This window comes from Eretmochelys imbricata, chromosome 1 (assembly GCF_965152235.1).
Source record: "Eretmochelys imbricata isolate rEreImb1 chromosome 1, rEreImb1.hap1, whole genome shotgun sequence".
Taxonomy (NCBI): Eukaryota; Metazoa; Chordata; order Testudines; family Cheloniidae; genus Eretmochelys; species Eretmochelys imbricata.
In genome coordinates, this window is record NC_135572.1 from 211,776,819 (window position 1) to 211,847,284 (window position 70,466).

At 54.4% G+C, this 70,466-nt stretch overlaps 1 protein-coding gene across 1 annotated transcript; it reads left to right on the top strand.

Annotated features, from left to right (window-relative positions):
• Positions 1–5,327: 5,327 nt before the first annotated feature.
• On the top strand, positions 5,328–24,598 carry LOC144266222 (syntaxin-binding protein 2-like). Its single transcript, XM_077819621.1, has 19 exons — positions 5,328–5,364; positions 7,826–7,875; positions 8,831–8,912; positions 9,513–9,589; positions 10,158–10,239; positions 10,984–11,075; positions 12,202–12,350; positions 12,675–12,759; positions 15,681–15,811; positions 15,954–16,061; positions 17,059–17,116; positions 17,625–17,690; positions 18,417–18,497; positions 18,834–18,972; positions 20,363–20,469; positions 20,981–21,070; positions 23,335–23,420; positions 23,826–23,983; positions 24,519–24,598. The coding sequence occupies exons 1-19, from the start codon at positions 5,328–5,330 to the stop codon at positions 24,596–24,598; spliced, it is 1,758 nt and encodes a 585-aa protein (XP_077675747.1).
• The last annotated feature ends 45,868 nt before the right edge of the window (positions 24,599–70,466 follow it).

The window sequence follows — 70,466 nt, forward strand, 5'->3', positions numbered from 1 at the left end:
CTGGTTGGCACACCGGGAAAGGAACAGGGAGAAGAGCTCCAGCCCTGGCTGCGTCCCCAGCTCTTGTCTTGGCCTTGTAAAAGGCTGACAGACGTAGTGCGAGGTTTGAAAGCGAACACACCGTGTTCTGGGCCTGCAGCAGCGGCTGGGAAGCGTTCCTAATAAAAAAAACGCCCCGGGATCCCTGTAATCCGCACCAGAGTGCAGGGGGAGGGGAGGGAGCTAGAGGGCCTTTGAAAACACAGACAGCTTGATGCCAGCCTTCCCTGGCTGCATGAAGCTATTCCTCCAGAACCATGCCACCAAGGGCCCAGTCCTGCAGCGGGACAGCCGGAGGGTTGGTGTCGCTATCCTCCTGTTCTACAGAGGGGGAAACTGAGGCACAGAGCTGGGCCACGTCAGGGCGCGGCTGGGGATGGAGCCCGTCAGATCCTCATGAGCTGCTGTGCGGCGCTAGCCCTTGTGTCTGTGCCAGGTATAAACCCAGGCCCCTTGTGCAGGCCCAGCCGTCCGTCCCCTGGCGGACAGCAGGGCCCATGCAGGAGCCCCCACGCAGCCCCCCACCGCCCTCGGCTGCAAAGCAGCCCCAGCCCCACAGCTGGCCCAAAGGAAACACCTCCACGGTCTTTCCAGGTGCCACCCAGTCCCCCGGCGCCTGCAGGAAGGTTTGGGGTAATCACGCACACGCTGGGTCTCCCAGTCACCAACACTTTGCCCGGAGCCTGGCTCGGAGGAAAGCGCAGACCCAGTCCAGCCAGCCTTGACGTCCCTCTCCGCGGAGCTCGGAACGCGCCTGGAGCTGCCAGCCCAGTCCTGTCTACTCAGCGAACGGCTTGCTGCTGCTCTTTCCCGGGTCTCCTCCTCCCTCCCCAGCCCTGGAGCCAGACCAACACCCGCACACAGGCCAGGGTCACTACCCTTGATATCAGCAGATCTTTGATTGCGTTGGCTACTTGCATCACAGCAGCCCCCACAGTACATTTGCCCACTCCAAATTGATTCCCGACTGACTGGTAGCTGTATGGCATTGCAAGCTTCCACAGGGCTATTGCCACTTGCTTCTCAACTGTGAGGGCTGCTCTCATCTTGGTATTCTTGTGCCTCAGGGCAGGGGAAAGCAAGTCACAAAGTTCCATGAAAGTGCCCTTACGCATGCGAAAGTTTCGCAACCCCTGGGAATCGTCCCAGACCTGCAACACTATGCGGTCCCACCAGTCTGTGCTTCTTTCCCAGGCCCAGAATCGGCATTCCATCGCATGAACCTGCCCCATTAGCACCATGATGCCCACATTGTCAGGGCCCGTACTTTGAGAGAAGTTTGTGTCCATGTCCTCATCACTTGCGTCACCGCGCTGACGTCGCCTACTCACCCGGTATCGCTTTGCCAGGTTCTGGTGCTGCATATACTGCTGGATAAGGCGTGTGGTGTTTAATGTGCTCCTAATTGCCAAAGTGATCTGAGCGGGCTCTATGCTTGCCGTGGTATGGAGTCTGCACAGGTAACTCAAGAAAAAAGGCGCAAAACGATTGTCTGCCCTTGCTTTCCCGGAGGGAGGGAGGGAACGGGGGCCTGACGATATGTACCCAGAACCACCCGCGACAATATTTTAGCCCCATCAGGCACTGGGATTTCTACCCAGAATTCAAATGGGCGGCGGAGACTGCGGGAACTGTGGGATAGCCACCCACAGTGCAATGCTCCGGAAGTCGACAGTTGCCTCGGTACTGTGGACACATTCCACCGACTACATGCACTTAGAGCATTTGTGTGGGTACACACACAATCAACTGTATAAAAACGCTTTCTACAAAACCGACTTCTATAAATTCGACCTAATTTTGTAGTGTAGATGTACCCTTAGAGACTAACCAATTTATTTGAGCATAAGCTTTCGTGAGCAACAGCTCACTTCATCGGATGCATTCAGTGGAAAATACAGTCAGGAGATTTATATACACACAGAACATGAAAAAATGGGTGTTATCATACACACTGTAAGGAGAGTGATCACTTAAGATGAGCTATTACCAGCAGGAGAGCGGGGGGAGAAAACCTTTTGTAGTGATAATCAAGGTGGGCCATTTCCAGCAGTTAACAGGAACGTCTGAGGAGCAGTGTGGGGTGGGGGAAGACAGTGGCAAGAAGATTTTGAATGGCCCCTAACTTTGGGTGCCCACGTTGAGACACCTGGGGCCTAGAGTTCAGAGGTGCTAAATACCCGCAGCTCCCAGGGGGGCTTGTGGGCACTTAGGGTGTGTCTACACTGCAGTTATGTGCCCACGGCTGGCCCGGGCCAGCTGACTCCGGCTAACAGGGCTCGAGCTGAGCAGCTGTTTATTTGTGGTGCAGACGTTCTGGCTTCGGCTGGAGCCCGAGCTCTGGGAACCTCCCACCTCGCATCGTCCTAGAGTTGAAGCGCCAGCCTGAGCCCCAAAGGCTACACCGCAGTTAAACAGCCCCTTAGCCCGAGTCCCGGGAGCTGGAGTCAGCTGGCCTGGGCCAGCTGCAGGGGTGTAATTGAAAATCAGCCCCCAGCCGTCTCTGGGTGGGCACCAAAACCTGAAGCATCCAGTGCTGGCCATTTACTCCCTACTGAATCCCTGGACCTGAACTCCATGGGCGAAGCCACCTTGCCTGGCCTGCGTTTGGCTCTAGGCTACATCTACTGGGAGTTTAGCAGGTCCTCTAGATTGGATGTATCATGAGGGCAGCACCCGGCTCTGGGAAGGCTCAGTAATTGGATGAGTCTGTTCAATTCCACGGATCTGCTTCTAGCCAGGTTGCCGCTTGCGTTTTGCTTGGGTCTGTAAAAGAAAACAAAATCAAAGTGGCTGGTGGAAGCAGCACAATGAACATTTAAAAAGAATCAGTGGCAGAGCTACTAGCGGGCCGGGGGGCAACTGCCCCCCTCAGCAGCCATTAGGTATACGTGTGGTGCCTTTTCAAGCCAATAGGTAGAACTGAAGGTGGAACCACCAATGACCCAGCTGCCTCCTGGTTCCACCACTGCTCAAAATGTAGCTCCGCTGATGCTAAGAATCCAGAGTCTATTGAGCAGGAACATGGGACAGACAGCACCCTTGCTTGGAGAACCCATGCTTTGCAAAATGAGACATGGACTTTCATTCACCCTGCACTGAATTGCAGCCACTTCTGGAGTGGAGCATAGTACCTGCATAACAACACACGGATTGCTCGCTCAGCACGGAAATGCAGATACCTCTGGGGTGGAGCGCAGCAGCGTATCATAGAACATGAGGGTTGGAAGGGACCTCAGGAGATCATCTAGTCCAACCCCCTGCTCAAAGCAGGGCCAATCCCCAATTTTTGCCCCAGATCCCTAAATGCACCCCCCCTCAAGGATTGAACTCACAACCCTAGGTTTAGCAGGTCAATGCTCAAACCACTGAGCTATCCCTCCCCCCCACAACACAATACAGGGATCACTCACCTGGCATTGAAATGCAGACAGCTCTGGATGGAGCATAGCAGATGTGCAACAGCACTCAACGACACTACACAGGGATCACTCACCCAGAACTGAAATGATGCCACCTCTGGGGTAGGAATGCAGCAGCTGTTGAACAGCCACAGAGCGACACTCCTCACAGTTTAGAGCAGGATGTGAAGAAGACTCTCACTTCCATTCAAAAGCCCTGGGGGAGTTCACAGAAACAGACCATGCTGTTAACCTGAGCTGAACAGCAGCCAGGACACAATAGATTGGGTCTGCACTGCGGGTAACCAGACAACAGCTCTGCCATGAGGGATTCGTTCTGATTGACGGAGGGAGGGATGGGGCAGGGAGCCAGTCAAGCTTGGGGAACAAATTCCTTCTCCAGGATGCTTTGCTCCAGGATCTTAGAGCCCAGGCTCTACGGCCATTAATTCCTGCACCACCCAGCCGGAAGGGAAGGGCTGGGGAAGGTCTTTGCGCTCCACATGTCACAGGACGACAAGGCAGAACGAACCATGTCACAGAATGAATCAATTGCATAGCCTGGACTAGAACCCACGAATCCTACCTGCCAGCTCTCTGCTCTAACCATTAGACCCCACTCCGCTCGCAGTCAGGATAGACCCCAGGAGTCCTGATTCCTAGACACACACACACACACACACGTTTCTCTAACCCAGTGGTTCTCAACCAGGGTTACGGGTGCCCCTGGGGGTACGCAGAGGTCTTCCAGGGGGTACACCAACAGGCTACACAAAAAGCTTTAGCGAAGTCAGGACAAACTAAAATGTCATACAGACAATGATTTGTTTATACTGCTCTGTATACTGTTGGATGTGTTTTGTTATAGGATTATAGTCTGTTAAAATATGTGTATATTAAATTCAATACGGGGTTTGTAAAGACAGAGCAGCAATCCAAGATGGCGTCTGAACGGCCATCTTGTGACCGCCATCTTGTTGTTTACGGTGATCATGGCCCAGTCATAACTGGATCCAACCGGTTTTTCCCGCCATTGGCAGCTCCCAGGACAATTTTACCTCAGACTGTTTCCACCCCGGCTGGGACTGTACCATGTTTTCCCGCCACTCCGTGCAGGAAGGGCCGGGACTGGCTGAGCAGTGGTACAGTCCGTTCCCTCCGGCCCTCCCCGCCCCCGGCAGCGCTGAAGGACGCCATTCCCGACGGGGCGAGACGGGCAGAGGCCGTTCGCTCCATTCGACCTGCTCCTGTTCCTGGGTTCAACACGGGGCCTGGCTGAGGGGGGCTGGGTGGAGGGGGGGCGAGGGGCCTGGCTGATGGGGGGAGGCTGGGTGGAGGGGGGACTTGCAGCTCACTGGGGGGCCCTGACTGGAGTGGGCTGAGGCCCCACTACCCCAACCCGGTCCTCGCTTTAACCCTGCCCGAGGCCCCCGCCTCCCTCTGCGCCCCACGTGACCAGTTGGGGGTTCAGTGGGGACCTGCGTGGCCCTGTCACCGGTCGCCTGCCCATTGGTGCCCAGGCCCAGCCCTCGCAGCGCCAGAAGTGGGGGGCTGCGGCGTTCGGCCGTCTTCAGCCTTGCAGACATCGACCCGCCAGCACCCCAGTTGCTTTATACTGAAATCAGTCACTGGGGGGGCTGGGCCCGTCCATCAGTGACACTAGGGGGGGCTGGGCCCGTCCACCAGTGACTGATTTCAGCGTCACTAGGGGCCGTCGTCCAGCGTCACAGACACTCCCCAGAGCATGGCAGGGAGAGGCCAGGGCGTGCCCAAGGTCAGGAGCAGAGCCGGGGCAGAGCCCAGGAGTCCTGACTCCAACCCCACCCCGCACACAGCTGAGTCCCACTTCTACCCACAGGGCTCGAGGGGACGTGGCAAGAGGCGGAGATGGCCCCGTCCGGGCTGAAGGCGGTGGTGCGCAAGAGTGAGTGCGGAGCCGGGGGGTCTGAGTGCGGAGCCGGTCAGGGGCAGGAATCTGGTTGGGTGTGGGTCTGGGGGGGCAGGGCCCAGTTGGGGGGCCCTGGGAGGGGCGCTCCTGGGGTTGTCTCACCCTCGGGGAGGATTAGGAGTCAGTCGGAGCAGAGAGCTCCCCCCCACCTGCCTGTCATACACCAGGAAGGGGAGGAGGCTGTCTGCCCCACCCCCAAGGGCTGCCCCCTCCCATAGGAGCTGCACTTTGCGGGGGCGTCATCGTCGTCATCTCTTTCCATCAGGATGACTCCCACCAGGGCCGGTGCAAGGATATTTTGTGCACTAGGCGAAACTTCCACCTTGCACCCCCCCCCCCCCCGACAACCTCTGAAAACTAGTAAAGTTAGCATTATAAACAGCCTGTCAGAACGGGTAACGGCTGCGCGCGAGGAGAAAAATGACATCATAGCCGCTTTGTAATGTAGTGAAGCAGTACACTTCTGCCCGGCCCCAACACAGAGCTGGCGTAGGCGATAGCTGTAATGTAGGAGAGAGCAAGTTAAAGCCTTACACTTCAGAAGCCCAACCCACTTCTGTTACTTCAGAAGCCCAGACCCACTGCTGAATCTCCAGCCCAGGCTGCAGTGGACGGGGCCTGTGGCTAAATCCAGACCACAGACCTGGGGTTTAAAAGACTCTTGGAAAGTGGATTCAGTTCTGATGTTCCATGGTTGCCCCCAGAACTGGGACAGAGCAAAAGTGGCCCACAGTTCAGGATGGCCGGTGGTGCTAATAACCCTTAGCTCTTCTCTTAGCTTTTCCTCACTAAATCGCACAATTAGGAGGGCCTGACACGTGACTTTTGAATACTTGGGGTGGGCCATACTGCCCTGGTTCAAGAGGGGTCTCTGAACAGGAATAGCAGGGGGCTGCGGGTCAGGAGTGAGGGGCATCTGCAGAGCCGTGGGGTGGGGGGACCCAGGACTGGAATAGCTGCGGGTCAGGAGTGAGGAGCACCGGCGGAGCTGGGAGTGGGTGGTAGCCCAAGGCTGCCATAGCAGGGGGCTGCGGGCAGGAGTGAGGGGCACTGGCAGAGCTGGGAATCGGGGGGGAGCAAAGGGCTGGAATAGCAGAAGGCTGCGGACAAGAGTGAGGGGCATCTGCAGAGCCGTGAGGCGGGGAACCCAGGACTGCAATAGCTGCGGGTCAGGAGTGAGGCAGAGCTGGTGGGGGACAGACCAGAGCTGGCATAGCAGAGGGCTGTGGACAGGAGTGAAGGGCACTGGCAGAGCTGGGAATGGGGGGGAGGAAAGGGCTGGGATTGCAGGGGCTCCAGTCAGTAGTGAGGGGCACTGGCACAGCTGATGGGGGCAGCCCAGGGCTGGTGTGGGGAGCTGTAACTGCAGTTCAGGGTCAAAATGCCTGGGCGGAGTTGCGTGGAGAAAGCAGGTTCATGTCTGCCTTCACCATGTCTGGATCCAGGCTGTGCTGCCGGCCCCTTACCTTGCACTAGAGCTCCACGTGCCCCGCTGAACGGGGTGTCTGCATGCCACAGGTGTAAAGGAACTGCAGGAAAGCAGCAGGGAGGCCAGTGCGTCCTGGTGCAGAATAGCCCCTGGAGCCTCATTAGGACCGAGCAGCCAAGTCCTGATGGGCTAGAGGTGGGGTAGGGAGAGGCATTGCTTGAGTTATGGTGGAAACATAGTGTGTTGGGCAGTGCACTCACGCACACCAGTTACCGGGAGTGGGAGTGAGAGTGACAGCACAGGTCAGGGTCGTGGGGCTATTGCCCTACGGGGCCAGCCAGAATCAGGTGCTTCGTAGGGGTAAAACAAACTGATGTAGTATGGTAGCACCCAGGAGCCCCAGTCATGGACCAAGGCCCCATTTTGCAAGGCGTTGTACATTATTCATTAGGTGTATTACGGTAGTGCCCAGGAGCGCCAGTCATGGGTCAGGGTACCATTATGCTGGGCACAACAAAAAGATGGTGCTTGGCCCAAAGAGCTGACTATCTAATTGCTTAGCTGGGCCGTGGAAGGTGCCCAGGAGACAGGCCGGCAGTTCTCTGAGCGGGGCATGCCTTGGAGGGGTTCTATGTGCAGGACTCAGGATTTGAAGTCTTTGTTGTGTTGTTGTCCCCCACACACTGTAGAGGGTCCCTGGATCCCCTCCAGTCCAGAGGTGCTGGACAGGATCTGTTCTCTTGCTGCACGGGGCCAGATCCTTAGTTCAGCTGTGCTCGTATCCAGCCTGGCAGAAAGGAAGGGGGATCAGACCCATGGCCCATCTAGCCTGTCACCCCACCACGATCGCCGACTGGGGGCTCGGCTAGGAGCACATCGCTAGCTGGCCTGAAAGCAGCCTCTGAGCCACTTCCCTGAGGGGTCCTTCCACCAGCCAGTGGGTCCTGGCTCAGGGCACAGCCGTCCCGTCCGAGCCCCACCACTGATCCTCATCTCTTTCACTCGCAGAGATCCTCAGCGTTGTCCTTCACAGCGTGAAGAAGGAAAGAGAATGGAAGGTAAGCAGGCCGAACCTGTTGCCCTGGTGTCCCCCTGGGGATATGCTGTATCCATATATCATGCTCCTCCCCCTCCAGCCTCTTGAGATTCATTAGGAACCTGAGCTTTTCCAGGCTGGATCAGATCCCTGCTCTGTCTAGCCCCTCATCCGTCCCCAGCTAGGCTTGGGTATGTCTGCCTTCCCACTGCGCTGGATCAGACCCAGCTTGTCCAGCTAGCCCCATATCTCCCCCACACACACACCGGATCAGACCACTGGGGCCAGTGAATCAGCCTGGGTGGGAGGAGGAGCAGGAGAGTGCCAAGCATGGGGGCAGTATGCACCATTGGGCAGGCAGGTTATTGAGCCCCCGGCATGGACTGGGCTGGGGGATGTGGAGCAGCGGGTTAGGCCGGTGTGGCAGAGGGAGCATTCGGCACGGCAGGAAGGTGGTGGAGATGTTGGGCCAATGGCCTACAGGGCTTTCCTAGGGGAACACGGAGACTCCCCTCGTTCCATTTCTCTGTGCCCTGATCCTGGTTCTGTCCGAGGGCTGGGGAGCGGATATCTGGTGGATCGGAGCAGGGGACTGGGAGCTAGGACTCCTGTTCTGTCCCTGCCTCTTGCACTCACCCTGTCACCTGGGCGAAGAGGCTGATCTCCTCCAGTCTAGGAGGATGGAACCATTCTGAATGGCCGGGTGTCCCAGATTTGTCTCCTACATCTCGTACCAGCCACTCTGCTCGGAGCCGCTCTCCCTGTAGCTCCTCACGCAGTCCTTAGCACGGTCAGCTCAGCAAAGTGCAGGCTTGGTACCGGCCCTGCTGCTCTGCTGTGAAAGGGCTGTGGAAGGGCTCTGCCATTAGCAGTCGCTCTGCTCCCTTGGCTGTGCTGTGGATGATGATGGTGGGCAGCTGGGCTCAGGGCAGTGACTAGTTCATCCGAAGTGGAGCGCTCCCCTCTCGCTACCCCAGGTGCTGATCATGGACCACCCCAGCACGCGCATCCTCTCATCATGCTGCACGATGTCCGACATCGTAGACGAAGGCATCACACGTGAGTGGCCCCTCCCTCCCGTCTGCTCCCCCCGCCAGGGCTCCCTTCCCCCTTGGATACACCTCACAGTCAGGGAGTTGACTTGTCTACATTCACGTTTGCATCTAGTTTCCCCGCTTTGCAGCCCCCTAGACGCCCTCCTTGCTATTGGTACCTTCCCAGCCAGGTCTAGTTCCCTTAGCCTGGCACTTTCAGCCCGTGGAGCCTCTTCACCGCTTTTCTCAGACTCCTGCTAACTCCTCGCTGCTCCTCCCCAATGCTGTGGGCAGGGTCCTGGCTGGGGAGGGCGAATGCTGGCTCCCTGCTTTAGGGTGGAGGAGCCCTTGGGGTTGAGGGGCACAGAGCTGAGCCAGCACTCTAGCGGGGTGCCCCCAACACAGTACAGAGGGCCATTCCTTCCCTGCTCCATACTGTGGCAGCATCGCAGCCCACGGCCCCACATCGAAGCGGCTGCTGCATTGTTGCCTCTGGAATGCCCCGGCCTGCTGCCAGCGAACATCACTGTGCCCCTTGGCTTCCCCTCCCCACATCCTGGTGGAGAGCGGCTGGGGCGGGTGGCTAGGACACACTGACCCGCGCCCAGTGTCTGCTCTCTCGTAGTTGTGGAAGATATTAACAAGTGCCGGGAGTCAATCCCCAGCCTGGAGGCCGTCTACCTGCTCAGCCCAGTGGAGGAGGTAGGAGCTCGGGCCTGGGGCAACTGGATGGGGAGCAGGGGAGACCCCGGGACAGCTCCTAGTGCTGCCTGGAGGTGGCGCTGTCCGGGGGGATGCGCAGCACAACGTCAGGATGGGAATGGCTGGTCGAGGGGTCTGAACAGGTTCCAAACACCCTGCCAGGCTAGCTGGCGTGGCGAAGCTGCAGGTGCCCAGCATGGCGCGCGGGGAGGGAGGGGGCCCTGATGGTAGTTGCCTGGGATTGCTGCTCGGCCGGCTGTTCCCTGGACACTGCTCAGAGCCCACTTAGTTCAGCAGCAAGGCAATGCCAGGCCTCATCTGTGGCCGGGCATGGACACTTCTGTGCCAGCAAGAGATGTGGCTGGGCCCTGAGGATGTCCCGGGCACATGGGCACAAGCCCTGCTCAGGCAGGGAGGGAGCCCAGAGCTAGGGGGGTGAAAACCAGCCCACCTCCCGATGGCATCATGCTAGGCCCTGAGACCCAGGGCCTGGGCATGGGCTGGGCCATTTGAGCAGCAGGGAGGGGCCTCGGCAGGTGCTGACAACCCCCCTCTCTCCGCTTTGCAGTCGGTGCAGGCTTTGATCAATGACTTCCAGGGCACCCCCACCTTCAACTACAAGGCAGCTCACGTCTTCTTCCTCAGCCATGAGTATTGGGGGTCGGGGGATCCCCCAGCTGGGAGCCTGGGCCGCAGCACATTGGAGCCTGTGGGTGGGGGGTCTCTCTCTGCCGGCAGGCCAGTGCGCAGCACCCTGATTATGCTCTGCCCTCCTGCAGGGGGATGCAGCCCCAGCAGGCCAGACTGAATGACCCCACCTATCCCTTCCCCCGCCTTCTCCCCCACGGGCCTGCCTCCAGCCAGCAAGGCTCACAGACACCTGCAGCGTGTGCCCAGAAAGGCGGCCTCTGGCTACCATTCCCAGCATGCATTGCTCCATCAGTCCCAACTCGGTGGGGGGATGGGACACCACCAGAATACCCAGTGTGTCAGGGTCATATCTGCTTCTCCCCATTACAGAGGCAGGGGGAACCCAAGTCCCCGTTCCTCCTTGTGCATCATCCTGAGTTGTACACTCTGGTCACTCAGCCCTGCGGGCAGGCTGAGGGCAGGGTGTGAGACAGGGGCTGCGTCGGAGAGATTGTGGCTCCCCCTCGCTGCTGATGCTGCAGAAGGCGAGAACCCGGCATGACTCTGGTTCGGGGGGGCTGGACTCATCGTTGACTCCTGTGTGGCCCTGCTGGCTTGCCCAGGTTCCCCACAGGCGTGCAGCACTACTGCCCCTGCTGTGCCCGTCCTGGCCCCGTCCGTGGGGGCTGGCGCTGTGCTGGGGGTCCTGAGCCCTGTGCCTGTCACTCCCACCCACTGCCTTTGCCTTGCAGCCTGTCCTGAGCCTCTGTTCAAGGAGCTGAGGAAGTCACGGATCACCAAGGTCATCAAAACCCTCAAGGAGATCAACGTGGCCTTCCTGCCCTATGAGAGCCAGGTGAGGGGTGGCCGGGCTTTGGAGGAGCAGGTCCACGGGGCGGATGGTGACGTACGACACCACACCCTTATTGTTTCATGTGATTTGGCGGGGGAACCTTTCCCTTCTAGGGCCCCGGGTTTGACGCCAGCACAGGACAGCAGGAACTAGCTGGCTGCTCACACCCTGTGAGAGGTGGAATCGCTGGCTTGCACCTGGTGGGGATGGTAGATGTATGGGGGAGGAGGGCCCTGCCTCCCTGGCTTTACCAGCTCTTACTGATGGTTTATACTAGGCCTGCAAGACAGCCCGATACTTACCAACCACCCCATCCCCTCCTTGTGTCATCAGTGGATTTCGCCCCTCCTGCCCCTGAGGGGCAGGACTGTGGTGTCAGCCCCATTGCATTGATGGGGAAACTGAGGCACAGAGAGACATGAGCCTGGGCTACACACAAAAGCTTTGTTGGTATGGGTTTGTTACAGGGACATGAGAGAAAAAATCCCCCCTGTAACTGATGCAGCTGTGGTGGCAGAGCCCCTGGGTAGATGCCGTTACGCTGGCAAAGCAGTCCTTTCGCCACTCTAGCTGATTTCATCTGGGGTACCGGTGCCAGCTGTGCCAAGAGAAGCTTTGGCTGGTATAAGCTGAGTGTCCGTCAGGAGGCTTTGCTGGCTCACCCGTCCCGTTGCGCCAGCAAACCCTTCATGGGCCGATACTGTTTATTGGTGTCCAAGCACGTTTGTCCCAATGGCTCGTTCTGTTCGGCCAGTGAAATAAGCAACAGCGGCAGACGCGCCTTGATGCCGGGTTTGCCCGTGTCTATGCTGGGGCTTTCGCCAGACTAGAAGCGTCGCCAAGCCCCCTCCCCCAACATTGAGGGCACCTGGGGGTCTGCAGCCAAGTAAGGACCTGAACCTGGGGCATCTTCATCCCAGGCTGGTGCATGAATCTCTGGCTCGCTATCCCTCTACCACAAGAGGAGTGGCACTGGCAAAGGGATCTCTCCCTCACTAGGGGCTTGCTACAGCTCCACCAGGCTGGCCTGATCCAACAGCGCATCTTAGGGGCGCGGTATGGGACACAGCTGGCCTGGCTGCAAGCAGTTGGCACCGGGGTCTGATCTCTGCTCTCCCCCGTCCCCAAGGTGTACTCCCTGGACAAGCCAAAGACCTTCCACAACTGGTTCAGCCCCTACCGCTTTTTCGAAAAGAACAAGCAGCTGGAGATGCTGGCAGAGCAGATTGCCACATTGTGTGAAACCCTGGAGGAGTATCCAGCCATCCACTACAGGAAGTGAGTGTGCCCAGGGGAAGGGGTACCTAGCTATCCCCTATAGGAAGTGAGTGTGCCATGGGGAAGTACCCACCTCAGGAAGTGAGTGTGCCCAGAAGGAGAAGGGTACCTGGCCATCCGCTACAGGAAGTGAGTGTGCCCAGGGGGAGGGGTACCCAGCTATCCCCTATAGGAAGTGAGTGAGCCATGGAGAAGTACCCAGCCATCCTCTACAGGAAGTGAGTGTGCCCAAAGGGCGAGGGTACCTGGTTACCTCCTACAGGAAGTGCGTGTGCCCCTCGGGGAGGAGCTGTTTCTGACCTACAGGGTTTGTCTTTGCTGCAGGGACCATGAAGATAACTTCCACTTGGCGCACGCTGTGCTGGCCAAACTCAAGGCGTTTAAGGCATACGAGCCCAGCATGGGAGAGGTGAGTGAGCTGTGTCGGTCACACCTTTGCCATGGGACAGAGCCACGGGGGAGCACATGAGAAGTAGAAGGAAGGAGGAGTGATTTAGAACCTGCTCGGAGATCCTGGTCGGGGGGGAGGGGTGGGGTCTAGACACCCTTGGAGATCCTGAGGGGTTGGCAGAACAATAGCATTCCCTGTGTGGCTGGACTAATGGCCCCAGCCCTTCTCTAACACTGGCTGTGGGCAGATCTCAAAGTGCTCTACAAAGGCTAGTGTCCTTATCCCCTCTGTATAGATGGGGAAACTGAGGCACCAACTGGGGAAGTGTGTGCCCAGCACAATCTCTCTGTTTATAAACAGGGCAGTTCGGTCAGAGAACTAAGCTTCGCACACAGAGCCTCTTCCACACCTGGACACTCCTGTCTGTGTGTGCTCCTACACTCATCACCATGGTATCAGAATCTCACTAATGAATTCAGCCTCCCAGAGGAGGCAGGGTGGCCTGTGTTACAGATGGGAAACTGAGGCATACAGGGAGTCTGCCAGAGCAGGAATAGAACCCAGCTCTCCCGAGCCTTAACCACAAGTCAGCCCTGGCCTGTGGGCTTCCCCTAGCTCCTGCCATCCCCGTCCCACCCCCAGCAGAGGGGAGCTGCAAACCCACCCTGCCCTGGATTCTCACACGGGAAACCCAGTAGCTCCTACCCCCCTAGGAGAAGCAAAGTGATGTAAAATCCAAGGCCTGCCCAGATCTCTCCCTCCTGTTGCCTCTGCTCTTGCTTCCAGCCTTTGCTGAGCTGCTGGGAGACTGTGCACCTGTGACCAACTGGGAATGTTTGTAATATCTTTTATGAATCTGATGCGTGCCTCAGTTTCCCTATATATTTCCTGGCTTCTCTGGCAGGGGGTGAAGGGGAAGGATTCTCGGGGAAGGTAAGAGTCATGCCGGGGGTGGGGGGTGTCACCTCCCTGTCTTGGTGAAATGAAGAGAATCCAACACAGATCAGCCTGGGGGCCAGAAAGACCATGCCGGCTCCAATGGCTCCTGGCTGGATGCTCCCAGCAGGGAACTGGAGCAGGGCCCCCAGCTCGAGAACACAGGGTTGGGAAGGTTTGAGCTGGGGGATGAGTGCGGGAAGCTGGGAGCTCTCGCCTGAGAACTGACTAAGGTCAGGCCGAGGCCTGGTCTACATGAGGCAATTGGGTCAGTGCCACTGCGTTGCTTGGGGGTATGGGAAAGGTGGAGTCACTGAAGCGGAGCAGCTGAAGTGGTTTACATGTAGACAGGCCCTGAGTGAGAGACCCGGAGCTGAAAACAGGTTTCTCTGCAGCTCGGCCAGGCTCTGGGCTGACCAGAACGGCCTCTTGCTTTAACCTTCAGTGGGCTGGGCTGCCCAGGCTGGGGTCCAGGTGCCTAAGAAACCCAACTGTTCTGGTCTCCAAAGCCACCCAGCCCGCGGTCCCGGCACCCTGGGGCCTTGTCTGCACTAGTCCCTCTTGCCTTGATGTTTCCCAGCAGCCAGCCCTGAGGGGTAGCTGGCACAGGCAGTGCTGTGGCACCCACCAGTGCACTAACCACCCCTCTGCTCTGGGCAGGGTGGGGTGACCCGGTGGTTACGCCAGCCCCCATCTGTACTCGGGGATCCCTCCAGCAGAGCCGAACTGGCAAAGGGTGTGAGCAGAGTCCCGTGGGGGGTGGGGGCGGGGGCTGAGCATAGCAACCCATCCAGGCTGGGTAGGGCTAGAGGGGAATGATGGTGCCAGCTCTGGGTTCATGTCCCTGCTCTGCCACAGACTCCCTGTGTGACCTTGGGTGAGTCACCCAGCCCCTCTGGGCCTCCATCCCCCTCTGCAATGGGGTGACAGCCCTGCCCAGCCCCACGTGCATGGGGGGGCAGGATGCAGCAATGATAGTGCTACAGTGGTGGGGGCCAGATACTCCTCCAAGAGAGGCGCTCCCCCGTCAGCCTCAACCCATTTACGCAGAGGCTGTGGAGACCTGCCAGGCGGGTGGGTGGGGGCCGGTCCGACGTTCTGCTCCCGAGCGTGGCTGAAAATCGGGCCACGTACTGAGGTGGGACAGTTGGGATAGCATCAGGGGCTGTACGTCCCCACCCCACCCACCCCTGACTGTCTGTGCTACCCAGCAAAGAGCAGACGCAGCCCCTTGCCGAGGTGCTCCTGGGTGGGCTTGGGTTCCACTGGGGCTGCTGGAGCCAGTTTCAGAGCCATCTGCCATGAGAGCGCAGGGCTGGTCTCCTATCGCCACCTGCTGCGCAAAGAGGGCAGTGCATGCTGATCAGGCAGGAAGCGGGGGCTGGGCCAGCCCCCCCATGATGTGGGTCTGAGATGCTGACCATTTGAGTGGTCTCTGTCCAACTGGATGCTGGGGGGCCACACAGGCTGGGACTGGGGAGCTAGAGCTTCATATGGGGTCCCAGCTCAGATGCAAGGTGGGGCATAGGGATAATGTCCTGTCGTCCCCCTCTGGGACCTTGTATCAAAGAGTCTCTGGGCCTGGTGTTGGTTAATGATAGACTAGCCAGGCCCTTCTGGTGTAGTTCCCCCCGTCCCCACACAGCATATGGAGCAGGGGGCAGTCAGGGAGCTGCCTTGTAAGGGGCATGCTCCCGTTGGTGGAGAGGCACGAGCAGAGAGCATGCTTGGGGGAGGGGGACATTGCTATTTGCATGAGGGGTAGGTAGCCCATCCCTGCAGGGGGCGTTGCAGTGCAGCTGGTCAGGGCAGGACCCCAGGGCACGTCCCAGCTAGCTTGGGGGGTGTCTCTTGGCTTCCCCCTGGGGTTGGGGGCTGGGCCACAGAGAGGGTGGGTAGTGAAGTTTCAGGCCACCAGGGCCCATTGGATTGTGCCGTGTAAGCCAGGCCAGGAACCCTCTGCCAGAGCAGGAGGTGACGGGTTTCTCTCTCCTTTGCCCCAGGGCCCCGACAAAGCCCGTTCTCAGCTGCTGATTGTGGACCGAAGCTTCGATCTGGTGTCCCCACTGCTGCACGAGCTCACCTACCAGGCCATGGCCTACGACCTGCTCAGCATCGAGAAAGACACCTACAAGTAGGGCCTGGCTGCCAGCAGGGGGCGCCCGCACCCCTCCTCAGGCGGGCTGGGGGGGATGTGGCCCAGGCACCTGCACTGCTCCGCAGCCCCCACACTGGGGCGAGGGGTGCCGCAGCCTGACCCCATCTCCCCCCTGCAGGTACGAGACGACGGGCATCAGCGACTCGCAGGAGAAAGAGGCGCTGCTGGACGAAGACGACGAACTCTGGGTGCAGCTACGCCACATGCACATCGCTGACGTCTCCAAGTGAGCGCGCTCGGCCCTGCCCCCTGACGCACCCCTCCATGCCCCGCCCATCCACTGGACATACCCCTCCGTGCCCCACCCAGGGCCAGGACCCATCCCCCCCCCGGACACACCACTCCGTGCCCCACCCAATGCCAGGACACCCCTGGACACACCCCTCTGTGCCCTGCCTAGTGCCGGGTCTCGCTACTCCCCCCCACCTTTGGCACACCTCTCCCCTCCCCACCCAATGCTGGGACCCCCTACCCCCACTTTGGCACAGCCCTCCCCTCCCCGCCCGCTGCCAGGACTCCCCCCTTGGACACACCTCTCCCACCCAGTGCCAGGACAGCCCACCCCGTTGACACACCCCTCCCCCACTTTTCCAGTGCCGGGACTTCCCCCATCCTCCCCTTCAGACACACCCCTCCTCTTTTCTTCCCACCCAGTGCTGGAACCCCACTATCCCTTGGATACACTCCTCTCCCACCCAGTGCAGGGACACCCACCCCCCGCAACACACTCCTCTCCTGCGCAGTGCCAGGGCCCCCCCTCCCCCTCCCACCCAGTGCTGGAGCTTGTCCCTCAGACATACTCCTCTCTGAGTGCTGAGACCCCCTGGACCCAGCCCCTCTCCCCAAAGGACCCCTGAGCGCTCCCTTCCAGAGCCACTGTCCACATCTCCTCTTGGGGATCCGCCTGGACACTGTCTTCCCCTGATCCCAGGGTCTCCCCATGCACCTTACAGCTCCCTTGAGTGAGTCCCTCACCGACCTCCTGCTGGGCCTGCCGCTGCCCCCAGGCCCCCCCAGCAGGGCGCCAGGAGCCCCCAGAGGTGCACTGAACTCTGCCTTGGGGTAACTTAGGAAGAGGGCCTCCCCCAGCCTGTCTGAGGCTCTTGAGGCAGAGAACCCTGGTGCCTGTGGGGCGGGGGCTCCATCCCCTGTAGCATAGGACAGGGTACCCCCTACCTCCAAGGCAGTGCCTGGCTCCGTCCTGACCCCTCTCCCTGCTGCAGAAAGGTGACGGAGCTGCTGCGCACCTTCTATGAGAGCAAGAGGCTGACTACGGAGAAGGTGCGGCAGAGGTTGGGGGGAGTGATTGGGGAGTTCAGGCCGGAGGGACAGGGGGACCCATCCCACTGCCACTGATGGGGAGGGGAGGCTTCCCTGCTGCCCCAGGAGGGGTTGGCGGGGGCGGGGGGGCTGTCCCATTGCTCCCAGGGTTTGCCTGTAAAGGGCTTAGAGGTGTATATGGAGTCCCCTGCCCCCCAGCCAGAGCTCTGGAGCTCCCCACAGTGGGGGAGGGCAGAGGCCCATGGGGCGGGGTCAGACAGCAGGATCGGGACCGCGCAGGGAGAGCTGCAGGGAGCCAACGCTGGCATCTCCCTGGCCCACTGCTGCTTTACACCTTGAGGGGCGTTCGGGTTGCGGGGCTCCCGTCTCGTTCCAGCTGGCCTGGAAAGGGCAGGTCTAACCTAAGCTGCAGCCACGCATGGCCTGAGTGACCCGCCCTGCTGCCTCTGCCCTGCAGGGGGCTCCAAGCGCTGGGAGCGGCCGGGATCTCACCACCGCCTCCCTCCAGGCCAACATCGAGGACCTGTCCCAGATCCTGAAGAAGATGCCCCAGTATCAGAAGGAGCTGAACAGGGTAACGGGGCTGGGCTTTTCGTGGGCAGGGGGCAGGCCATTCAGTGGGGCTGATGGGAGGGGCAGGGTGCTCTGTGGGGCTGGTGAGGGACAGTAGGGACTCTCTTGGGGGGCAGGGCACTCTGTGGCACTCCGCTTTACTGCCTGATGAGAGCTGCTGACCTGTCCCGTTGGGCAGAGCCATTTTCCCCCCAGGTGCTGTGTGGCACCATGGGCAGCAGCCTGCCTGTCAGTGCCCAGAGCTGCCACGTTAGCCCCACCCAGGGCAGCCCTTGGGTAAAGCCCGTGCCTTGCTGCTGCAGCTCTCGGGAGAGGGCCTTGGTGGGCTTCCAAACCAGCCTATTGGAGCCACTCCTGGTGCCACTGAGCCATGTGCCAACAGAAAGCTCCTGGCCACTGGCACAGGTACCCCAACACCTGCTGATCTCCAAGCCCCCAACCTCGTGGTGACTAACAGAGAAGCCGTGGGCTGTTTTGGAAGCTGCTCCCTCCTCCTGATCCTCCCCTCCAGCTGTCCCACTCCACCCCAGAGGTGGCTGCACATCAATCCCTATATGGCAGCCCTATATGGTGGCTGGGCAAAACAATCCCTATATGCTCGGCTTCGACAGCCAATTGGGGCTGCCCCTCTGGCCGAGGGGCCCTCCTTGTGGGTTGGGAGGTGCAGGTGCTCTGGACCAGCCAGTGATACGGTGAACTCGCCCTGTGCCCCGGTCTCTCCCCGCAGTACTCCACGCATCTGAACCTGGCCGAGCACTGCATGCAGCACTTCAAAGGAAGAGTGGAGAAGCTGTGCAGCTTGGAGCAGGTGTGTCTGTGGGCAGAGCCTGGCTTGGGGCAGAGTCTGGCTCATGGACTCAGCCCGGAGAGAGGGGTCTCAGAGCCGCAGGCTCGCTGGAGCTAGGGTCAGCCCCTCCATGCAGCACCAGGGGTGCAGAAGGAGGACATGGGGCTCGGGTTACTCCCTGGGGGCCAGTTGCTCACCCCAGAGGGAGCTGACCCCAGGGAGGAAGGGGCCCTGGCACGGGGTAGGCGAGCTGTGGGTCAGGGGGCCATCACATCTCCCATCCTGCTGCGTGGGCGGGAGGAAGCAGAGTGGCCTGACCTGGGCCTTGTGTGTGCGCCCCCTTCCCCCTGCCCCCAGGACCTGGCTATGGGGACGGACGTGGACAGGAAGAAGATCAAGGACCCCATGAAGATCATCTTGCCTGTCCTGCTGGACCCCAGCGTGCAGGCCTACGACAAGATCCGCATCATCCTGATCTACATCTTCCTGAAGAATGGTAATGCCACAGGCCTGCAGGGGGAGCACTGCGGGGCCTGCTGCTGCAGAAGGGGGCTCCTGGAGGTGGGGCCCAGGCCTGTGGGGCTGGTGGGGAATAGCACTGCTCAGACTGGCAAGCCCTCCTGCTATGCAGGGCGCCCCCCGGCCAGCCGCTTCCCAGGACCTGTGTCCAGCCTGGCTCTACAGCCCTGTCTTCCCTCTGCCCACCTCTCGGTGCCTGCAAGCCTGCCAGTGCGCCACGCCCATGCTCCGATCTGGGGTCAGATCTGGGGTCAGATCTGGTGGCCTTTGCTCCGTGCTACTGCCTTCCGAGCAGTGTCCGCCCTCCATGCTCCCCCAAGCCCGTTCTCTGCAGGGAGGGAGGGAGGCTGGAGACACACACCCAGAGCAGCCCCCCAGCCCCTTCTCTGCAGGGAGGGGGGATGGAGAGACACACACCTGGAGCAGTCCCCCGGCCCGTTCTCTGCAGGGAGGGGGGACTTCCCTCCCTTCCTGCAGGCTGTTCAGATACCATGTTGTGTCTCTGAGCCTCCTGCAACCAGTCCCCTGCCCACCCCTTGTGTCATCCCTGCAGCAGCTCCCTGCTTCTTGCTGCATCCAGCCCCTTCCCCAAACTCACCAGGGCCTGGGGAACCTCCCTGACCCTGACACTTGGCACAGTCCCTCTTCCCCCATCGGTTCCTATCCCATGCTGGCTCGGTGGGGCAGGGCCCTGCTCTGGGGCCCTTCCTGTAACCCTGCTCAGGCACTGCCCCTGTGCCCATTGCTCAGGCCAGGGTGCACTCATGGGGCTCCTCTGGCTGCCTGGCTGCCCAGTTTCCTGGCCAGGGGGTGCTGTGGAGTTGCCAGGCCTCCCCGTCTGCACTAAGCAGCAATAAATGGTTTGGGGGGGCAGGGGTGGGGCACGTTGCCCTCCCTCCAGCTCAAGGCCTCACAGCCTTTAAGAGCCAGGCCTCGACTCTGACTCTGCACCTGACTGGCTGCAGAAGGGGGAGCCCAGATCAGGGGGATGGGGGCTCCCATTGCACTGCCAGGGGGAACTAGAGAGACCCCTGACCCCAGCGCCCGAGAGAACCTGTTGAGGGAGGAGCAGCAAGAACCTAAATTCGATCATTAACTATGTGGGGTCCAGTGGGTTAGAGCGGATGGTGCTGGGAGCCAGGAGTCCTGGATTCTATCCTCAGCTCTGGGAGGGCAGTGGGGTCTAGTGGGTTAGAGGGGGGCTGGGAGCCAGGACTCCTGGGTTTACCCCCAGCTCTGAGAGGGGTGGGAAGAGCAGGATCTCAGGATCTGATCAGGGAACTAGGACTCCTGGGGCCACGGACTCATGTGCCTGGGCTGTGGGTGCGTCCCGGGGTTCTAGCGCTGACCTGTCTCTCCCCATGAAGGTGTGGACAAGGAGAACCTCACCAAGCTGATCCAGCATGCCAACATCCAGCAGCAAAGAGACATCATCAACAACTTGCAGTTCCTGGGCATCTCTCTCACGCCTGGGGTAAGGGACTGGGGCCAGGGGCCAGCAGCTGTACCCATGCCAGGGGGCAGATCTGTGCTGCACAGGGGAGCCCAGGCCATCCTGGAGGTGCCCCTCTATGGCAGTGACCTACTCCCAGCACAGAGGTGGCCTCTGCCCCTGTACAGTGGGGTGACGCCCTCCCCATAGGAGGGTGACCCCAAAGTTACTCCCCATCTGGGGTGACTTCTTCTGCCCTGGCAGAGGATACTGGAAGTCAGGACCTCAGATCGCCAGCGAGCTGGAGCTGGTGACCACTGCTTGGGGTGGCCATGCGGCGAATGGGGGGAAGCAGCTCTGTTCTTCATCAGTCTCTCTCTCTCTCTCTCTCTCTCTCTCTCTTTCTCAGTGATCCATTCTGTTCTTTTCTCTGCCTCTCCCCTGCCAGCCTGGCTGGCGCGACTCAGGTAGGCCGCGCTCTCCCTGTTTGCCCCCGTTCCCACCCCGCACCTCCTCCCTGCTGCCTCTCACCCCCTCTCCCTTCCTCCCCCAGAGCGGGCAGCTGCGACCGGAGAGGAAGGTGCGGCTGGAATCCAGCTACCAGCTCTCCCGCTGGACTCCCATGCTCAAGGACATCATGGAGGTACCGGGCCATCTGCTTCCCGGCCTTGGGGGTGGGGTTGCAACTGGCAGGCTGGGCCCAAGGGGGAGGGGTTGGTTTGGGGTCAACCATGTGTAGAGCCCTGCATATCTGCGCACCATTTCTGCGGATAGTGGATCAGCTGCAGATACAACCGTGCAGGGCTCTACCCCCCAGCAGCACCTGGCCCGTGGCGTCCGGCTCAGGCAGCCTGGGGGACGCAGCGTGCTCGGGGCCGCTGGCCCGCAGCCAGTGGCTGGGCGACAGGTCGGAGTCGGGGCTGTCCAGCACCCACTCTCTCTGCCGCACTGCTTCCTGTCCAGCAGCTCGAGCAGCACCAGTGTCCCCACCAGCTCCTGGGCAGCAGGATTTGGGATTGGAGTGGGTGGGGCCCCAGCGCCCCACCCCTCCACCCCACTATGATGCAACATGCTCTGCTGCTGCTGTGTACTGTTGCTCGTGACCCCCCAAGAGGGCACGTGATGAGACACCCCTTCACCCAAGCCCCCACCTCCTCCACACTGCCCCTTCTCCTCAAGACCCCGCCCCCACACTGCCCCTTCTCCTCCAGACCCCGCCCCCTCCACGCTGCCCCTTCCCCCAGCCCCCAACCCCTCCATGCTCCCCTTCCCTGCGAGACCCCTTCCCCACCCTCGCTAGCTGCTGCCGGTGAGGATGCGGATACAGGTAAAAGGCGGCTTGTGGATCGCGGGCTGATGCACATCCACACTTTTGTATCTGTGCAGGGCTGTAGCCATGTGAGGGGCTCATCAGAGAGTCCTCTCCTGCTGCCGTCCTTAGGGGTCTTAAATCATAGACACGAGTGCAGGGGAGTTGTCTTACTCGGTGCTGAGATGCTGCCACCTCTGGGGTGGGCCATGGGCGGTTTATACAGCGGTCCCTCACCGGGGCTGAATTCTTCCTAAGGAGTGGCAGGCAGCTCTTAACAGCCGCCCAGCAGCGCTGCCCGAGAGTCTAGGGCAGGAGGTGATCAGTGTGTGGGGCTGGAAGTGCAGGGGATCCAGGCAGCACACTGTCATGACTGGCACTGGAATCTGAATGGCTGGCAGGGTCCTTGGCCTAACCTCCAGTGAGGAGCAGCTGTTTGACGCTCATCTAAAGGATGAACTCCTGCAGCACAGTACTGGTCACGCCCCCTGCAGACCCCCGCCCTGCCTGCTCTCTGCAGTACAGCGCCCCCTGGCGCCGCACTGGGGTAGCACTGACTGCCAGGGGAGAGTGCCCCCTGCTGAGCCCTCCGCCTGCTCCCTGCAGTACAGCGCCCCCTAGCGCCGCACTGGGGTCATAGAGCACCTTCTGCTGACTCACTCGCACCCCCCAGCACCCAGTAGCTTTTCCTTAGAGGTCTCCTATCCAAGCACTGCCTAGGCCCAAACCTGCTTAGCTTGTGAGAGGTGACATGGTCACTCCATCCCCTAACCCTTGCAGGGGGCTGATACCCTCATCGCCCTGTCCTGTGGGGCACTCCACAAGGGGGTGGGGGGGCACACTTAGTTGCCTTCAACCTACTGGCTTGGGGCTCCTCCAGGCCAAGAATTAACCCCCCGACCGGAGCTCCTGTTCCTGGCAGATCACAGGTAGGAGGCTCCCAGGCCCTTGTTCCAGCGTTGTGATGGTTCCTCCTGTGGGATTTTGGGGCAGGCAGTTGCGGTAGCCTCAATCCCACGCCTAACCCAATGGGGGTACCCCCTCTCTGCGCCAGCCACAACTTGGCAGGCCTTAAGCTTCCCTGTACAAGTCAATGCAGCAGACTAATGTAAAAGCTCCTATTATGTGGCATTAGGATGTATCATATCCTGGGCCCCCTGCGTGCCTGGGACACACCTCATGGAGCAAGAGGCAGGGCCTGGATCTGCCCGCAGCAGGAAAGGGGCACTGACGGCAGCCCCCTGCCTCTCCCCCCCCACCCCCCAAATGAGGGGCCCTGGATCTGGCTGCAGGAGGTCTCCGCCCTCCTCATAACGGTGGATGGGTGGGGAGTTCACATCAGGGCACTGAGCAGCTGAGGGGGATGTGGGGAGATGGGGGGGCATCACTGGAGGAGTCAGCGTGTTCTTTGCTGGCTCCCCATGCCCCCCCCGGAAAGGGGGCCCCAGGCTGCTCCCCCCAGGGACTGTCAATCATTCAGTGAGGAGCCGTCCCAGCCCCTCCACCCCAATGGGGCCTGGCTTGGCCACCAGATCCGAGATTCCTGCTGCTTGGCCCCTGCTGATCTGTCCTCCCTCCACCCCACCACCCCCTGCCAGGACATTATTGAGGACAAATTGGACAAGAATCTGTGGCCCTTTTTGTCAGACCTGGTCCCTACCACCAGCTCCCAGGCTGCTGTCAGGTAAGGCTGAGCCTGGCTGGGCTGTGGGTGGCAGAGCCCTGACACACACACTCCAGAGTGTAGGAGCCTCTGTGCCTGGGAGTGTGTGGTCAGGACCCTGCCCTCTACGGGGGAGGGGATGTCCAAGAGCCTGGAGCCCTGGAACCCTCTTACCATGTACCCCGCACCCCAGCAGTCCCTCAACACAGCAGGGCCCAGGATGGAGGAAAGGGACTGGCCGAGCTTTAGACAGACCCCCAGGCCAGCGCAGGTGCCACCCTCCCCTACTCCCTCTTGCCTGCTTTGGGACTCCTGTCCCACTCCCTTGGGCAGGGCCTGCCCCGCAGCCTCCTCCAGGCCCTGCCCTTCCATCTGGCATTCCCTCAGCGAGCCCCTGGTATCCACACTGCCCCTCTCTCCCCCCAGCTCCCGCTTTAGGCATTGGCACAAGAACAAGCCAGCGGCCGAGTACCAGACGGGCCCGCGCCTCATCATTTACGTGCTGGGTGGGGTGTCCATGTCTGAGATGCGCTGTGCCTACGAAGTGACCCCGGCCATCAAGGGCAAGTGGGAGGTGGTGATCGGTGAGTGGGGCGAGTCCTGGGGGAAAGGGCGGCTGGAATGCCCAGGTCAGGGAGAGTTGGGACCCCCTGGGAGGGGGAGACCCTAGAACTGCCTGCCCAGCACCCACAGGGCTCCCATGCTACCCTCTGTCCTCCCACACCCAGGGGCCTGGGAACAGATGTGCTTGCCCCACATGGCCTGTATCTAGCCGCCTGATCTCCTGGCCTCTGTCTCCCCAGGCCTCTCATTGCCCAGGGACCATGTGTGGGGGCCCAGTCAGACACCCCCAGTAACTCCCATAGGGATATGGCTCACCCCCTGCACACACCCCTCGAAGACCCAAGGGTGAGGAACACTGTCAGCGCGTGGATTCTTGCCTGGCTGTGCAGGGTACAGCGGCACGAGGGGTGCGGTGCCAGGCCAAGGGGGTAGGAGACAGTCCCTCCCCCCCTGCACTAGAGCAGGGTCCAGCTGCAAAGATGGGGGTGATGGTGATGCCAGCCACATACCTGCCTCACTGTGCCCACCACTGCCAACCACCTCTCTCTCCCCCAGGTTCCAGTCACATCCTGACCCCCAAGCGCTTCCTGGATGACATCCAAACCCTCAACCAGCTGGACCCCGAGGAGGCCTAGAAGCAGCCCCCTCCCCCCAGAGACTCTGCCCCCCACAATTTGCCGCCCGCAGCTCCACCTGCTCTTCTCAACAAGGCATCTTCCCCCCTACTCTTGGCTGCGGTGTCAGTTCTTGGGCAGGGGGAGGACCCCCAGGCTGCTTGGCTGTTCGGGCAGGGGGCAGGCCAGGCTTCCTCCCTCTGGCACAGCCTCTAGGGCCGTTACCCTTTGTGCCCCGTGGCCACCCTGCCCCCGATGGGGTAGGAGAAGAGTCAGGCTCCATTATCTACCAGCTTCAGCCATTCCTACCTCCCCTCCCTGGGACCCAAAGCACAGCCCCTCTCCCTCCCCGTCCTGTCACCCCTCTGCCAGTGATGGGGGGCGCACAGAGGCTGCTACCAGCATCTGGCTTTGGGGGGGGAGGTGTGACCCAGCCACTGAGCCCCAGGCTGTGTCTGTCCAGTCTGCAAAGAGTTAAAGAGACCCCCCCCCTTCTGCCCCCATATCATCCCCATTCACCGCCTTGAGGTGCTGGCCCAGCCCTGGCTCCCTGCACCCCTCCCATCACAGCCTGGCACCCTGGCCTCTTGGCCCTGTCCCCCAGTGGGGACCTCGGCTCCTGAAGGGGGGAGGAGTCCTAGCAGGAGTTGCAGTCAGAGTGCCCAAGTAAGTGGGGGTGGAGCCAGGACTGCGTAGGAGGCGCGTCCAGGGTTGGTCAGCAGCAGGTAGGGTGACCAGATGTCCCAATTTTATAGGGACAGTCCTGATATTTGGATCTTTTTCTTATCTCGGCTCTTATTACCCCCCACCCCTTGTCCCTATTTTTCACACTTGCTGTCTGGTCACCCTAGCAGTAGGGCAGAGCGGGCTCGCCACCTGATGGGCCTGGATCAAATGCCCCTGCCCAGTGGCAGACACCTCCCCACTGCCTTTCCCTGGGTATCAGAGCCACGCCCTGGGCACCTGGAGCCCCAGCTTCATCTGAGGCAGCCAGCTCCAGCCCCCTTGGGTCTGATCAAGCCCTGAGCCAAGCCTCACCCCCTGAATCCCACGGGCCCTAGAGATCCTCTCCCTCTTGCCTGCCAGGCGGGCTATGCTGGGGCAAGCGCTGGCAGGAGTGATCCCAGGTAAAGGCAGTGACCTCCTTTACTGGGAGTGACCTCCAGGGGGTGGGGGGCGCAGGGGGAGAGTTTGTTTGTTCGCAGCTCTGAGCCCCCCCCCATTATCACAAAGTCAGTGCTGGCCCTGCCCCCGGCTACTGCCCTGCTGGGCATGTGCCTGGGCCAATGAAGTGCATTGCCAAAGGCTGGCCGAGGTCTCTGCTGCTGTTCACAGGCAGGGGAAGGGAGGGCACAGGGCGGGGCGGGTGGCTGAGGGCCCAGGGAGCGGGATCTCCCCAACTCCCCCTCCAGCCCTGCTGCAGGTCCCAGGTGTCCTGGCTCCGAGTCACCAGGCCAGCGCTGCCTCCCCGCACCTGGGAGCAGGGTGGGGCAGTGGCTGCTCCTTTCACTGTTGGACCAGGCCCTAGGGGCAGCTCTGCTCTGGCCTGTGGTCGCCCCCTGCTGGTGCAGTGCTGGCTCACCCAGCCGTGCCCCAGAACCTACATAGTTCCCTGTGGGCCCCTGCTCCTAGTGCCTCGTTCTGCCTCTGGTCCGTGTGCCAGAGGGACCAGGAGGGAGCCTCAGGAGTCCCCTCAAGCCAGCTATGGGGTCCCCATCAAGTGTGGGATTGGGACAGGCACTGAGCGAGCACCAGGGCCCAGCCCCCAGGCTGCCCCCCACAGGGAACCATACCCACCCAGCCCCTGCCCCTCCCAGAATCAGCACTGGAACCCAGCCCTCTGCGTCCCAGCCCCTGCTCTAACCACTAGCCCCTGCTTCCTGCTCAGATGTGGGACACAACACCTGCCTCCTTGGTCCCCCTCTAGGGCTTGGCCTTTGCCCCAACCCCCACCTCCTCCATCCTCCTGTGCCTAGAGCTGCCCCAGGGTCCCACCACCCTGGCTGCTGCTGGCCCCCAGCTCTTGGGGCCCTATTCCTGCGCTGGCACCTGCATTGTGTGAGCAGCTGTGTAGGCTTGTCCCGCCAGCCAGGCCAGGGCTCCCCTCTGGCACCCTCTAGCCTGTGCCAACAGCTGGGGGTGCAGTGGCAGTGTCCCCAACCCCCCCCCCCTCATTGGAAGGTGAAAGAAGACAAGGAGGGGCTGTGAGAGAGCCCCATTCTCCTACCCTTCCCGCACCCTGCTCCCCCGGCTCAGCTCGGAGACTCGTCCTGCCTCTGTAGTCACTGGGCATGGGGGTTAGCGCCCTCAGCAACCCCACCCCCACCAGCTGGAGACAGTGAGAGACCAGTGCCAGGTCAAGGACCTGCCCCAGGTCCCGGAGGAGTATGGGGGATCAGGGCCCAGAGCAGGGGTGACCGTGGTGGAGGATCAGACCCATCACTCATGAGGGTTGGGGGTTGTCTAACTTCTCCTCTCAACCTGCTCGCAGGCTGTGACTCCTCCTGCCCTCTCCCAGCCCATCCCCTGCCCCTTGGTGCCCAGGGGGCACTCAGCCAGCCACACATGGTCACGCACCCCATGAGGTGGGAAGGAGGCTTCGGGCCTGTGAGCTGTGCTGTGCCAAGGACCAAACCCGCCTTACCCAGGTGCTGGGAGATTTTCGTGATGCACAGAGTCACTGCTCTGGTTGCCTGTGACCCCTCCCGTCCTGACCTGCGGTGTCCCAGCCAGGCCAGTTGTGGGGGGGGAGAGCAGCACGGCTATCGCAGGCATCTGGGGAGGGCGGGGGGCTGGAGGGCACTGACTTGGCCATGCAGCCGTGGGTTGGGGCCTGGGCTGAGCCAGGTTTGGCGCAGGGATGGCCTGGCTGGGCGCGCCCTGTTTGTGATCATCTGGGCCTGGCCTAGGCCACGTTAGGCTAGCACCCCTTCAAGCCCAGTGCCCCTGGCTGGTTCACGGGAGGGCAGGCGGCTGCTTCCCAGCCCAGCGGGGGGCTGCCCTGGGTGGGAGACAAGCAGAGGGAGAAAATGCAGTTCCTCTCCGCAGCAGGAGGGGACCAGCCATTTCAGACACTCTCAGCCTATGTGCCCCCCTGCAGCCCAGACTCTGCATTGCACCCCTCCTGTGCCCCTACCCTTCTCACCCTGCCATGGCTCCCCAGCACCTGCCAGCCTCAGAGTGCCCCAGGCTTGGCAAAAGACAATCCCAGCCCCCCAGGGGGCTTGGAAAATGCCCAGCAGCACCCATGTGACACAAAACCTCAATAACAGACTCCCAGAGCGGGAGTGACTCACATGGATTTGGGGGGCAGAGCTGGGCATGGAACCCAGGAGTCCTGCCTCCCAGCCCCTGATCTAACCCCTAGACCCTACTCCCCTCCCAGAGCTCAGCACAGAACCCAGGAGTCCTGCCTCCCAGCCCCCCTTGCTCTGCCCATCCTTCTCTCCCCTCATACTCCTGCTAATAATTGCAGACAGCTGGCCATGCGCCTGGTCGATGCCAGGAGGGAGGGTGGGTCCAGCAGACAGGCCCAGCCCTTCTGCCCTGGCTCTGCCATGCTCTGCCCCAGGCCCTGGTGAGGGCAGCAGGAGAGGGCTGCACGCATCAGCCCATGCAGTGGGCCTGGGGGAGCTGATCACTGTGCTGGTCCCAGCCCTGGGGGCTGGTGGGAATGGGGTGCCAAGATGCCCCTGTCTCCCAGTGCCAGCTGTGCCAGGGCTCCCAAGCCCTTTGGGCCTGGATTGGGGGGATCATGACTCGGGCGGAGCTGGGACCCAGGGACAGGTGAAGCTGCACCAGGCTTGCAGAAGAGCTCATCCTGCAGAGACCTGCATGCAGACCCTGCTGGAGGGAGATTGTTTGGGGCAGAGCGGGGTGACTTGGGGGGCTTACAGCAGGGCTGGGGGGAGGCAGTGGGGGTAGCAGGGAGGGGGAGAGGTTTACAGTAACTGCAAGCTGTATACAGTGCATGGGTGGAGGGGCCAGGGGGTGATTTGGGGTGGGGCAGTGGGAGGCAGGAGGTGCGGTTGGGTGATACCCCCATGCAGCAGCAGTGCCCCCTGTAGGCAGTACGGGTGCATCCAATGGGCCCTAGAGGAAATATTGTCTAAAGATCCGAGTTCACCAAAGCCAGGCTGAGCGAGCCCTGTCCCCAACCTGCCCATCCCTTGTGGGTATGGACTTCTGGGTCCCTGCCCTGGGCCAGGCCATGCTGGGGACTGAGCAATCCCAGAATGATGCCCAGCGCACACCCCTTCTCCCGGGCAGGGACCCAGCATCTCGTCCCCCAGCCCTCCCCAGAGTCGGCCTCCAACCTCCAGGGCTGGGCGGGGGTTGGGGAAGGCGACCGGCCTGAGCCAAGTTCACAATTATGCAACCAACCAGCCCGTGTGATGCTGCTTATCATCTTACCTCACAGCCCAAAGCCGGCTCACCCGCCACTTCCGTGGCATTTTGTTGCCTGAAATTAAATCTCATTTCCTAATTACTGGGTGGGCTCCAGCTGCTGGGCTGGGCTGGGCTGGGCTTTAAGAAGGGGGCAGCGTAGTGTGATCAGCATCAGTCACAGAGACAGCCTGTTGCAGAGAACCCCCCCAAAGCCCAAGACCCCCTCACCACAGTCAGCCCCCCAGGCTGCATCTAACGAGGCCCACTCACCTCCCTCTGCCCTGCAGGAAACTCAGCCTGGCTGGTTCCTACAGGGCCCATCCAGCCCAGTATCCCCTCTCCCTGCTGTGAGCAAACGTCAGGCCCTGCCCACTTGCACGTTCCCAGAATCTGGCCAGCCCAGCGCTGATCGTGCAGAAACGCGCAGTCCTGGACAGTGCTCGCCACAAAGGACTCACACAAACACATTCAGAAGCATGGTACAAAAACCACAATATCAAGAATGGCACAAAAACATTCCCCAAGGATAACAGGAACACACTGAGCCCTCCTAAAAGATAAGGTCAAATAGCAACATAATAAATACAAATGTTTTAATCAAACCAACATGTACAAAAAAGTGGACAATAACTAGCCAGGTCAGAGGGCAGTATCTAAGTCAGAGGGGCAGCTTGTTTGTATCAGGGTATCTCTGAGAGAATGTGTTGGTCCAGCCAAGGGGGCAATGGAAAGTCCCGCCATTCACTGAGCTGCGTCCATTGTCACAGGCATACGCGTCTTAGTATCCTCGTAGAATCTGCCAGGTGCTATTAGCATGCCTTGTTAACAATAAACCTGCCCAGGTGCCTTCGTCCCTTAACGGATCTTGTGGTCATTGGGCGGTTCACTCAAGGTCTGCTGTGTTGGCTGTCTGCACAGAGCTGGGGCAGCACACAGGGAGAACACACACACACGCAGTGAAATATCTAACAACAGAGGCAATCAGTAAGGATGTTTTGTAATGGCTCGTTTGGTTTCAATGGGCAGGCCCAGCACTTTACACTAATTCATGCTTCTCCCCTGTTGGGGGAGTTACACAGGCCACAGCTACACTACAAAATCAAATCGCCCTGCATGCAGCCGCCACAGTAGTTACAGCACTTGTGTTTGTGTACACCTGGCTCCTTGTGTATGTGGTGTGTGGTATCGATTGTACTGTCAGTGTGGGGCATTGCGGGACAGTCGATGTAAGCAACGCAGTATGTACACTGACACTGCATTGACCTAACTATGCTGACTGGGGGAAGTGGCATGATTAAGTCAGCAAAGCAGGTGAGTTACATCAGCGGGAGCCAAATTTTAGTGTAGACGCAGTGTTAGGTGGACGCAAGCTGCCTTGCAAACTCAGTGGTGTAGAGCAGTTACAGAGGTTTGCGATGCAAACATTCATTCTAACTTTATACCACGGGCTACAGAGGTTATGGGAGAGATCAATCCTGCAAGCAATTCCACAAGTCGAAACACTCCACACACGCTGGCTGATCAGCAGCTGTTTTAACACGGCTAACACACAGGCTGGGTCAAGCTGTGCATTTGTCAGTGTTCAGTGAGGCCTGGGCATGAGCTGGCACCTGGTCTGCTAGCGTCACAGGACCCATCTAGCCCAGTACCCTGCCCTCTCCCTGCTGCCTCCTTCCCCCAATCAGATCAATGGAACCAGCCACCCCAGCACCAGCTACTTTCGAGGAACTTGCAAGAACCCCCTCTAGTGGCTAATGATGACATAACCAGTCGGGGGGGGGAGGGAAGGGGGGCATATCCCCCTCATCCTGACAGTCAGCAGTGGCCTTGTGCCCTATTTTCTAAATTCTGTCCTGACACCCTTGCTCCCCCACCCCCACCATCCTTGTCTGAATCCTGCCAGGCTCGCAATGTCAGTGACATCTAGTGGCAATGAGTTCCCCTGGCTAATTATGTAACTTCCCTTGACATTTGCTTTCACAGAGCGTCCCATTGCCCTTGCAACACTGGGGCAGGTGAAGGGGGGGGCAAATAGGAGCACCCCCCTCCTTTCATTATATTCTGTACCTATTTCAGCCCTGCTTCTTTCGCTCCTCTTTTAACTAAAGCCTGAGCTTTTTTGTTGGTAAATTGGCCTTTTTCTTGACAGTGTTGTAGAAAAAAAATTGCTTCTTTCTAAACATTTCAGGTTTTTGATGAGCAATTTAAAAAAAGCCTTCGAAAAATTACCCCTCCCTCCCCCATTTCTCTGCCCTTTGTCCTTTTCTCATTTGCCACTGGAAAGTGAATGGGAGGGGATGAAAAAAACCACACACACACACACACACACACACACATATACATTTTTGGCTTTTGAAAATTTTTTGCAAGGGGTGAAAACATAAGGGTTCCACACACACCCCCAAATTTCCAAGGCAGCTCAATTGTGGGGCTGCTGCTCTTCCTGCTGCCCTTCTAGTGCCAGGGTAGACCAACACCCTGTCACACTTTAACCCTTAAATGACCAGCGTTGCCAACGCCCATCATTGCATGGTGAGCCCAGCAGTGGGTGGGTGGGTGAGTTGGAATGGGAACAGTAACGAAGAATCTTCGCTTTCGTTCGATAAAGTGCCCACCCTCGGCGTGGAGGAGAAGCCCTAGACCTCGCACCTCCCAAACACAGCCACGCCAGAATGCAAACAAATATTAAAATCTTGTGATTTTTTAAGCAAATCTCATGATTTTGAGGCCTGACTAGTGACTTCTGAATGTTGGGGGGCAAGAGGGGCACCAAAGCTGATGGGCCCGCTCGGCTTCGTGCCATCTGGACAGAGGCACCTGTGTGGGACCCGGGGTGGCTCGTGCCTCCCCACACTTGGGACAGACAATACTAAACATCTCATGGCTCCCCCTGGCAGTGCGTGGAGGGAAAGCCGCTCCCGAGCTATGGCCACAGAGTCTTCTTTCAGAAGATGACAGGACAAGGAGTAATGGTCTCAAGTTGCAGTGGGGGAGGTTTAGGTTGGATATTAGGAAAAACTTTTTCACTAGGAGGGTGGTGAAACACTGGAATGCGTTACCTAGGGAGGTGGTAGAATCTCCTTCCTTAGAAGTTTTTAAGGTCAGGCTTGACAAAGCCCTGGCTGGGATGATTTAATTGGGGATTGGTCCTGCTTTGAGCAGGGGGTTGGACTAAATGACCTCTTGAGGTCCCTTCCAACCCTGATATTCTATGATTCAAGGGAGTCAGTGTGGCCTAGTGGGTAAAGCACTGAACTGGGATGCAGCAGGCTGGAGGTCTATGTCTGGCTCTGCCACTGGGTGACCTTGAGCAAATCCCTTCCCTGCCCTCTGCCTCAGTTTCCCCATGTGTACAGTGGGGACGATGACACTGACCTCCTTTGGGACGTGCTTTGCTGGACAGTGCTATGTAAGATGAATAATAATATTCTGGGCTGGCGGGGTAGGGGGCGTCTCTCCTCTCTGGGGCACGGGTTCGAATCTGTCCCAGGGGAGCAGTGTCTGACAGTGGGTGGTGGCTGTGGAGAGGGGCTCAGTCCAGTTCCTCTTGGGGCAGCACCCGCGTTGCCTGCCGGCTGTGGGACTGGCACGCTGGGCCTACAGAGCCTGAGCTCTGCTCTGCCCCTAGATGGGTCCCTTCAGGGCAGGGCCGTTGGCGTGGGGGATGGGGGTGTGACGCAAGCCTTGGGCTCTGGGGCAGTTGAGCTGGCCCTTTCCCCAGTGCTGGAGTCCCCTCCACAAGGCCCAAAGCTCCCCAGGCCTGAATACTGGCCCCACAGAGCCCGGCTCGGTGCGGGGGAGAGGGGGGCGGTTTCCTGCAGCTGCCCTGTCTCTCCGGTACAGCCAGTGGCCTTGGCACTCTGGGGCAAGGCAAGTCACTTTCCAGCCCCCACCCCTGAGGCCAGGGGGCACAGGCCAGCCCAGGGCTCTGAGGAAGATGGGGCGCGCCCTCCGCCCCTCTGGTTTAAATGTCGCTCTGTCCCATCCCCCCGCTCCATGGCCCCGTGCACTCTCCTCTTTCTGCCTCTTCCCCTCCTGCTCTTTAGGATCTGGCCCCCTGGGGTACTAGGTGTCAAGGAAACCCGCTCCCGGCTGGGGAGCCATGGTTGGCTTTTGGGCCCCAGGCGTCTGCATGGCCCTGGCTAATGAGCCCCCTGGGAGGGCAGCGCTGCCCGGCCTGGGCCCTGGGGCCTCGGCAGGAGCTGCCACAGAGCGCCAGCGGCAAAGCTGCCAGTGGAGGCTTCTCCAGAGCCCTGCAGAGTGGGGGAACGGGGCTGAACTGGGGCCAGCGTCAAGGCCGTGGGAGGGACCAGCCAGGTAAGGGGCTGGGTTCCCCACTGTTCGGCCCTATGGGGGGGCTGGCTGAGGGTCCCTGTGCCCATGGCGGTAGAGGGATCGCAGGGACGAGGCCCTGGGGGCTGCTGGGAGTTTGGAGAGGGGTCCGTGTTCAGCTCCCATCTCCCCACACACGCTTCTGATCCAGAATGGCCTGGGTGCGAGACCTTCCCCTGGCTGGTGCCGAATGGCCAGTGTTTGCTGGGATGCTTTGGACCCAGCAGCTGCTCCCTGCCCCTGGGGGAGGTTCATCGCTGGGGCAGTGCTGCCAGCCCCAGAGACTGAGGGCCTGGGCCCCACAGCAGATCACTCTGTACTCCACCCCTTGCCCTGCCCGAGAAGGCGGGGAGGGCACTCTTGGCCAGTCCTTGGCTGTCAGCTAATCCCCGTCAGAGCATGGACCAATCCCTCTAGGGATGGGGTTGAGACCCCCAAACTCATGTCACACATAGGCCTGCTGGGCGCTGGCAGTGGGGCAATCCCTTCCCTGCCAGGGACTGCAGGGGGAGGCTTTTGGGGCAGAGATGGGACCAGCGGGGCATCCCTGGCACAGCGGGGGAGCAGGTCTTAGTCCTGGCCTGGAGAATCAGTTATCCACCGCTCCTTACCCGCTGCCCAGTCAAGGCACCGAAAAGAAACCGTGTGATTGTAGGTGACCTATCGAGTGGCACCTAGTGCGACTCAGAGCGACATGGCTGGCACGAAGGGCTCGGTGAATGGGGAGGGCTGGCTGGGAGCAGGGCACTGACTGAGTTACTGGGCTCCCACGGCCAGAAGAATCTCGGCCCCGGCCTTGCACCACCTCAGGGCCCCAATCTCTTGCCCACCTCCCTGGCAAGAGGCCCAGCAGCCCTGGTCACTCCCAGGATTAGAGTCACTTGTATTTCAGTCACTCAGTTCATCCCTGGGGTTGAGAAGCAGCCACCTCTGGGGTGGGACGCAGGGGCTATTTATACAGGGATCCTTTGCCCAGCACTGAGATGCAGCCACCTCTGGGGTGGGACGGAGCAGCTGTTTAACAGCCACACAGCACAGTAGATTAGAACAAGTGAAGAATCCCACATCTAGTTGCACTGCGCTGCACAGAGCGTGGGGATCTGGGCCAGGGAGCCAGGGGGGAGGGATAGCTCAGTGGTTTGAGCATTGGCCTGCTAAACCTAGGGTTGTGAGTTCAATCCTTGAGGGGGCCATTTAGGGATCTGGGGCAAAACTTGGGGATTGGCCCTGCTTTGAGCATGAGCAGGGGGTTGGACTAGATGACCTCCTGAGCTCCCTTCCAACCCTGATATTCTATGATTCTATGACCAGGCTGCACTGCACATGGGCTCCTTAGTGACAAGTGCTCAGGAGCTTAGATTTACAACCCCCAAAATAGCACAAATTGAGCACTATGCTGGGGCCGGCACAGACTAGAAGGGGCGAGTGCCCCCTACTGGGTCCTCCCACCCCACTCACTGCAGCCCCTAGCACCCCATAAGCTCCATCCATGCAGAGTAAGGGGACTGGCACATGGAATTGCAAGCCCAATAGCAAGGATTTCTGATGACTGTAAACTCGGGGCGGGGGAGTGGAGAATTGCTAATATAGTTTCTATTTTTAAGAAATGGAAAAAAACGTGGTCCAGGTATCTACAAGCCTTTTAATTTGACCTCAACTGTCTGCCAGGTCTTGGGACAAATTTTGAGAGAGAAAGTAATGAAGGAAAAAGAGGTGAACGGTAACTGGGATAAAATACCACCTGGTTTTACAATTGGTGGGTCCTGCCAGGCCAACCTGATCTGTTTCTCTGCGAAGATAACTGAGGTTTTAGACAAAGGAAATGCAGTCGATCTAATCCAGTGGTTCTCAAACTTTTTGTATTGGTGACCCCTTTCGAACACCAAGCCTCTGAGTGCGACCCCCCCCCTTAAAAATTAAAAACACATTTTTGATATTTAACACTATGTTAAATACTAAATGTAACCCTATGGCTTAAAATGAATTTACCTTTACTCACTGCTTTTAAATTAAGACTAAAACACAGAGGGTGGCGGGGCTCGGGGCTGACAACCCTGTGTGTGCTCTCGGCTGATAACCCTCAGCATGGCCGGGCTCCGCCTGAAACCCCATTACAGGGATCGGGGCTCACAGTGTCCTGGATGCCCCAGCTCAGGGCTCACAGCCCCACTCCTGGTTGGGGTCAGGACTTGCAACCCAATGTGGCAGTCGGACTCAGGGATCACAGCCCCGCTGCTGGCCAGGGCTGGGGTCTGGGCTTGCAGCCCTGTGTGGGGGTTGGAGTTGGGGCTCGCAACCACGATTCCCTGTCGGGGTTGGGGCTCACAGCCCAGCCCAGGGGTTGGGGTCAGGACTCACAGCTGCACACCGGGGTCGTGGCTCACAGCCCGGTGCAGGGGTTGGGGTCGGGACTCACAGCTGCACACTGGGGTCAGGGCTCACAGCCTAGCACAGGGGTCGGGACCCACAGCCGTGTGCCCGGGTTGGGGCTCGTAGCCCCGCAGCTCCACACAGGGGTCGGGGCTGACAGCCTGGCGCAGGGGTCGGGGCTCGCAACTTACAGCCGCGTGCTGGGGTCGGGGCTCGTGACCCCCCGCTTAACCGGGTTGTGACCCCCAGTTTGAGAACCAATGATCTAATCTACCTGGATGTCAGTGAGGCATTTGATACAATTGGGAAATTATTAGTTCAATTGGAGAAGATGGGCTTTAATCTGAGAATTGAAAGATGGATAAGGAACTGGTGCAAAGGACCTGCAGAAAAGGACCTGGGGTTACAGCAGATGAGAAGCTGGATATGAGTCAGCAGTGTGCCCGTGTTGCCAAGAAGGCTAACAGCATATTGGGCTGCATTAGTAGGAGCATTGCCCACAGATCGAGGGAAGGGATTATTCCCCTCTATTCAGCACTGGTGAGCCTCATCTGGAGTATTGCGTCCAGTTTTGGGCCCCCACTACAGAAAGGATGCGGACAAATTGGAGAGAGTCCAGCGGAGGGCAATGAACATGAGTAGGGAGCTGGGGCATGTGACTTATGGGGAGAGGCTGAGGGAACTGTGGTTATTTTGTCTGCAGAAGAGAAGAGTGAGGGGGGATTTGATAGCTGTCATGGAGTCCCCGGACGATGCTCTGGAACTGCTCCCCATGAAGCCAGTCAGGACTCTGGGGAAGTCTCCTGTCTGTGAGCAGACTGTCTGCAGGACACACAGCTCACACAGCTTCCTGGGTCTGACCTCGGAGCATTCAGCATCCTCTGCCCCTCTGTGCGCTTCCCACAGCGAGTCTGCTCAGGCGGGGCTCCTGGGGAAGCCAGAGGGTCCTGCACCCCAACTTTGCAGTCAGATGTGACTCTCAGCCAGCCAGTAAAACAGAGGTTTATTAAACGAGAGGAACATGGTCTAAAACAGAGCTTGTAGGTGCAGAGAACAGGACCCCTCAGCTGGGTCCATTTTGGGGGGCAGTGAGCCAGACAACCACGTCTGCCCTTCACTCCATGTCCCAGCCAGCCTCAAACTGAAACTCCCTCCAGCCCCTCCTCTTCTGGGCTTTGTTCCTTTCCGGGGCCACGAGGTCACCTGATTCCCTTGTTCTCCAATCCTTTAGCTCTCACCTTGCAGGGGGGAAGGGCCCAGGCCATCAGTGGCCAGGAAACAGGGTGTCGGCCATTTTCTGTGTCCAGACTCCTGCACACACCTGCCCTCTAGGGCTCTGCAGTGATCATACACCCTTATCCCACCACCTAGATACTTAAGAACTGCATAGGGAAACTGAGGCACCCCCACACTATTCAGAGGAACCATTAAGAACAGTCCCACTTCGTCACATCAGCGCCCCCCCAACTTGTCTAGAGATTTTATCGGTGGTAGGCATCGGACACGGTGATGGCACTGAACTTCCCATATCCACACAGAACCGGATCGACCCGTCCTTCTTGGGGACCAGCACCATGGGAGAGGCCCAGGGGCTGGAGGACGGCTGGATCACCCCTAAAGCCAGCATGTCTCCAACCTCTCTCTCCAGGTCCTGGGCTGTTTTCCTAGTGACCCTGAATGGGGAACACCTGATGGGAAGATTGGCTCCTGTTTCCGCCCGGTGAACAGCCAGGTTAGTGAGCCCAGGCCGGATGGAGAACAGCTGCTGGTGTGAAGGCAGCACCTCTCTGATCTCTGCTTGCGGGGCGGGGGTTAGCTGGTCTGAGAGGAGAATTGATTCCAGCGAGGGGTCAGCCCCCACCTCAGGGAGGAGTCCCACCAGGGGATCCTCTCCCTTCTCCTCCCACTGCCCACACCCAGCCAGCCCCAACTTCTCCCTGGCCCAGTATGGCTTCATCATGTTGACATGGTGCACCCAGTGGTGCTGTGCCCGGATGGACAGTTCCACTACATATTTCACTTCATTTACCTGTCTGATGACCTTGAAGGGGCCGTCGCAGGCAGCTTGCAGCTTGTGCTTCCTCATGGGGATGAGAAGCATCCCCTGCTCCCTGGTAGCCTAGAAGCAGGCACGTGCTGAGCGGTCGTACCAGACCTTCTGCTTCCTCTGTGCCCTGGCTAGGTTTCCCCTGGCCAAGCCCATGAGCTCCACGAGCTTTTCCAGAAAGGTCAGTATATACTCCATCGGGGGAGGTCTTCCCCCTGCACTCGTCCCTCATCAAGTCGAGGGATCCCCTCACCCTCCTCCTATACAACAACTTGAAAGGGGAAAACCCTGTGGATTCCTGGGGCACTTCCCTGTATGTGAACAGCAGGTGGGGTAAATACTTCTCCCAGTCCTGTGGGTGCTGGTCCATAAAGGTTTTCAGCATCATCTTTAGGGTCCCGTTGAACCTCTCCCCCAGCCCGTTGGACTGAGGGTGACACGCCGAGGCCCAGGTGTGTCGGACCCCACACTTCTCCCACAAGCACTGGAGCAGGGTTGACATGAAGTTGGACCTCTGGTCTGTAAGGACCTCCTTGGGGAACCCCACTCTGCTGAAAATGGTGAGCAGCGCGTCTGCCACGGTGTCTGCCTCCATAGACGACATGGCCACTGCCTCGGGGTAGCGCATAGCGAAATCTATCACCACCAGAATGCATTTCTTCCCCGACCGGGTTGCCCTGCTGAGGGGCCCCACTATGTCCATGGCCACCCTCTGGAAAGGCTCCTCTACGATGGGCAGAGGTCTCAGAGCTGCTTTACACTTATCCTGGCCCTTCCCCACTCTCTGGCAGGAGTCCCAGGCCCTGCAATACTGTTGGACGGCGTCAAAGGCCCCGGGCCACTAAAAGTTCTGCAGCAGCCTCTGCCTGGTGCGCCAGATGCCCTGAAAGGGGAATGTTGTGGGCCAAGTACAACAGTCTGTGGTGATACCTCTGGGGGAGGACCACCAATTGCCTCCTGGCTTTCCAAGGTTCAGTTGGCTCTGAACCAGCCCATTCCCGGTACAGGAATCCCTTCTCCCACAGGAATCTCTCCCAGCGGTCCTCCCCCTGGGATCCTGCACCATTGTGGCCAGCAAGGGCCCTCAGCTTCTCTAAGGAGGGATCCTCCTGCAGCTCCATCTGGAATTCGGCTGCTGGGTTTGAGGGTACAGCCCTGGTTGGTGGTGCCTCAGTTTCCCCACCTTGGGACAGAGGCTCTGGCCCAGCACTGTCAAGCCCTACCCTCGGTGCTTCGGTGTGTCCCCCGACCCCAGCATAGCCCTATCGACTGCGGCCCCCTGGACCCGCGGTGCCCCCTCTCGGTGGGCTTCCACCCAGTTGACACCCCGTGGGTTCTGCTTGGCTGCCATTTCCTCCATCTTCAGGCATTGAGCCACCTTGTGTCCTTTTTGGCCACAGTAATTACATTTCAGGTCCCTCAAGTCCCACGGGGGGTCGGCCTGCCCCGGCCTTCAGGGGCACCTGTGAGTTGGGCTTCCTGGAGTCCCACCCTGGAGAGGTTTCTGTGTGACTCCCCTTCTGAGTCCCTGATGTGGGTCTCCCTCCTGACCCCTATCTGCTGTTCACAAACTCATCCACTAGTGCCCCTGCACTGTGCAGATCTTTAGGCTTCCGGTCCACTAACCACATCTTAAGGTCTGGAGGGCAGATGTCATACAGCTGCCCCAACCCCACCGGGTTACACACCTCCTCTGCGGTAGTGGCCCCTGTGCCCTTCCCCCACCTATGGAGATATTCCCCCAGCAGATTAGTGACCTCCTTGTAAGTGACACCTGGGGTCTTGCGTACACCCCGGAATCGTTTCCTGTACGCCTCGGGGGTCAGTTCAAACTTCAGCAGCAAAGCCTGTTTGAACAGGTCATAGTCCCCCATCTCAATACCATCCATTTGGCTGAATGGCTCTATGGCCTTGGGATCCAGCAGGGGGGTCAGATAGTGTCATAACCATACAGCTCAGGGTAGCCTAGAATTCCTCCTTACCTAGTGTTGGCCCATTCCCAGCTTCTGGCAAACAAAGCCTAGGTACACTTCAGAGCTTGGTTTTGCATCTCTGCTCATCCTGACTAATTCATGAACTTATCTAGTTCTTTTTTAAACCCTGTTATAGTCTTGGTTTTCACAACTTCCTCTGGCAAGGAGTTCCACAGGTTGACTGTGCATTGTGTGAAGAAATACTTCCTTTTGTTTGTTTTAAACCTGTTGCCTATTAATTTCATTTGATGACCTCTAGTTCTTGTGTGATGAGAAGCAGAAATAACACTTCCTTAGTTACTTTCACCCCCTTAGTCATCTCTTTTCCAAGCTGAAAAGTTCCAGTCTTCTCTCTTCTTATAAGGAAGCTGTTCCATACCCCTAATAATATTTGTTGCCCCTTTCTGTATCTTTTCCATTTCCAAGACATCTTTTTGAGATGGGGCGACCACATCTGCACACAGTATTCAAGATAGGAATGTAGTGTGGATTTATATAGAGGCAATATGATATTAATTCTGCTTATGCTCAAATAAATTGGTTAGTCTCTAAGGTGCCACAAGTACTCCTTTTCTTTCTGTTAATGTTGCATTTGTTTAATCACTGTACAGTGCCTAGCACAACAGATCTTTGTCCATGACTAGGGCTCCTGGGCACTATGCTAATACAAATAAATAATAACAATGATGATGCAGAATACACCTGAGCTCTCTCTCATGTAGCTGGGCTGGCTTTGCAGAGTTAAGATGAGCAAAATGCTACAAATCCTCCCCCTTCTCATTTTTGTCAGGACCCTCACAGCTCTGATTCCAATACACACACACAGAGCAGGACAGCTAAGGAGATGCCATTTTTAGCCAGTCACGTTTCAGAGCAAAAGCACATCATGGGACTGAAGGGACAACTTGCCGGCGGGGTAGCAAACGTATTTTCTGATGGGCAACCAAATCTGAGATTCAGGTTGACTCTCGACTGCGCAGTCCTTTAAATTCTGTCTTATTTAAACTTATAATCTTGGGGGGAAGGATTTTTTTAGATGACTGATGCATTCAAATTGTGTGAATTGCAGTGAAGACAGGAGAGAATCTAACTCTTTACGTTTTTTGTTTGTTTGTTTTAACTAAAACATCAGGAACCAAGTTCTTCATACAGATCATGAGCCACAAGGTAGGTGTAAACGTGTTGACCTCTCAGGCAGGTGGAGGGGCTCAGGATGGAGTATTACTTTGAGTGTGTATAAGAAAAGATAACTGAGCTCCCCAAATACATGGCTTAATTTTTCCTGGGAACTGGTTCTTTGAATCCTCTTAAATGTATTGGGAAAAGAGGATGTTTCAGACAAAAATCTGTGGATTTTAGCATCTTGGAGGAAACCTTTTCTCTGTGGAGCACAAGAATACGTGGTTCCCGGTACCCTACATTATATGTGGGCCCCCAAGAATAACCTTGTATCCTATGTTTGCACAGCGTAGCTGTAAAGTCTACCACTTGCTGTAGTGCAGTTGATCTTTGACACTTAATAGCTGTGATGGATAAATTGAAATAACTTTAAAGTTATTTCCAGTGCCTTGAAGTTGAAGCTAGAAAAATGCAGAATGGAAATAAGGTTTATTTTTAACAGTGAGGATAACTAACCACTGGAAAAATTACTAACTGTTGTAGATTCTCCATCAAATTTTAGAAAGACATCCAATTTTGATTTCAAAAAGATCTGCTCTAGATCAAATGGGAATTAATTCATGGCAGTCCTATGCCTTGTGTTCTACAGAAGGTCAGCCTAGATCAGTAGTTTTCCATTTTTCTTCATTTGAGGACTCCTAAAAATTTTTGAATGGAGGTGCAGGACCCCTTTGGAAATCCTACACATAGTCTGTGGACCCCCAGGGGTCTGCAGGTGACAGGTTAAAAACCACTCCTAGATTATCATAACTGTCTCTTCTGGCCTTAGAAATCTGTGAATCTCCTCATTTTTCGTCTGTAGGGTTGATATTTTTAGGAGGAGAGTGACACTCAGAGACTAGCTCAAAGGGTCCTCCAACAAAGCTTCAGTTCTTTCAGCATCAGTAAAATGGATTTAGAAGGCAACTCTGGTAAGTATTTCTTTGCTGGCTTCTAATATTCATGCAGGGAACTGGACTAGATGACCTCTCGAGGTCCCTTCCAGTCCCACAATTCTCTGTTTCTATTCATGGTTCCTGCAAAGATACAGTGAGAGACCGCTTAGATCTTTGCAAGTATGAAAATATCTTAAACTTGGTTAAAGGAGGGAGTGGAGTAACTTTCCGCTATAGGCATTAAGTTTGGTGAATATATGCTTCTGTGTATTAGAGCAGCAGTTCACAACTTCTTTCATTCTGGGACCCAAAACCAGGTGCAGTGGTGGTCTTGCAATTCAAAACCACACAAACGTTAGAGGCAATAAAGGATGATGTGGGTCAATATCACAACAAGAAACAATACCTAGGTTTTGCAAGGTGGGTGTGAGACTGGCTGGGTAATATGTTGGGTTGGGAACTGGGTGTACTGAGACAAATGCTTCTAGGCAGTGTATTGGGTGCAGATACTCTACATCATGCCCCAACCTTTGTGAGCCAGGAGGGCTGGAGTGGGGGCATAACTCAGCTGCGTGTGGTTCGTTTTATTTATTTAGTGTTTGCAATCCGGCCAAGCCGCAGCCTTCTTATCAGTCATGTTCAAGGCATGAAGACCTCCAGGAAGTTGCCGTTTTGCAGTCCTCCACAGTGTGCATCATGGTTTGTGGGTTCCCACATTGACCTAGTGGACTATGTCCCCCAGCTGCAGCATGTCTGTGGTCTGGAGAAATGGAGGATCCAACTAGCAGATCAAATTTGCTGTGTGGGGTACAAACTGGTTATAAAGCTACAGTCATGTCTTGTGCAGCCAGGGCCTAAATCAGTTTCCTGGGGATCATCCCAGTGAAGTGACTGTTCTTATTAAGGCCCTGTCCTTGCCATAATTCATAATTGACTTTATTACCAGTGGCTGGCTCCAAAATGCGTTTTGCTACAGACGCAACATGGTTAATATCCTGTTAGTACTAGGGCTGTCAAGCAATTAAAAAATGTAATCACGCACTTAAAAATAATAGAATACCATTTTAATATTTGTGGATGTTTTCTACATTTTCAAACATATTTATTTCAATTACAACACAGAATACAAAGTGTACAGTGCTCACTTATATTTATTTTTTATTACAAATATTTATACTGTACAAAAAAACAAAAGAAATAGTGTTTTTCACTTGACCTAATACAAGCAATATAGTGCAATCTCTTTATCACGAAAGTAGAACTCACAAATGTAGAATTATGTACAAAAAAATTGCATTCTCAGACAAAACAATGTAAAACTTTAGAGCCTACAAGTACACTCAGTCTTACTTCTTGTTCAGCCAATTGCTAAGACAAACAAGTTTGTTTACATTTGCAGGAGATAATGTATCCATGCTGATGATGAGTTCTGCTCAATAACGATCCAAAGCAGTGTGGCCCACACATGTTCACTTTCATCATCTGAGTTGGATACCACCAGCAGAAGGTTGATTTTCTCTTTTGGTGGTTTGGATCTGTAATTTCCACACTGGAGTATTGCTCTTTTAAGACTTCTGAAAGCACGCTCCACACCTCGACCCTCTCAGATTTTGGAAGGCACTTCAGATTCTTAAACCTTGGGTCGAGTACTGGAGCTATCTTCAGAAATCTCAGATTGGTACCTTCTTTGTGTTTGGTCAGATCTGCAGTGAAAGTGTTCTTCAAATGAACAACCTGTGCTGGGTCATCATCCGCGACTGCTACAACAGGAAATCTGGGGCAGCGTGCGGGTGAAACAGCGCAGGGGGCGCACCGCTCTCCCCCAAGGAGTTCAGTCACACGTTATTTAACCCATTATTTTTTTAACAAGCGTCATCCGTATGGAAGCACGTCCTCTGGAACAGTGGCCGAGGCATGAAGGGGCATACGAATGTTCAGCATCTCTGGCATGTAAATACCTTGCAATGACGGCTACAAAAGTGCCATACAAACGCCTGTTCTCACTTTCAGGTGACATTGTGAATAAGAAGTGGGCAGCATATCTCCCATAAATGTCAACAGACTTGTTTCTCTCCGTGATTGACTGAACAAGAAGTAGGAGTGAGTAGACTTGTAAGGTCTAAAGTTTTACATTGGTTTGTTCTTGAGTGCAGTTATGTAACAAAAAAATCTACATTTGTAAGTTGCACTTTCACGATAAAGAGATTGCACTTCAGTACTTGTATGAGGTGAATTGAAAAATGGGATTTCTTTTGTTTATCATTTTTACAGTGCAAATATTTGCAATAAATAGAATAGAGTGAGCACTGTACCTTTTGTATTCTGTGTTGTAACTGAAATCAATATATTTGAAAATGTAGAAAACATCCACAAATGTGTAATACGCAATAGAATACCAATTGAAATGTAACTGTGCGATTCATTTTTTTAATAATTTTTTTTGAGGTAATCGCGTGAGTTAACTGTGATTAATCGACAGCCCTAATTAGTACCATGGTCAGGTAAGGGTGCTGCCCTCTCCAGAGGCATAGCCAGGTATACGGTGTTGGTTTGAGGCATTGGGGACTTTTTCCCCCCATAGTAGTTCATGGATGCACGGGCTTGGTGCTCTGGAACCATTGAATGAAGTTCAGGGCTTGTCTACGCTTCCGCTTAAGTTGATGTAACTTATGTCGGTCACGGATATGAAAAAGCCACCCCCTGAGCTGTCTGCACCGGCGCTAAGTCAGTGGGACACACTCTCATTCTGTCATAGCTTCCACCTTTCGCTGAGGTGGAGTAATTATGCTGACAGGAAAGTGCTCTCTGGTCTTCATAGTACGTTTACACTACTGCCCTACATTAGCGCAGCTGCAGTGAGTCTGGTGAAGACTAGCCCCCAGACCAGGACCCTCTTGCAGTGTGACTACCCCTCGGGGCACACTCTCACTAGGACAAGCCTCCTGGGCTTCAGCTTCTCCTTGGTCTGACCTCGGAGCATTCAGCATCCCTGTCCCACGCCATAAGCTCCCTGCAGTGAGCCACCTGAATAGGACACCTGGGGAAACCTTACACGCCCTCCAAAGGGGCCATGCACCCCCGACTTCAGCAGTCAGGAGTGACTCTCAGCCAGCGGTGTAAAACAGAAGGGCTTATTAGTCGTCTGGAACACAGCATAGAGCAGAATCTTGTTAGCAGAGAAAGCAGGAAGTTACAGCAAAGTGCATCTTGAGGAGACCCAGAGCCATGGGCTGTCCTCCTGAGTCCCAAACCAGGAGTCTGACCAGCCTCCAGCAGCCCACCTTCAGTCACACCCAGTTGCCCCTCCTCCATCCTGTATGCTGTTCCCCAGGCAAACCGGTCACCTGGCCTCCACCTCCCTTTCTTCTCCAATTCCTCCAGCTGGCTCTTGCAGAGGATGGGGCCCGGCAATCAGTTGCCAAGATACATCTATTGTCCGGGCCCAGGGAGCTAGAAGGCACTTGCACCTTCCCTCTCGGGGTATCTGCAAAGGTCACACACCCTTATCCCACCACCTAGATACTTGTGCAACACAATGGGAAAACTGAGGTGTGAACAGTATTCATACAAACACTAAGACACTTTCCAATTCATCACAAGTAGCCATTTGTCCTAAGTACCTGTGTCAATCTTTCTCAATGGCCTGTCCCTCAGATCTCCCTGACACTGTTAGAAAGGCTGCAAGCTTTGGATTCACCAAGGGAAAGTCATGCCTGACAAACCTGATTGCCTTCCAGGATGAGAGAACTGGCTCTGTGGATATGGGGAAAGCAGTGCATGTGATATATCTTGACTTTAGCAAAGCATTTGATACGGTCTCCCACAGTATTCTTGCCAGCAAGTTAAAGCAGTATGGATTGGATGAATGGACGATAAGGTGGATAGAAAGCTGGCTAGATTGTTGGGCTCAACGGGTAGTGATCAATGGCTCCAAGTCTAGTTGGCAGCTGGTATCAAGAAGAGTGCCCCAGGGGTCAGTCCTGGGGCCGGTTTTGTTCAATACCCTTATTAATGATCTGGATGATTGGATTAATTGCACCCTCAGCAAGTTTGCAGATGACACTAAACTGGGGGGAGAAGTAGATACACTGGAGGATAGGGAAGGGTCCAGAGTGACCTAGACAAATTGGAGGATTGGGCCAAGAGAAATCTGATAAGGTTCAACAAGGACAAGTGCAGAGTTCTGCACTTAGGAAGGAAGGAAGGAAGGAAGGAAGGAAGGAAGGAAGGAAGGAAGGAAGGAAGGAAGGAAGGAAATCCCATGCACTGCAACAGACAGGGGACCGACTGGCTAAGCAGCAGTTCTGCAGAAAAGGACCTGGGGATTACAGTGGATGAGAAGCTGGATAGGAGTCAGCAGTGTGCCCTTGTTGCCAAGAAGGCCAATGGTATATTGAGCTGTATTAGTAGGAGCATTGCCAGCAGATGGAGGGAAGTGGTTATTCCCCTCCATTTGGCACTGGTGAGGCCACACCTGGAGTGTTGCGTCCAGTTTCGGTCCCCCCACTAGAGAAAGGATGTGGACAAATTGGAGGGAGTCCAGCGGAGGGCAACGGAAATTGTTAAGGAGCTGGGGCACATGACTTATGAGGAGAGGCTGAGGGAACTGGGGTTATTTAGTCTGCAGAAGAGAAGAGTGAGGGGGAATTTGATAGCAGCCTTTAACTACCTGAAAGGGGGTTCCAAAGAGGATGGAGCTAGGCTGTTCAAAGTGGTGGCAGATGACAGAACAAGAAGCAATGGTCTCAAGTTGCAGTGGGGGAGGTCTAGGTTGGATATTAGGAAACACTATTTCACTAGGAGGGTGGTGAAACACTGGAATGGGTTACCTGGGGAGATGGTGGAAACTCCATCCTTAGAGGTTTTTAAGGCCCGGCTTGACAAAGCCTTGGCTTGGATGATTTAGTTGGTGTTGGTCTTGCGCTGAGCAGGGGGTTGGACTAGATGACCTCCTGAGGTCCCTTCCAACCCTGATATTCTATGATTCTAAGCTGGTCCCTGGTATCAAAAAGGTTGAAAAACACTGATTTATGTAATCAATCTGGCCCATCCTCCTTACTTCCAGCTATCTAGAAAACCTCCCACAGTCCGTTGGCCCATGTTCCTTTCTGTGCATGCCCTCTGTACACTGATACAAACGTGGATAAATAGCATGGAAGGTGTGAGGGGAGACACATTTGTGATGGCAAGAAAGCTGCTGCACGGACACAAACTGAATCCTGAAGAAGCGGTCTATATATGCTTGAAAGCTTGTGTCTCTCACTATCAGAAGTTGGTCCTCCCCTACCTTGTCCCTTCTGTGTAACTGTTAAGTGATTAAGGTGATTCGTGCCTGTCTCTGGGTCATAGTATGGACTAGGAGGGAACATTTTCACAAAGTGCCTGTGACTTAGCCCCTCACTATGTTCAGTGAGTGTTGGGCTCTTAAGCACCTGCCAACCTCTGCACTTTACAGGGCCAAGTGCACTGTCGTGCAAATTGCATCCTTAACTCCAGACATGTTTGTTTGAGTTTGATTTTTTTCTTAATCCAGCAGAGATGGCCTTGGAGTATGAAGGTAAATGCAAAAGGATTTACTTCAGAATGCCGTGCTTCTGACAATCCTTAGCATGTCACTGCTGTACAACTAGCTAATTTGGTAGCTTCAAGGGTTTTTATAGTAATGTTTATTTCCAGCTCACTGTTCTGCATAAGTATAGTCATTAATATGTACTGGCCACTCTGCCCTACTGATTGCGCTTTCCTCATTTTTAATTGAACATTCCACTCACCCAAAATCCGAAGTGAATTTGGTTGGGTACACACAGTGAGTGCCAACTTTGCAGTTTAGCATTTTTGTCTCGGCTATTAAAAATTGATGGCTTAACCCCGTTAGAGGGCAGCTCCAGTACCTAGTATGTTTCCACTCTTGTTAATTGTGTTGATGATGAACTTAGATCTTGTTTTACAGAATGTTTTCTTTTGTCTTTTTATTCCTTCTCTTCCAGTTGATGCTTTGGATCCAGAGAGGTTAATACAATGTCCCTATGATAACTATCATCAAATCAGGGCCTGTCGGTTTCCCTATCATCTTATAAAGTGCAGGAAGGTAGGATGGGATGTTAAGGTCTCTAATGCACTTGGGAAATCATATTTTTGTAAATGCTAATGCATGGTGAGCTCAGTACGCTGTGCTGCCTTTTGCTAGAAGGATGCATTCACTTGCTATTAGGCTGGAAGAAGCCGTCTTTATTTCATATTTATATCGCTCATCCATTTACCACTTCGTAAAAGCATCCAGTTCATATTTAGTAATGCCCTTCAGATCAGTGCATTTACCCTGAAGAAAGGCGAAACAGGTTCTTCAGAATACCTAGCTCAGTGATGGGATCCTATTCTCTTCCAAGAGTTCACTCATGGGACCAGGGTATTTACTTCCCACTTCAGGCCATGGAGCAAATGCAGCCAGTGTTAGATGGATGCCTTCTGGCTGGCCAAAGCAGAAGTGATCTGATGTTGCAGTTAATTCTTTACTTTGCAATCAGAGCAGGAGAGCTGCTAAGCCATCTTTTTTTTATATTGCTAATAACTCTATTCAGTGTACATCTGTCTGCAAGTCCCTCTTCTCAGTCTTCTATCCTGGGCGAGAATGCTGTATATTTAAGAGGAGAATCTGCTCCTTTCTTTTGTCCTCTCAGTCTAGTATCTTATTTTAAGCTCTCCAGTGCTAGTGTATATTAGTTGTACTGGTATAAGCACACTTATACCGGTATAACTGCATCCACGTGTTAAGATGATGTCCTCCTATGATTGTATTGGTTAGGAATCACACCCCTAGCCAACATCGCTATAGTGATAGAAGAGCCATGCAGAGCAAGCCTGAGCAGTGGGTTCGTCATAGAATCATAGAATATCAGGGTTGGAAGGGACACCTGAAGGTCATCTAGTCGAACCCCCTGCTCGAAGCAGGACCAATTCCCAGTTAAATCAACCCAGCCAGGGCTTTGTCAAGCCTGACCTTAAAAACCTCTAAGGAAGGAGATTCTACCACCTCCCTAGGTAACGCATTCCAGTGCTTCACCACCCTCTTAGTGAAAAAGTTTTTCCTAATATCCAATCTAAACCTCCCCCACTGCAACTTGAGACCATTACTCCTCGTTCTGTCATCTGCTACCATTGAGAACAGTCTAGAGCCATCCTCTTTGGAACCCCCTTTCAGGTAGTTGAAAGCAGCTATCAAATCCCCCCCTCCTTCTTCTCTTCCGCAGACTAAACAATCCTAGTTCCCTTAGCCTCTCCTCATAAGACACATGTTCCAGTCCCCTAATCATTCTTGTTGCCCTCCGCTGGACATTTTCCAATTTTTTCACATCCTTCTTGTAGTGTGGGGCCCAAAACTGGACACAGTACTCCAGATGAGGCCTCACCAATGTCGAGTAGAGGGGAACGATCACGTCCCTCGATCTGCTGGCAATGCCCCTACTTATACAGCCCAAAATGCCATTGGCCTTCTTGGCAACGGCACACTGCTGACTCATATCCAGCTTCTCGTCCACTGTCACCCCTAGGTCCTTTTCCGCAGAACTGCTGCCTAGCCATTCGGTCCCTAGTCTGTAGCGGTGCATTGGATTCTTCCATCCTAAGTGCAGGACCCTGCACTTATCCTTATTGAACCTCATCAGATTTCTTTTGGCCCAATCCTCCAATTTGTCTAGGTCCTTCTGTATCCTATCCCCCCCTCCAGCGTATCTACCACTCCTCCCAGTTTAGTATCATCCGCAAATTTGCTGAGAGTGCAATCCACACCATCCTCCAGATCATTTATGAAGATATTGAACAAAACCGGCCCCAGGACTGACCCCTGGGGCACTCCACTTGATACCGGCTGCCAACTAGACATGGAGCCATTGATCACTACCTGTTGAGCCCCACAATCTAGCCAGCTTTCTACCCACCTTATAGTGCATTCATCCAGCCCATACTTCCTTAACTTGCTGACAAGAATACTGTGGGAGACCGTGTCAAAAGCTTTGCTAAAGTCAAGAAACAATACATCCACTGCTTTCCCTTCATCCACAGAACCAGTAATCTCATCATAAAAGGCGATTAGATTAGTCAGGCATGACCTTCCCTTGGTGAATCCATGCTGGCTGTTCCTGATCACTTTCCTCTCATGCAAGTGCATCAGGATTGATTCTTTGAGGACCTGCTCCATGATTTTTCCAGGGACTGAGGTGAGGCTGACTGGCCTGTAGTTCCCAGGATCCTCCTTCTTCCCCTTTTTAAAGATTGGCACTACATTAGCCTTTCTCCAGTCATCCGGGACTTCCCAGGTTCGCCACGAGTTTTCAAAGATAATGGCTAATGACTCTGCAATCACAGCCGCCAATTCCTTCAGCACTCTCGGATGCAACTCGTCCGGCCCCATGGACTTGTGCACGTCCAGCTTTTCTAAATAGTCCCTAACCATCTCTATCTCCACGGAGGGCTGGCCATCTCTTCCCCATTTTGTGATGCCCAGCGCAGCAGTCTGGGAGCTGACCTTGTTAGTAAAAACAGAGGCAAAAATAGCATTGAGTACATTAGCTTTTTCCACATCCTCTGTCACTAGGTTGCCTCCCTCATTCAGTAAGGGGCCCACACTTTCCTTGGCTTTCTTCTTGTTGCCAACATACCTGAAAAAACCCTTCTTGTTACTCTTGACATCTCTCGCTAGCTGCAGCTCCAGGTGCGATTTGGCCCTCCTGATTTCATTCCTACATGCCCGAGCAATATTTTTATACTCTTCCCTGGTCATATGTCCAACCTTCCACTTCTTGTAAGCTTCTTTTTTATGTTTAAGATCCGCTAGAATTTCACCATTAAGCCAAGCTGGTCACCTGCCATATTTACTATTCTTTCGACTCCTTGGGATGGTTTGTCCCTGTAACCTCAACAGGGATTCCTTGAAATACAGCCAGCTCTCCTGGACTCCTTTCCCCTTCAAGTTAGTCCCCCAGGGGATCCTGGCCATCCGTTCCCTGAGGGAGTCGAAGTCTGCTTTCCTGAAGTCTAGGGTCCGTATCCTGCTGCTTACCTTTCTTCCCTGCGTCAGGATCCTGAACTCAACCAACTCATGGTCACTGCCTCCCAGATTCCCATCCACTTTTGCTTCCCCCACTAATTCTACCCGGTTTGTGAGCAGCAGGTCAAGAAAAGCTCCCCCCCTAGTTGGCTCCTCTAGCACTTGCGCCAGGAAATTGTCCCCTACGCTTTCCAAAAACTTCCTGGATTGTCTATGCACCGCAGTATTGCTTTCCCAGCAGATATCAGGAAAATTAAAGTCACCCATGAGAATCAGGGCATGCGATCTAGTAGCTTCTGTGAGCTGCCGGAAGAAAGCCTCATCTACCTCATCCCCCTGGTCCGGTGGTCTATAGCAGACTCCCACCACGACATCACTCTTGTTGCTCACACTTCTAAACTTAATCCAGAGACACTCAGGTTTTTCTACAGTTTCGTACCGGAGCTCTGAGCAGTCATACTGCTCCCTTACATACAGTGCTACTCCCCCACCTTTTCTGCCCTGCCTGTCCTTCCTGAACAGTTTATAACCATCCATGACAGTACTCCAGTCATGTGAGTTATCCCACCAAGTCTCTGTGATTCCAGTCACATCATAGTTCCTTTGTCCTCTTTGTATTCTTGCTCTTTTCTAAGGGTAAAGGCTCTTCATTAAGTGGGGGACAGTAGTGCTCTTCTATGTCCACACTAGTTTACCTGTACTGGCAAAATGCTCCCAATATAGACGTGGCCTCAGCTGGAACATTGAGTAACTTCCCTCCTGTTTCAGAAGGGTTAAATTAACTGCAAAGACTTAAGCTCTAGCGCAGGCAGAGACTTATCATAGAATATTGGGGTTGGAAGGAACCTCGGGAGGTCATTTAGTCCAACCCCCTGCTCAAAGCAGGACCAATCCCCAACTAAATCATCCCAGCCAGGGCTTTGTCAAGCCTGACCTTAAAAACTTCTAAGGAAGGAGATTCCACCACCTCCCTAGGTAACCCATTCCAGTGCTTCACCACCCTCCTAGTGAAAAAGTTTTTCTTAATATCCAACCTAAACCTCCCCCACTGCAACTGGAGACCATTACTCCTTGTTCTGTCATCAGCTACCACTGAGAACAGTCTAGAGCCATCCTCTTTGGAACACCCTTTCAGGTAGTTGAAAGCAGCTATCAAATCCCCCCCTCCTTCTTCTCTTCCGCAGACTAAACAATCCTAGTTCCCTTAGCCTCTCCTCATAAGTCACATGTTCCAGTCCCCTAATCATTCTTGTTGCCCTCCGCTGGACATTTTCCAATTTTTTCACATCCTTCTTGTAGTGTGGGGCCCAAAACTGGACACAGTACTCCAGATGAGGCCTCACCAATGTCGAGTAGAGGGGAACGATCACGTCCCTCGATCTGCTGGCAATGCCCCTACTTATACAGCCCAAAATGCCATTGGCCTTCTTGGCAACAAGGGCACACTGCTGACTCATATCCAGCTTCTCATCCACTGTAACCCATAGGTCCTTTTCTGCAGAACTGCTGCCGAGCCTTTCTGTCCCTAGTCTGCAACGGTGCATGGGATTCTTCCCTCCGAAGTGCAGGACTCTGCACTTGTCCTTGTTGAACCTCGTCAGATTTCTTTTGGCACAATCCTCCAACTTGTCTAGGTCCCTCTGTATCCTATCCCTACCCTCCAGCCTATCTACTTCTCCTCCCAGTTTAGTGTCATCTGCAAACTTGCAAACACTAATCCACGCCATCCTCCAGATCATTAATGAAGATACTGAACAAAACAGGCCCCAGGACCGACCCTTGGGGCACTCCACTTGATACTGGCTGCCAACTAGACATGGAGCCATTGATCACTACCCACTGAGCCCAACAATCTATCCAGCTTTCTATCCACCTTATAGTCCATTCATCCAGCCCATACTTCCTTAACTTGCTGGCAAGAATACTGTGGGACACCGTGTCAAAAGCTTTGCTAAAGTCAAGGAATAACACATCCGCTGCTTTTCCCTCATCCACAGAGCCAGTTATCTCATCATAGAAGGCAATTAGTTTAGTCAGGCATGACTTGCCCTTGGTGAATCCATGCTGACTGTTCCTGATCACTTTCCTCTTGTAAGCAGAATCGGGATGAGCTCCACCCTGACATCTGGTGGTGAGGTGTGGCAAGTTGTGGAAAAGAACTTCAGGGGCCGATCTCATTTGCATAGGCATACCCAGCCCGCCTAGAATGAGGCCATAGCTGCCCAAATGGTCACTTTGGCTGCTGTGGGATCCCCATTGTCTCTGTTATTGGGGCAGGAAGACTAAATTGTTATTACCCTGATTATGGGAATGAAGGACAATGAAACTGTACTTGGCCTTTTGTTATGATGGAGGGACTCTCCATCAACTAAGTTTCACTCACTAGGCAAGGAACATGGGTTCCAAAACTCTGTGAAGGGAGAGAGGCTGGGGACAGGTATTAATACTTGGTGGTATGCCCCCCCCCCGCTTTCGTGAGGGCCTTACGTGCTAATTGCACTTCTTCCTCTTTCCACTATAATTTTGATTCCATTAGGAGTCTAGTTACAGGCTGCTGAGCTGAATTCACTTTGGGCTAATGGTGCACCCACACTGAGGCTCCCCTACTACAAGCTGAAATCATGAAAGAGCTAAACTTACTAAGAGCTGAAATCACTGAGTGTTGTGTTAAGTAGTGGGGGAGGCTGAAGATATATGGTGGAGCAGTTGCGGGATGGCGAGCGGAGCAGAGCGGCTCGGGGAGCAGAGCAGTTTGTTGGATGCCTAGAGCAACTCATGGGGTGGCTGGCAAAGCAGAGCCCCATGGAGAGGTGGGGCCATCATCTTTGGACCATGTAAGGTGCCCCTTAATCCCAGTCTCCACCCAGGTTGGGAGGTAAAACTCTGCAGATAAACTTTTGAACTCTGGGGCTGCCCTGACCAGGGACAGAGACTTTTGGGTCGTTGGACTTTCGGGACTTTGGGTGATTTTGAGTTGCTGAACACAAGAACCAAAGGGAAAGGACATGCCCCAATTTGCTTGGGGTGGGTTTTTTGCTCATGGGTTGTGTTATGAATCCTGTTGGTGGTGTTTCCCCAACATAATGCCACATTGTTTCTCTCTGTTATTAAAAGGCTTTTTGCTACACTCAGACTCTGTGCTTGCGAGAGGGGAAATATTGCCTCATGGAGGCGCCCAGCGGGGGTGGTATATAATGGTCCCAGGTCACTGGGTGGGGGCTCGAGCCGGTTTTCCATTGTGTTATTGGAATAGAACCCCTAGATACTGAATCCGGCCCTTGTTGCTGCCAACTCTGACAGGCAGAAAGGTTACACTTATGTTCTTAAGATACAAAGGCTGACTTTAGAGAACTGGCCTGGCGAGCAGGCCCCCGCTGCCCCAGCAGCAGAGCCCTTGCCCCACCCGCAGAGTTCATTCTCCACATCACAGCGTAGAGACCCACCTTGTGGGACTGAAACAGCTGCACCGATTTGGCTCAGACATTAGAAGAAAACCACTCGCCACCTTCAGGCGAACGCCAGGTGGCGAAGCTCCAGGCCCAAGGTGACAGCATGAAGCAGAGTTCAAATCAGAGTCCTGGTGTTACCGTAACACCGGCATGGCAGTCGGTGGCAGGTTGCCAAAGCTCAGGCTCCAGGCCCCGCCCTGCCCTCATCCTCGAGCCCCCTTATCGGCCAGGAAGAGGCCACAGATAACAAGGGTGAGGGATCAATGAACAGCAGCCGCCCTCTATCCCACACAGGCTCACAGACGAGCCCGTGATGATGTTAACAGCCACCCAAGGGACAAAGGGTGTTGGATCAATGGGACCCAGATTCGTGCCAGGGCAGCCATCTCCTCTCACCCCAGATTCCTGCCAGGGCAGCCATCTCCTCTCACCCCAAAGCTCTGGCACAGAAGGAAAGGCTGCCTGGGAGAACGCCTTGGCAGGGAGCTTTGCTAAGGACGCAAGGGTCCCTCTGCCGGCTCTCATGCAGGATGCCCACTGAGGCATGGAGCAGAAGCAGTCAGGTTAATCCAGCTCTTGGTTGCCTTTGCACTGCAGCAACAGCCTCTGAAGACTGATCAGCAAGCGAGGCCACGCCCTGATAACGGGGCTGGACAGACAGATGCTGTGTGGAAAGGCCAAGCAAAGTGCCCGTGGTCTTCCCCACCCCACCAGCCCAGCCTTCCCTGCCAGGCATCTGCCAGTCCCAGCCTAGCCTTTGCGCCTCCTAGCCCACCGCCCATGCCCCCCATGTCTCAGCCCCCCAATTTTTCCCACCCAGCACCTGCTTCCCCCAACCCAGCCTCCCGCAACCAATACCCCCTCAACTTCCCACCCAGTGCCTGCCACCCTCCTTCCAGCACCTGCTGCTGCCACCGCCCCACCCCCTTCCCCACAAGCCTTCCCTGACACCCTCAGCCAGCCTTCCCTCCCCCCCGCCCAGTCAGTCTTCCCCACTTGCCACCTCACTCTCTCCAGCCTGCCCTGCCCCACCCAGCATCCCACCCCACAACCCACCCTTTCCCACCCAGTGGCTCAGCTAAGCCTTGCAGCTCCCCTCATTAACACTGTCAGCTACTTCAGAGGACATCTCTGTGCTGGTTGTTGCTAGCGTACTTTGGAGCTAATAGGCACATAGAGCCCACCATCTATGCAGCGTCACCAGCTTCAGAGCTCAGAAGTGAGGCCCCCAAAATCATGGGATTACAAAACTGATCAGTTTGGATTCTTTATTCATCCCTCCATGGAGCTGCTGGACTGTGCTCCCCAGCCATGAGCGCTAGACACTGACTTCATTGGCTAAGGAAAAACTGGAATTCTCACAAATTCACATGACTCCAGGAGCTGGGACTTTAAGAAAGCCACCAGTTCTCCTGAGAGTCAGTGACCTTGGCTGTGCTCAGGGGAGGCTCAGCTCTGTTCCCAGGTGCCCAGCTGTGCCCTGCTTAGGAGCACTCTGTCACAAGTGTGATATTGGGGAGAAAGGAGCACACAAGGGACATGGCCCATGCCTGAGAGACAGTTGGACACATTTCCATGTGCAGCATCAGGTTTAAAACCTACCAGAGCATAATAAAGTGGGACTTTTCTGTAATATTTTTAATTAATTCTATGCATGCCTCAGTTTCCCTCTGCACTTCACACTGTTACCCAATGGGTCCAGAGGGTTAAAATGCCCATGGGTCAAAGCAGGAGACATGAGGTTCCTGGACTTTCAGAAAGCCTTTGACAAAGAGCCTTTGGTGGGGGTCCTAAGCAAAGTAAGCACTCACGGGATAAGAGGGAAAGTCCTCTCATGGATCAGTAACTTAAAAGACAGGAAGCAAAGGATAGGAATAAATGGTCAATATTCAGAATGGAGAGAGGTAAACAGTGGTGTCCCCCAGGGATCTGTACGGGGACTAGTGATGTTCAACATATTCATAAATGATCTAGAAAAGGGGGTAAATGGTGATGTGGCAAAAAGTGCAAATGATAGAAACTTACTCAAGACAGATAAGTCCAAAGCAGACCGTGAAGAATTACAAAGGCATCTCAGACAACTGGGTGACTGGGCAACAAAATGGCAGATGAAATTCCATGTTAGTAAGTGCAAAGTAATGCTCATTGGAAAACATAATCCCCACAATACATCTAAAATGAGAGGGGTTTATCATATCAATGATGAGCTGTTACCACTCAAGAAAGATCCTGCGCTCACTGTGGATAGTTCTCTGAAAGCATCTGCTCAGTGTGCAGCAGCAGTCAAAAAAGCGAACAGAATGTTAGCAACCATTAGGAAAGGGATAGATAATGAGACAGAAGATGCCATAATGTCTCTATATAAATCCATGGTATGCCCACAAGTTGTATACTATGCACAGATGATTGACCCATCTCAAAAAAGGTATCTTAGAGTTGGAAAGGGTACCGAGAAGGGCAAGAAAAATGATGAAGGGGGTAGAACAGCTTCCCGTAGGAGGGGAAATTAAAAAGACTGGGACTTTTCACAAGCTTGGAAAAATTGACAACGACGGGAGGTCTATAAAATCACGAGTGGTGTGAAAAGAATGAAGAAGGAAATGTTCGTTCTCTCTTCACATGTCCGAAGAACCAGGGGGTCACCCAATGAAATTTATCGGCAGTGGGTTAAAACTACCATAAGGAAGTACTTCTTCACAGTGCACAGACAAGCTGTTGAACTCATTGGCAGGGGATGTTGTGAAGGCCAGAAATACAGCTGGGTTCCAAAAGAATGAGAGAAGTTCCTGGAGGACAGGTCCATCCATGACTATTAGCCAAGATGGTCAGGGATGCAACCCCGTGCTCTGGGTGTCCCTAAACCACCGAACACCAGAACCTGGGACTGGACGATGGGGACGGATCACTCGAAATTGCCTTCTTCTGGTCATTCTCTCTGAAGCGTCTGGCACTGGCCACTGCTGTAGGGGCATTGGCACCATTTTTATAGTGGAGGTGCTCAAAGCCACTGAACAAAACTAAATGCACTATATGAGGGAAACCACTTCAAGCAAGAGGGTTCTGCCACACCCCCAGCATTCCTAGTTCCAGCACCTCGGCACTGCTGGAAGACAGGATACGGGCTGGATGGACCTTTGGTCTGACCCTGTATGGCCGTTCTTAAGAGGTGTTGGGTCACGCTGTCTGAAGTTGAATGAATGGGTCATTAAGGACTGGTTGAAACTGACCCGTGTCAGTGGAGGATCTGAAAAGACAAGGGGAGGCCCAAAAGCCAGGGCAGTCACACCTAGCAACCGAGGAGGAGATTTCCCCCACCTCTCTGCAGGGAAGCAGAGCACAGGTCCCCCAGCCAGCAGTTTTATAGCCCCTCAGACCAAGTCAGCTGACCCAGGCCAGCTGTGGGGTTCACTGCAGTGTAGACATAGCCCCCCCCCCACCCCCCACCCACCCACTCTCCCCGCCCGCTCCCAGAGCTCAGTGCAGAGTCTAACAAGTGCAGAACACCCACTCTCCTGAACCTGCTGCTGTCTAGGACCACAGGAACTGCCAGGTGGAATCAAAGCCAGGGTCCCTCTTGCCCAGCAGCTGGTGCGAGCCCCATGCTGATGGCATCTCTTCAATCGTGTCCTGGCCTGGAGCTGCAGGGTCCAGGTCTTTGTTCACATTAGGAGCTGTGTCCACACACAACACATTAGCTGAGAAGGGCAATGCGAAAAAGAGACTCCAAGTGGGGAGCAGCGACCTGTGAGGAGAACTGCTCAGGGAGTGACCTCACCCCTGCACAGGATGGCAATGCCCGGTGGGAGGCAGCGAGGTGTCAACTTGCTCCTGTGCACGAGGTTTGTGCCTTCGGCTGCAAGCTAGATGCAAAGGAGGATGCTCCAGAAGGCCAACAGACTTAGTGAGAGCTGGTGCCGGGCAAAGGAGGGAACTCAACGCCCCAATAAAGCAACCCCCACGCTGGGCAGATCAGCCACAAGACAACTGTGAGATGGACGCTGACTGCACCCCCAGAGGGGCTGACAGCATTGCATGCCGCTGTTCAGACAGAAGGGGGAGTTGGCCACAAACAGGCTTCTGAAGGCAGGAGATCTGCCACCCTCCTTAGCTGGAGTTGGGGGCCCAGGCTGGCATTCCCAGAAGCACTGGTATCCGGCTTGGCATCCATTCTGCCATTTTCTCTTTTCAATTCGTTGCCAAGTACACTTTGCCCTGGTGACTGGCCCCAGCAGAACGGGCACTGCCGGATGCTCCCCATCAGGAACCAGCATCTGCCCTTCCAGCAGCAGCAGGAGCAGGCAATGCAGCTGCAGCAGGGTGTAAAGGCCGGGCTCCTGCTGAGAGCTGCGCAGGGCGTCTGGGTGGGAAGTGCCAGGCATGTCTCTCGCATAGCAAAGGAGGCAGCGTGTCCACACCAGCTGTGAGCAGCAGCCCGAATACCCAGGCTCTGCTCTCGCCTGGCCGTCAGTGCGTCCGCATTGCTGCCCATGCACTAGGACACAGGGGGCCTGGCACAGCCAAGCTGGGCTCCTCACACACAGCCGCCCCTAGGTTAGCTCCGCGGGCTGCACGAGTGCCCGTTCCCGAGCACGTTTCCTGGCCCTGGACCCACAGCAGAGCTCGGCAGCAGCACTGGTGTGACGCTGGCACTCAGGCAGCTCACCGGTATGGTGGGCACCTGTTATTAATACTCGGCCTTTCATCAGAGACGCCCCGGCCACCGCAAACCCGCTACTGGGTGCAGCTCTGCCAGACCTGGCCCAAAGCAACACGCTCAAGGGGGAGAGTTAGCAGTGGACACAGGGGAGCAGCCTCTCGACTCTCACCTCTCAGGCTCTGGCCTTCAATCCCCTTCTGCCCCACCATTACTCAGGGTAACAGATTCCCTCCCAGGCTCAGGGAATCCTGGCCTTTCATGCACATTGCCCCGACAAAGGCAGATGAACAGCCCGGCCTTCACTGGAACCATGTAGGTCAAACCACATGAGAGACGGGGGGTTGTGGAGCACCATCTCCCCTGGTGGGCAGGGGACCAGGACTCCAGGTTGTCATGCTCAGCTCTGCCACCAACTCCCTCTGTGACTTTGGGAGAGTCATTTGGCCTCTCTGTGCCTCAGTTTCACAATCTACAAAACACGCCTAATACAAATCCGGGGAAGCGTGCTTTAAGGGTCAGCTCCCAGGCAGGAGAGGGAAGAGCCGCATTGAGAAGGCCGGAGGTTGTCGTTCTCTGCAGCAGAATCACAGGGCACAGCAGGGGCTTAGCGCTCTCTAGGCCTACAGGACTCAGACCGGGGGTCATGCTGGCGTGTCTGAGAGCTGACGATGATCAGGAGCCACATGGCTCAGAGAAGCACAGAGATCTCATGGACCAGTTTCCAACTGGCCAGGCTGCGCCTTCACTCTCAGAGCCATGAGCCAGGCCCACTGTGTCACTAAGGCAGGGGTGGGCAAACTTTTTGGCCCGAGGGCCACAAGGGGTTGTAAAACGGTATGGAGGGCCGGGTAGGGAAGGCTGGGCCTCCCCAAATAGCATGGCCCCCACCCTTATCCACCGCGTCCCACTTCCCACCCCCTGACTGCCCCCCTCAGAATCCCCGACCCATCCAACCCCCTGCTCCCTGTCCCCTGACCGCCCCCTCCGGAGACCCCCCACCCTAACTGCCCCCAGGACCCCAACCCCTACCCAACCCCCCCCACTCCCTGTCCCCTATCCACACCCCGGGGGAGGGGAGGCAGCGGGGGAGGGGCCGGGGATTGGACAGGACGGTCCTGCGGGCCAGACGTCGTTTGCCCACGTCCTGTCCGGCCGCCTGAGCTCCCGGCCGGGGAATGAACCCCGGCCCCTCCCCCGCAGCCGCTCGCCCTCTGCCCGCTGCTCCTGCCATGGAGCGTTGCAGCGGCGGGACCGGCTCCGGCGAGCAGGGGGCGGGATTGGATGAGGGGCAGGGGTTTGCGGAGAGAGTCAGGGAGCCGGGGGCGTTGGATGGGCGGAGATGGGGGGAGGGCGGTCGGGGGAGGGCCGGGGCTCGCCTCCTTGGCCGGGAGCTCAGGCGGGCCGGACAGGCCGGTCCCGCGGGCCCTAATTTGCGCGTGTTGGTCGCAGGCCGGGACTCAGAAGTGAGGGTTCCGGGTGCAGGGGGAATGGGACTGTGCAGGGGGTCCAGATGAAGGTGGTTGGGGGTCAGCAGGGGAGGCTGGGTGCTGAGGACTCAGCATGAGGGTCCAGGTGCTGGGGGGTTCAGTGGGATGGGGGGCTCATTTGGGATGGTCCAGGTGCAGGGGGCTAGTCAGGGCATGAGTCTGGATGCAGGGAGGAGGAGCTCAGCACAGATCCAGATGCAGGGTCTCCATCCCTGCTGAAGGCAGCACAGAAGTGAGGGTGTCAGATGCAAGGGGTCTCCATCCCTGCTGAAGGCAGCACAGAAGTGAGGGTGTCAATCCTCCAATGCCCCTAGAGCAGCCTTGCAACACTCCCCCATCCCCTTTTGGGTTGGGGCCCCCACTATTACAACAGCCTGAAATTTCAGGAGTAAACTTCCGAAAATGTGAAATTGTCTTATTTTCAAATCCTATGGCCCTGAAATTGACCAGAATGGACTGTGAATTTGGTAGGGCCCTAGTAATAACAGAAAGTTTATCACTGCTGTACTCAGTCTCATTGTGTGCTCCATCGCAAACGTGACAAAACCCAATACAAGAATACACCACCAATTATGGGTTTTGCTCACAAGAGTGAAACAAGCCTAATCGAGGAAAGCATACACTCATGCCCATACAGCCATCTCAAATAGATAGATTACTCTGCGCTTCACCCCACATGTAGTGAAGGTTGCCAGACATGTTCCATCCAAGGCCTGGCTGCAATTCAGCAAAGGATAAAATAATACCATGTGTAAAGCACTGAAATCCTTCTGGATAAAAGGCACCAGATGATCATAAAGTGTTATCAAGAGTCACAACCACACATCTAAGAACCAGAGGACTAAACCTACTAACCAGAGTTTGCTTCAAATGATTCCTTTCCTACTCAGTGGAGTCCAAGGGCTGTGCTATGGTGGGAATGCCAAATCTCACCCCCTTTACTTCACTACTGGTGGAGGAGAAGGGCTTCCTGCTCAGGTGTTGTCCCTGAATGTTATTTGAGACTGACACATTTTTCTGTTAGACTTGGCTACAAAGTGCCTCTTTAATTTGATGGTTTCCCAGTCTGCTGAGAAGAATGGAAACCGTCTTCTCTCCAAGACACAAACCCATCCCTGCTGTCTAGTTAGAGGGAACCAATACCATTCTCTCCATCCGTCCATCCCCATTCTCTCCCATCCCTATCAGCTGCTTCTTCCCTTCTCTCTGAGTTTTCTTTTTCAGGCTATAGATACATTACAGCTCAGTGCAGATGGGCAGAGTCCCTGCGTGTTTCTGGAGAGGCTCAGCCCTGGCACTGTGTCAGGGTCGGGTGCAGCCTCACCTCTGAGTCCATGTCTCAGGGGAGGCGGGGGGCTTCAGGGTGATCTCCCACCTCCATACAGCCAGTGCGCGACTCTTGCCCCTGTTGCTGCACCCACCCTGCAAAGGTGTGGGGATGACACAAGCAGCTGTGGGGAAGCCGTGGAGCCTTGGCCAGGACTGCCATTTAGGGAGGGTGGAGGGGCACCCCCATCTCGAGTTCCATACCAGAGGTCTGCTCGTGGCACATAGTCGGAGCTCTTACCTGCTGCGCCATGCAGGTGCCCTCCTCCAGCTCCTGCGGTCTATTTCCTCCACTGCACTAGGGTGTCTGGGGGTGGGCAGGCAAGGAAGAGGTCAGTCGAGGGGTGGGGGTGGGGAAGCACAGGGGCCCTGGGGATGGGGGAGGGAGAGAAGCAGAGAGTCCCCAGTGGTGGGACAGCTTCAGAAAAATCTAGAGAAATTCTGCTCCTAGGTTTGATATTGTTTTATCATCTATTTAGTATGAACATTTAATTGCATGGCATGGCTTGGGCTTTTTGGCAAGCAGCATATGGAATGCTTAAACCTTGATTATGTATCTTAGATTATCCTTACAATTGGATGTCTCTGAAGACCTTAGATTGAACTGCTACTGTACATAAGAGAGCCATGATAAGTGCATCTTTTGCTCCACTTTCCACATTTTAAAATGTGTCTAGATTAGGAAAAATTGTCAGGGTTAGGTAAACCTCATGTAGATGCAAGGGTGTAGTTTGTGGGGTGGGAGGGTTGACCCTCCTCCCCAAACTGCAGGCCTCGACAGTTGTGGAATTTGCGCATCCCCCTCCCCCCATGCAGAGTCCTGTTGGCCTGACTGAAGCTGGCCCCCCAAATGTAGAAGTCAAACTATGCCTATGTGTAGACCTTTTACCTCCAGTGAGCTGGTTGCGGCTGATTGCCAGGTACTCCTAGAATTAACCCACTAAAAATTCTACCAACGTTACCAGCAAATGAAAAGGATATCATTTCAATCCCATGGTATTCTTATATTCTAGCATTGATTAAATCCTTTTGTTTCAGATCAGCCCAAATGAAACTGAAAGATTTTCAGATTTCCCATTGTCAAACAAAACACTGAAAGGTAAGTACACCAACAGTTCTTCGGAAAGTATTTGAATAAAAGACCAATTTTCATCAGTCTTCTTCATTGGCTGTTTCAGGAGGTTTTGTTTTTAAATATCAGAGTTCCAAGATAATGTTGCCACCTGCAGTATTTTTCCTTATGGGAAAATGTATCATTATCCAAGGCAAAAAGTAAGAATCTTTTTTTTTTCTCTCCAAATACTAGGTTTGCAAGAAGCACAGTATCGCATGGTTACTGAGATACAGAGGCAGACCATAGGCTTATCGTTGCAAGGTAAAGATGTACTTGGAGCTGCAAAGACTGGATCAGGCAAAACCTTGGCATTTATTATCCCAGCAAGTAACTGACCTTCTCATTGGAAGCTTGAGCTTACGTAAAGTGAAGGTATTGGACAGTAAACAGCATATTTTGGTTCACCTGGGGCAGGAGGAGACGTATAATTTGACTGTAATATTTGTTCACGTAAAGCTATGAGAGACTGACGTACGTATTGCTGTCTGAAGTTTTGTAAGATGGCCTGGGTATATTTTTCTCTCTAGAAATGTTTTGACACTTTGATATCTTGTTCTGACATTTTTATTAAGACTGATTTTTTTTCAAAAAAGTTTTTTCTTGATAGTCCTTTACCCATATAGTTGTCTGCTAAAATTATTTAAAACTGAATGTCTGTATGGAATAAGTGTCAAATTGATCAAGGAACCTCTTTACAATTAATCTTCACTAAATATGTAATACATTGTTCATTGTAGGTTAGGCTAGAGTTCATGAAAATGGTTTGCAAAATAGACTGAAAATTGGCTCACAACCAATATTCCTTATAGGATAAAAGTTCCTAGTGGTTCAGCTGGAAAGTTAGGCTTTGCATTTATTTTCTTTAGTATTCTAGAAAGGGATTTTTCAAGTTGGCATCTAAATTGTTTCCTCAATCAATGGTGATCAGGTTGGGAGGGCTTAATCTGGTTTTAAATTATGAGATTAGTGATGAGCATTCAATGTAGATTATTAGTTTAGGGCCCAATCCACTTCCATTAAAGTCAATGACAAAAGAGTGGGAACAGAAATGGGTATTTAGGCAAGCTCTCAGAAACCGGAATATGCTTTATGCTAGATCTCATTCATGCTGATTCGGAAATAAATGTCTAAGTTTTGGAAGGGGGTGGGGGGAAACAATCTTCTGCATACTGTAGAAAGGAAAATGAGGTTGCTTAATTTATATCAGTAATTGAGAACTAGAGCTCTTGAAACAATTGTATGCATTTTGAGGTCCACGCATTTAAAGGGATTTGTAGAGAAGGGGCCTAGTGATAACTGGGACTTAGTGTCATATAGAAGGAGGTTAGAAAAGAAGTTTTGTTCTCCTGTGTGGCTGTGGAAATCACCATGAGTAGGGGTATCACGTCAGCTCTGGTGAAATCCTTTTGTTGTACAGCTGAACACAACAATTTGACAGCGTGTGAATCTGTAATAGCAGAAGTGGACCTGCATCATGGCTGCTGTACCTTTAGTTGGAGTGCTCTGTTTCAGCCATGGTACTGCCTTGTAGGTGTGCGCCCAGTACTGCTAAGGGCATTCTACACCCAAAAATGAAAAATTCTGTGCACAATATTTTAAAATTCTGCAAATTTTATTTGTTAATTAAATGTGGAGGCTCCAGCATGGCATTGGAGAGCACAAGCCACTGGCTGCACAGAGGTGGGAGATCATTGTGCAGCCGCCTCCTTTCCCCCCCCCACCCGCAGGGGACACGGACTCACCGGTGAGGCTGTACCCAACCCTGACACAATGCAAGGATCGGGTCTGCCCCAGAAACACCCCAGAGTCCTGCCCCACCATGCCAGGTGCACCAGGTGTGGACAGGGAGGCTCACAAGGTGGGATCCGAGTTGGAACGAATCCAACTGTGGGGTGAGGGAGTTCTGTGTGGGGCAATCTGGGAGCTGGCGGCTCAGTGGGTGATCTGGATGCCCAGGAGCTTGTTGGGGGTTCTGGCTGCAAAGGTAATGGGATTCTGCATTGGGGGTCCAGGTGAAGGTAGTTGGGGCTCAGTGGGGGGAGGGGGTTGAGTTGCGGGGAGATTGAGCTCAGCGGGGGGGTCTGACTGTGAGGGGATGTCCAGATGCTGGAGGAGTGGGGATCAGTGAGTTCGATACAATTGTTGTTATTGGGTCTCTGCATGAGAATAAAATATATGCATAGACTGTAACCCAGTTCTTCCTCTCCTTGAACTTGAGCCTGCTATGGTGTCATTATCCTGGGTTTGTGGCATCACACGATTGTCATGGAAAAGCAAATGGAGTAAATTCAGCATTATTGCGTAACGGCAGCTTCTAGCAGGACTCCTGAGAGTTTTCTCAGTATTAAGTGACTTGCCTGAAATGGGTCAGGCTGTGTGTGCCCGCCTTTTCCCCCACGAGTACAACGGGATGACTTGTCTCACACCGGTGCTCTTGGGAATGCTTCTAAAGCACTCTGGAGACTGAAGCAGCTGTACTAGTGTTCCTGAAAAGGGTAAAGGAAATGGGATTTAATTCTAATCCTGCTGAGATCACTTTCCGGTGCACAAAGGGGGCCTTGTCAGAGAGCCGCTTTTCAATGAGACGTTTTCTGCGGTCGGGTAGTGGTAGAGGTAGCGTGGACTTTTTAATAGGGTCGCCAGGGCTGGAGTTAGACTTGCCTGGGCCCAGGGCTGAAGCCCAAGCCTGAGCCCTGGGCAGCAGGGCTGAGACTTGGGCTTCAGCCCTGGGATCAGGTTACAGCTCCCCCCGCCCCCTGCTTGGGCCTGAAGCCCTTGGGTTTTGACTTTGGCCCCTTCTGGCCCGGGGGAGCTAGGGCTTTGGCGGGCTCAGGGTTTGGTTCTCCCTCCTGGGGTCGCGAAGTAATTTTTGTTGTCAGAAGGGGGTCGTGGTGCAATGAAGTTTGAGAACCCCTGTTATAGCAAGTTCTTATCTTTCTCTATTATCGTTTGCCATCCTAATGCCATGTGGGAAGTAGTTTTGTTTTGCTGTATGGGGGTGGCTTGCTGCATCAGGGCCTCTAGTGGTGGAGCACGTACGGGCTCTGGCTGGGAGTTCAGATGTGGGAGTTCAGTGGGGACACTGGGGCATGGCCACTAGGTAACTCGAGGGGATGGAAGACCACGAGTGTCGATGAGGCCCCCTCGCACGAGGTCCAGGTGTCCTTCCCCCCCCGCCCCCTCCCGCCTGCCTGGAAGCACTCGCAGCAGCTCTGCATACTAGGCCCAAGTGTCCTTGGCCCCCACGCCTGGAGGCACTCGCAGCAGTTATGCTGAGGATCTGCAACAATATGTTGCAGAGTCAGACTGCCTGAAACTAAACAAGGCCAAACAGGGCAGATATGGAAGAACAATGCTGAATAAAGCAGCTTTATGTATAGTTTAACAAATGATACAGAGAACAAGGGCACTAGCTGGGAACTGGATTGGCTGGCTATATGGATACTTAGGGCAGCTTGCTATTGGATAGGTATGCTGGGAAAAAGGATGTATAAAAGCCTGTGTAACTTCCTGCTCTGGGTGCAGGATTGGAGATTCTATTCTCCCTGTACCTTTTTGCAGCTGCAAATCAACTTTTCTGCTTCTCCACCCCGTTGTGATTATTGGGTGTAGCACAGCGGGTAGCGAACCAACCTCAGCTGTTGTTTAGCCTCTCGGCACTGGGTGCCGGCAACAATAACAATTATCAAAAAGTGTCATGTTTTCTCTAGTGACGTGCTAACATATTTTGCCACCAGGATAAATATGGACTAATTCTAATGAATTACCACAGATTTACATTGGTGTAACTGAAATTATGCATTCAATATCCTGTTTCAGGTTAGTAAAAATAAAAGAATGCTGTGGGTTTTGCGGACATGTACAAGATACAGATTTATAAAAACAACATGAAAACAGGTAGTTATGCTGGGGAAAGGGGAAGCCTTATTGAAGCTGGTGGGCATACCAGTTGTCCTTTATTCAGGATCAATGTAAAAACAATCAAGCTCTTTTGTGGAACAGATGGCTGACTTAATAGAAGTCACCATCAAGTAAAGTTGGACTAGGAGTTGAGCCATACAGTGGAAGGGGCTTTCACTAGGGTCTGAATGCAAATGCAGGGAGATGGGGTTCGGGCGGGGGGGAGGGAGAGAGGGAGTGTGACACCGCAGAAGCACAAAGGAGCCCCAGAGAAGTATTTGTAGTGTGATCTCAGAAAAAGTTGAGAGAGAGAGAGAGAGAGAGCACGCGCGCTTTAGGGTAGACTGCTGGATAGAAAGAGGCTTGGAATTGTGAGCCAAGAAACTATTCCTGCTGTCGTTAGGGAAATAGAACTTTGTGTACATTCTTTGTAAATAAGCAGGATTGTGTCAAAAAAATACCTGACTCCATCATCCATTTCTCCCCCAATGGAAACAACTCACAAGACCCAAAATATTCACTAATTACTCATGTCAAAAGGGATAACAATATTGTGAATTCTTTTGTTTTCCTGTTCTTCCTGATAAAGAATAGACCTGCTTCAGTAAAGAACCATAAACACTGAAAATACTGTTTTGTTTTCTCAGAGCTAGCTCTCAGTAGATCTAGAAAATAGGAGTGTTTGTTGTTACACAATCCTTAGAATTCAATTATTTGCACAAATCATTTTAATTTTCCTCTGATTAGGATTTAAAAATAAGCAATTAGATATTCTGTATAGTGTTTAGGAAATTTGTAGGATTAAGATCAGCATGTATTCTGTATACATGGCTTTACCATATATGCAACCTCACATCTACACTTGTAAGAGGACCACATTTCCTGAAGCAGTTTCACACCACTTCAAGCTAGGACAGTTTTAAGCTACTTTATGTTTCAAATGTGAATGGTGTCCGCTGTGTCAATTAATTTTTTTAAATTATGACCATGATCTAAGATCCACATTTTCAGAATTTTCTTACATCATATGCTGGGATGAATAAGGCTGCTTTCCTGAACTGCGGTCCATATTTGGAACTGTCTTTCTAGTTTAGACTCAACCACCCTTCTTATACAGTTTGGAAGTTGTTCGATACTCCCTTGGGACCAGATTTACTCTTCTTTACACAGATTTGGGCCCTAGTCGGGGAGCGACATACTCATGTAACCGAGGAGCAGAATTTGGCCCTCATATGGGTTCAGTCTCTCAGTTAGGCCTGTCTTTTTATCTTATCTATTGATATAGCATCCATCCCGAGAGAAGAAGAGCAGCTGTCCCATTTCAGACGAGATACATCAATACCTATATTGATTATTCACAATGTTTTTATCTTTGTTGTACTGTTCCTTTTGAGAAATAAGAAAATAGAGTCAAAGTAAAATGTACTTTTTCTCCCAAATCTATGTGCCATTCCTGATCTTGATTGAACAGGGGAGAGCGTCTTTCCTCTGGATTAAGAATCCAGCTGAGACAACTACCCCAGCCCCACACATTCTACAAGGGAATCCAAAGTCAGAGCAGTGGCGTTCAGTGAAGGGTAGCTGCTCTCTTTGAACATCCTGATAGATGAAATAAAGGACTGGGGGTCATCATTAAAAGTACCTTAAATGGGAGCTCAATCCCCAAAGCTATGATTGCCGAATCAGGAAAAAACAAGAAAGTATGTCCTCTCAGGGATTGGCATATTCAAGTTTACAAGAGAGACGATAAAGACTGGCCATGACGTAGAAAAATCAAAATTCAAGTTTGCCAGTAAGAAAAGAGCCTGAGTAATAGTCAGCTAAAGAATGGAAGGGACCAGTTTACCCAGGAAGTTACAAGAGCCTTTATTAAAATGGAGAGCTACTTTTGTCCTTCTGTCTGCTTGCTTCTGGCAAAGGTTGACTCAGGAATAGAGGGGGAATCTCTTGGGGTCCAGCAGCTCTGCTGGCTTGGGAAAGTGTGCACTGCATCACCCACTCCTCCCTGTGTGAGACAATCTCTGTGCCTCTGTTTCGACAGTTCAAAACCCTTAAAAATATCTTTCTTTACAGCTCAATACAGAAATTGCCAGAACCTAGTCCTGTCCTTTTTTCTTTAAAAACAAACAATGAAATGGGGATGTTTGCACGACAATGATATGAACCGATGTCTGTATTTTTATATCTTTAGACGCCCAACAAATACATAAAAATCTGCATGAAAATAACAATTAGTAAGTTTGCAAAACTGAGCAATGGAAAGTTCGGAAATGCCAGGATTCAGGGAGTCTGAGTACTGTGCACGTGCATTTTGACACAGTCTTGAATTGCACAATGGTAGTATTTTTTTCCACAGGCCCCTCATTCAGTGACCATTGAAGTGTTGTTTGTTGTTTGCCTTCCGACACTGTGTACATACTTCTGCAACGTGAACACATCAAGTCAGGTTCCAGGTCACAGTCCTTCTCTTCCAGGGGCTCAGTGGCCAGGGCCCAGTATATCTAAAATATCAGGTAAATCCCTGGGATTAGGGGTGTGGCTGACAGGGTCTATTTCTCAGGCACCATGAAGTGTTCTACTATAAGGATGAGGCTTGTCTGTGCAGTAGATAGAGCTTTCTCAGGGGACAGTCTGTGACAGGAGAACAAACTCCCATGTCATTCCGAGGCTATTAGAGAGACAAGGTGGGTGAGGGATAGGGTGACCAGATAGTGAGTATGAAAAATCGTGATGGGGCTGCGGTGGGATTGATAGGCGCCTAAACCCCGAATATCTGGACTGTCCCTATAAACTTAGGACATCTGGTCACCCTAGCTGAGGTAATATCTTCTGTTGGACCAACTTCTGTTGGTGAAAGAAATAACCTTTCAAGGACCTGAAGGAGAACTCTGTGCACTCCTTTCACCAACAGAAGTTAGTCCAATAAAAGATATTACCATGACAGATGTGAGTCATATTATTAATGTACTAGAGGAAGCTACTCAGATACTTCATTGAGGAGAACAGTAGAAAAACCTAGATAGAATAAAGTGAAGGAGAAAGAGAGAGCCTCTTTCTGAGATTATCCTTTTCCTTCTCCCTAATGATCCTATTTGCTAACAAAGATATACATTCTTAGTGCTGTTGTGGCTTTGTGCAGAAGTGTGAATTGTCTCAGTAGATTCTGATGTATTTTATCTTTTAGGCAAAGATATCGAAAACAGGGAATACAAACAACACATGTTATGCAAACCCGCACCACTAGGTGGAAGCAGATATTTTGAGTTGTCATTAATTGAGAAACCATTTCAAAAAGCGAAGTAATGTTCTTGGAATTCTGCTTTAAGCCACAAGGCACACAGCTAAGCAGAGTCATCTTTTGAGTGCTGGATCTTTAATTTTTTTTCCATACGAGAATCTGCTTAAAATCCCATTAATAAACTGTGTTCTCTTCACTCTCCTATTTGTCTGTGCTGTGACGGAAAAATATAATTGTCTGTCAATAATGGCTTTTATTTGAAGCAGAGAGTTAGAAAACATGTGTGTAAAATGCTTTGAAGAAGAAAATCTCTCTAGAAATGCAAATGATTATTATTGTTGTTATTGGGTCAAATTCTACAGTAGGTATTTACGCTCCTAGCTTCCACTGATTTCAGACAGACAGACACAGACACAGACCCTTTGTTTTTTCTCCCTCCTCCCAGCTTTTGAAAGTATCTTGTCCCCTCATTGGTCATTTTGGTCAGGTGCCAACGAGGTTACCTTGAGC

What these genes read in the sequence shown, in the direction of transcription:
- LOC144266222 (XM_077819621.1), top strand. Translation starts at nt 5,328, where the DNA reads ATGGCCCCGTCCGGGCTGAAGGCGGTGGTGCGCAAGA. An exon ending in AGAAGGAAAGAGAATGGAAG is followed by an intron (nt 7,876 to 8,830) that starts GTAAGCAGGCCG and finishes TCGCTACCCCAG; the next exon opens with GTGCTGATCATGGACCACCC. An exon ending in AGAGGCTGACTACGGAGAAG is followed by an intron (nt 17,117 to 17,624) that starts GTGCGGCAGAGG and finishes GCCTCCCTCCAG; the next exon opens with GCCAACATCGAGGACCTGTC.